Genomic DNA, 72,089 nt, shown 5'->3' on the forward strand with positions numbered 1-72,089 from the left:
CATTAGAATTAAGCATAAATGGAAATTTATGTAATTCTTTACTATCATTAATCAATTAACTTCAATAGTATTCATCAAATTATGTAACTCTTCACTACCATTCATCAATTAACTTCAATAGCATTCAAAAACCATTCCAATTAAGCTTCTCAAGCTTGAGAGGGGTTGAGAAGAGAGAAACATTGAGAAATTATAGAAAAGAATCAAAATTCACAGTAGAGGCCCCCAACCAATCAATTGGTTTAGTGTGTTGATGGAGCCACCAATGGGGATTGAAGAAAGAGGGAAGCTCCAATTTCTTCAATTTGGAGAGAATTTTAGAGAATAGTAAAAATTAGCATTATTTCAGCATAGTTCTAGTATAGTAAAATTCAGAATTTTCCAATTTCAGTTTGGTTGAATTTGGACTAGATTTGGACCTAGTTTGATTCTTTTTTGATTCGGTTTGGTTTAAGAGAGAGGAGAGATAAAAATATCACATTATTTTTTAGTTTAAAACTCATTCAAGCATGTGAAGTATGCACCTCCTTTAAGGGACTCTCCTTCCTTACATATGTGTCAAAATGGAATCATTATACCCAGAATATCTCAATTTTTTTAGTAATACTCATAGTTTCTTACTAATAAACCTTGTACATATTCAACTCTTCATCTTATGTGAGCATTTACTCATTTTTGGATACCCAAAATATCTCATTTTTTGATATTACTCATAGTTTTTTACTAATAAACCTTGTACATATTCAACTCTTCATCTTATGTGAGCATTTACTCATTTTTGGATACCCAAAATATCTTATTTTTTTGATATTACTCAGTTTCTTACTAATAAATCTTGTACATAGTCAACTCTTCATCTTATGTGAGCATTTACTTATTTTTGGGTATCTTCTTTTACAAATTGGATTTATCTCCTCCCCACACATGGATTGATCCTATTGGCCCATAGGAACCTTAATTGGACCATAATCCAAAAATTTCTGAAAATCTAGACCCTTAGGCTAAGGTCCTTTATACCCATTTCCAATTAATTCCAATTGCACATTAGAAAGTTCTTTTTGAATTTCTGTTTCAAGGGAATTCATTTTAATAATATGAGAAATTTTTCTATCTAAAAATATTCAAAATCTGAATATTCTCTCTCTAGAATATTTTCTCTCTCTCTCTCTCTCTCTCTCTCTCTCTCTCTCTCTCTCTCTGTCAAAACAGGGCAGAGACAAGATCTTTTATATTTCTGAAGAGGGGATTGATTACAAGAGAAGATGCTGGATATCTTGAGAGGCTGAGGAGGAATCTTACACTCTCCCACTTGAAAAACGCGAGATGCCCTCATCTCACAAATTGGGGGTAATTTCGCAAGATGCACGAATATGAGACTAAGAGAAAATTTAATTAAGAGTAACCACCAAGAAAAGTCTCAAAGAGAGTAAGACTCAAGAAAAGAACAAAGATTTCAACTTTATTCATCTTGGAGCATATACAACAGGATAGAAGAACTTTTTACTATTCCATAAGCCCATCCATCATATGGTCACAAAAGCAGCACTCACAAGCTGCACACGTATAAGGTAACTCATCTATGGGAATAATTCGGTCGGTTATTGCAGCACCTACCTCTTTGGTATGAGGTGACCTAATAAAAGGACCTCTAAGAGGCAAGCCGAAAATGGGATAAAGGCATATCTTCTGGTGAGGAAGAAAACACGCAGGTAAGAAGACCCGCTCAGAAAACCCACCATGCCTTGATCTCATCACGCAATAGTATCAGGGACCCAAACCCAAAGCTTCAATAACCATAGCCAAGCGGACATTGTTACGAAATGCTGCTGACCCCACGGTGTTACCCTAGTTATGTCTTGATAGGTTCGCCATTTGGTCTAAGCTACATAAGTTCCCAAGTGAGGGAAAAGTGAGCGCTCATACAGTTCTATAAAATCCTTCTTCACAGACTCGCTTGCGTCTTGAAGGTGAGAAATCATCATGGATAAAACCAAGTCCTGCTGCCAAGCCATAAAAGAGATTAATTTGCTCTGATACCAACTGTGAGATCCCTGTTCCCACCACGCAACGGATTCGGGGTACTAGCAGTGGAAGTAGCACTTCTTGCGTGGGGTAGAGTCCCACACTCGGGGCCTCGTCCACGGATATCCGGACAAGAGACTAATTCGTCGGTTTTTCCAAAACCGAACCCCTGTTCCCACCGCGCAACGGATTCGGGGTACTAGCAGTGGAAGTAGCACTTCTTGCGCGGGGCAGAGTCCCACACCTTGTCCACGGATATCCGGACAAGAGACTATTCCGTCGGTTTTTCCAAAATCGAACCCAAAAAACTTCCTTTATCCAGAAAGCACGAGCGATTCCACCAAGATAACTTTTTACTCTAACGTAGTCAAGACCATTACTGATCAAACTGATCCGACTGCACCTATAAAGATACTCGGTCAGATCAAGGAAGAAACTTGCACTTGGATCATTGGGATCAACGCTTTTTTCCCCATCAAGAGGCACAGCCGTTGATTCCTATCCATAGAACAATTACTATCCGGGATTTACTTCATCTATCGTAATAACATAAATTAAGTTTTGATTTATGGATCCATCAGTCCAGCCAGTCCCATGGGTTAGCCAACCGCCCAACCACTGTAGTGAAGGGATCCAATTAGGAATTTGGTTAGGTTTTGTCTCGGGTACTAGGGAAAAGAGTTCCCAGGCTCCCTAGCCGGAAGTTCATGCAAACATAAAACTAGTCACACCACTTACACACCCAATATGAAATTACCTTTTTCTCAGCATCAACTAACTTAAAAACAATCCTTTAATGAAACCATTATGTCATTGATGAGACAATCCTCGAATTCTCTAGTTGAATCCATATTTCCAATCATTCATTCATCGGTGTACTTATGGCATTTTTGGCAACCAGAACGCTCACCACCTATTCACTCAGGGGCCTTTTCAATAGTTCCTAGCTCATAGTACCCGGCAATATTTTCACATATAAAAATCAAGATGGAATCCTCGTTGAAGATCAGCAAGATCAATCTCAACAGATCCATATAAGAGAGCCATGGACTCATCCGTTGAGGACCAGCAAGGTCACTCAACCAGATCCATGCCCGGTTTCAGAAAACAACTCTTACTCCTTGTTCCAATATCTTTCACGATGCACGTGTGGGTATCTTCGGCAACCCAGAGCCCGAGCACCGTATGGTCAGCACCCTCTAGGATCCTTCGCAGGTGACCTAGCGCTTCACTGATAGGCCGCTTCCTTGGTCCCTCATCCACCGTACCGAAAATTCACATCCACACATCCACATCTACATGCATACTTCCATTTTCACATCCTCATTCATACATCCACATCCACATACCTACATCTACATCCGTATCCACATTCACATCCATACATACACATCCACATCCACATCTACATTCATATATCCACATCACATCCATTCTCACCCTATTATCCCATCGGATACACTTCCTACCTCATCCCATACACATCTTATCACATCCTAACTCATCTTAGCACATCCTATCACATCTCATACACCTCTTAGCACATCCTATCACATCTCATACACCTCTTATCACATCCTATCACATCTCATACTCCTCTTATCATATCCTATCACTTCCCAGGTCTATTTATAGAATACAAGAGAATTCTTATATTTTATATAAGATTTCTTTACGCATCTATTTATGCATAAATTCTATTTAAGATTGATTTTTGAAATAAAAATCAATCTTTTATGCATCTTCCTATGCATAAATTCATTTTAAATGAGAATGACACTTTTGGATTAAAATAAATTCTTTATGCATCTTTCCATGCATAAATCCAATTTAGTAAGAATTACACTTTTAGAATAAAAGAATTTCTCTTATGCATCTAATTTATGCATAAAAACCATTTATGATGAAAATCACACTTTTAGTATCAAAAAAATATCTTTTATGCATACCTCTGCATGAAATTCAAATATGATAAAAGTAACACTTTTACATTAAAATAATAATCTTTTATGCATACCTCTTTGCATGAAATCCAATTATGATAAAAGTAACACTTTTACATTAAAATAATAATCTTTTATGCATACCTCTATGCATGAAATCCAATTATGATAAAAGTAACACTTTTACATTAAAATAATAATCTTTTATGCATACCTCTATGCATGAAATCCAATTATGATAAAAGTAACACTTTTACATTAAAATAATAATCTTTTATGCATACCTCTATGCATGAAATCCAAATATGATAAAAGTAACACTTTTACATTAAAATAATAATCTTTTATGCATACCTCTATGCATGAAATCCAAATATGATAAAAGTAACACTTTTACATTAAAATAATAATCTTTTATGTATACCTCTATCATGAAATTCAATTATGATAAAAGTAACACTTTTACATTAAAATAATAATCTTTTATGCATACCTCTATGCATGAAATCCAAATATGATAAAAGTAACACTTTTACATTAAAATAATAATCTTTTATGCATACCTCTATGCATGAAATTCAATTATGATAAAAATAACACTTTTACATTAAAATAATAATCTTTTATGCATACCTCTATGCATGAAATTTATATATATGATAAAAGTAACACTTTTACATTAAAATAATAATCTTTTATGCATACCTCTATGCATGAAATCCAAATATGATAAAAGTAACACTTTTACATTAAAATAATAATCTTTTATGCATACCTCTATGCATGAAATCCAAATATGATAAAAGTAACACTTTTACATTAAAATAATAATCTTTTATGCATACCTCTATGCATGAAATCCAAATATGATAAAAGTAACACTTTTATATTAAAATAATAATCTTTTATGCATACCTCTATGCATGAAAATCAAATATGATAAAAGTAACACTTTTACAATAAAATAATAATCTTTTATGCATACCTCTATGCATGAAAATCAAATATACATAATATAAAAATCAATTTCTCTATGAATACAATGAAATTCTTTTAATTAATCTAGGATGATAATTCCTAGGAAGTCCTCTTTTCATGCTTTGAATGAAATTATTTTATGTGTAAATTTTTACAAAAATTTTGCCATAGCTCCACTGCTATGACTGATAAATCTCGATTATTTTAAAAGATAAAGCTTATCTTTAAGGAAATGATTAAAATGATCCCTAATTGGATCATTAATCGACAATAGATTGAATCATCAATATTCATGAAATACATAAACTAAAAGCATAGAAAAAAGCCATTAATTCGGCCTCAAGCATAGATTAATCTTGGATTAAGAAAAAGCTTTATGAAAAGCTTCATTTGGATTGAGAATGGATCATGAGTATGACCATTTCTTGAGTGAGAAAGAGAAATTACATAAAAACCATTAGAATTAAGCATAAATAGAAATTTATGTAATTCTTTACTATCATTAATCAATTAACTTCAATAGTATTCATCAAATTATGTAACTCTTCACTACCATTCATCAATTAACTTCAATAGCATTCAAAAACCAATCCAATTAAGCTTCTCAAGCTTGAGAGGGGTTGAGAAGAGAGAAACATTGAGAAATTATAGAAAAGAATCAAAATTCACGGTAGAGGCTCCCAACCAATCAATTGGTTTAGTGTGTTGATGGAGCCACCAATGGGGATTGAAGAAAGAGGGAAGCTCCAATTTCTTCAATTTGGAGAGAATTTTAGAGAATAGTAAAAATTAGCATTATTTCAGCATAGTTCTAGTATAGTAAAATTCTCCTCTTTTTTTTCAAAGGACTCATGTTCTATTTATAGGAGAGGGAGGCTCTAACCAAAGCTAACTGATTTCTAGAATTTTCCAATTTTAGTTTGGTTGAATTTGGACTAGATTTGGACCTAGTTTGATTCCTTTTTTATTCGGTTTGGTTTAAGAGAGAGGAGAGATAAAAATATCACATTATTTTTGAGTTTAAAACTCATTCAAGCATGTGAAGTATGCACCTCCTTTAAGGGACTCCCCTTCCTTACATATGTGTCAAAATGGAATCATTATACCTAAAATATCTCATTTTTTAGTAATACTCATAGTTTCTTACTAATAAACCTTGTACATATTCAACTCTTCATCTTATGTGAGCATTTACTCATTTTTGGATACCCAAAATATCTCACTTTTTTTATATTACTCAGAGTATCTATGGCATCATTGGCAACTAGAACGCTCACCACCTGTCAACTCAGGGGTCTTTTTAATAGTTCCTAGCCCATAATACTCGGCAATATAATCACATAAAAATCAAGATGGACTCTCGTTGAAGATCAGCAAGATCAACCAACAGATCCATATAAAGAGCCATGGACTCATCCATTGAAGACCAGCAAGGTCAATCAACCAGATCCATGAAGAGGGGATTGATTACAGGGGAAGATGCTAGATATCTTGAGAGGCTGGGGAGAAATCTTACAACATCAGCAAGCATATACATTCAAAAAAATCATAGGACATTAGCAACAAGCATATCAATGTTACATCTATCAGAGAGGGGCTACTCACAACATAGAGTAGGCATGGGTGTAGGTCACCATCCTTGAGCAAAGAGAGGCCAAGAAATCCATGGAAGCTTGAAAAGTTATAATTATGATTACTAGCTGATGATTAGTAAACTTACAAAATTATCCTTTATACCAAACCCCATGTTTATACTCACTTAAGCCTTTGGCCCTCCATACTTGGCCTTCACCCAAGCCCATTACCCATGGTCTTGTCCTGTTTATTTGGCCCCATAGCTTATGTTTATTATATTTTTACATGTGTTCGGGCTCCAACATCATTACAAACCATGTGTTTGGGCTCCCAATTGTGTTTATTACATTTACATGTGTTCAGGCTATGTGGATGTGAATGTGGAGGTGGATGTATGAATGTAGATGTAGATGTATAGATATGGATGTGAATGTTCCATATCATTACAATCCATCCCCACCCAAAGTATGTTTTATCCTTGAAACATGCATGTTGTCAAAGACCATTATATGAATAAGGTGTGAGTGAGGTATCAAAGGAAGTCACCAACACTTATCCTTATATAGAGCCTACTTGAGCATTATGGCTTCAAATCTTCATGTAATCCTCTCAGAAGTCCTCCAAAGTATAGTACTTGATAGTACATATCTTTCATGAAGTACTGCACCAACCATTTGCATGCATTTTGAGCTTTATCTAGACGTCATAACAGTAAATTCTAAAAAGATACAAGAAGCTATTTTTTACTATTTTGACTCATAAAATCTCTTTGGATACATTCAAAGGGTGCTTAAAACCCTCCAACATAGAGCTCGATCGCTATGATGCTTCATCTTGAGGTAATCCCTCCCAAGCCATATTTGTGTCTCTTTTAATATAGATTTCAAGAAGGAAAGAGAGTGCACTTAGAGAAGAGTGAGACAATAAGGCTACAAACATTAGAAAAGTGCTAGACTAAAAATATTAGCTCCAAAAATCCTAAAAGAAATAAGAAGACTCTTGAATCATTCTATTAAGAGATAAGTATCTCCAAAAATAGAAATTCAAATTTAGGTGATAGAAGGTTGGTAGTATTTAGAGTACTTTTACATATTTAGAGTCCATGCATACTAAAAATGTGAAAAAGCAAGGCGTTTCTAAAGATGGCACATTTATGGGGCTATATACAGACGTTTTTACCTATTCTACCCACGGTGGCTTGTAGACCAGATACCTTCCAGTTCTTTTGACTAGTCATACGACCATATTCTGAGTTTTTATCAGGGATTTATGGCTGAAACAATTTGCTGGTTCTGTCAAGGTCTCTACACAGGAAAACTGTAAGAATGCAGCTAGTTAGCACAAGGAGATTCTAGACCTTGAGATGCATATATCCCTTCATTATTATCTAATCTCTTGGAAAAGAAAGCTAGATTGCTATGACCTTGATGAGGAACAGACTACTACTCCATAGCTTTTCTTTTAAAGAAAGAATAATATGCTGTAGCCCTGCTACTTTGCAATAGATCTTCGAAAGAGAGAAAAGTTAGAGTACGAGTAAGAGGAGATAAAGCTTGGGGATAAACGGATGATTTCAATCATAAGAGAAAGTATTAGAAGACTCTCTATTCTCATATATCAAGTTCTGAGACTCTTATTACAAGCAAAGACAAATTTCTATAAGGTACACACACACACACACACACACACACACACACACACACACATATATATATATATATTTCAATTATATATCATTCTTAGGGAGTTGAGGTATGGCCCCAGCTTCTCTATTAATTGTTAATAGTAATCTATTTGATTGATTTACTAGTTAAAGTTTGTATTCTTTTAAATAACAGCTTATGCCTTAATAAAGAATTTCTTATCGCAATCTCAAGTTGAAATGCTAAAATCTTTGTGAAAAGGATTGTTTTCTTAAGAAGGTAACATGGATTCTAGTCCTATGGTTTAGTTGAGTAAATGGATTGTTATCTTGGTTAAATTAAGGTATAGGTACAACTTCTCCTTGCCTCGACGCTGCCCCGTCCTTGTGCTTGTGTAGCCGGACGGCGGAGACATTATAGTAAGGCCCGGAGTCCGCCGCCCATGATATTCCTCGTACCATTGGGAGAATGAGATTTGCCGATTGAGGCGAGTAATTGTGATGCTGCCAGTTTTTAGGACCCAAGCTAGTGTGGTGAATTAGCCCACCCTAGTGCGTAGACATCCCTCTAAGGGGTGGGAGGATCAAGCGACGGAGCCTTAGAGGGCGACAGGTCGGCTTGAGTCCTCGCAAGATGAGCGGCCGACGATGAGGTGTATGGTCCCGTAGGGTTTTTCCTAGCATGTAGAGGTTGGAAGGCCGAATTCTAGATCATCCGTATAAAGGAAAATAATAAGAGAGCCGGTTTAGCTTGAATGGAATTGATTCATGTATAAACCTTTTTTAGAAAATCTTGTCTTTGGCATTATTGTACTGTGGAAAAAGACTGTTTTAACGAACCTTGTGAAAAGGGCTTTAATTAAGGAACATATTTATTTGTCAAACATTGTGGTAGGATTAATTAGAAAACAAATTGACGCATGAGCAAGGTGGAAAGTGGAAGGATGGAATGCTCCCAGACGGCACCATCCTACGGACGGGTGGACCCGATTAGTCGGGTAGCTTTCCAACAGATTAAGTGAGACCCCTGGCCAGATAAATATGTTCTTGGGTAACTCTATTCTAGGAGACAAGGCCAGCCGGCTGTGCTTTACATGGATGAGAAAAAAAGCGTTGTCTCTCTAGGAATCAAGATTAGTACTTGCCCAAATTATGATCAATTACCCTATGGGTAATTTGACTTTTAGAAGACCATGCTCCCCCTGCGGGAGTGGACTAGGTCTTACCTACAAATCGTATCCTTGAATCTTTACATGGTCAAGGTGTCGATGAGTAGGAAATTTTCTCTAAGCTAAGACTTAGTAGACTACCTTAAGCATTTCCCCTATTTTGGAAAGGGGGAACCTTACAATTTGCCATTCCAATGAAAGCTCTTCCTTATGGTATCATAGGTTTTGAATAAACCCAAATGTCTTGCCATGGGATAAGTGTTAGAATTCGTGGTGCTCATGCTAGGTCAAGTATGTGGAGGAGAGGGACTCACAAAATACAAGAAAATATCTTGCTTATTAAGTTGTTCAAAATACAACTAGGCTTCTTGCTCCATACAAATTGCCTCCTAGCTTCACCTTTAAATAGGTGAGCTAGTGGACCATAAGTCCATTCACACACACAACCTTCTTATTCCCTTTTACATAACCTTAGTCTCTTAATACCCCCCCTCAATACCAACTACTATGAAAGAAAATTGGAATAGGTGATATTGGACATACGTTGCCTTTATAACATTAGGCATACAAGGATGTCATGGTGGTGTGGTTATCTAAGACTCACAACTATATTCCTAGAGCCTTAGAGGCTAATACAATGATGCCATCTAAGTCTTTATTTGATGTCGATGAAGATGTACACCTTAATGATGGTGCACCCCACTCTTTGTGCTTGCTTGACTTCTTGTAGTTGACATGCTTTAGACATACATGCCATTGTTTCCACATGCTTTCCACCTTGACCATTCTCACACAATGATCAAAACAAGGCTACCACCCTTAGTGGTTTGCACATAGATATTCCTTCAACATGCTTGATGCTTCCTTAAATACCATATCTCCTCCATGGGCAATGAGTGCCTTCCTTCTTAGAGTAATGGTTATGAGGTAGATTTATATGGGAAAGGGAAAGGGAGGGTCTTACCCTTATAGATTGGTCAAGGGCAGTGTCTACTCCATAAATACAACAAAAGCTTTTGTGCATGTTGGTTACATGATACCCATTAGGGTTTGAAGGTACAAGCTTAATGAAAGTGAGTACGTGGTTGAGTAAATGCTCAAACCAATAAGGTACATCATTCTTGGCTCAAGAAAGAGAGGGCAGGGCTCATAATGTTGCCTATGCCTCTTACAAAGACAATGCCAAGAGATGCTTAAAATCATGACAAACAACAAGGTAGAGCACTTAGTGATGTTATGCTCAACCTTACAACTCATCTTAGATGATGAAAATGTTGAATATGCAGCGGAATAACATGCCTTGGGCTTGGGAAATGAGAGCATATGGCTTATGACATGCCTATGCCTCTTACAAACAAGAGCCTCAAGGGTGATACACAACATCATTAAAGATGAGCACTTAGTGTACATGTGCCCAGCTTTAAACCACTCAAAAAACTGAGTTTGTTGATGAAAAAACCAGAAAACTTCAATCCTTTGGCTTATGGGATGAAGACAATGGTTTATGGTTGCACCATTTCTCCTTGAAAGCTTGCCAAGGTAAGCATAGAAGCGGGTCGATAAAGACTTATAATGTGGCACCTATGGTGTGTGCCCGACCTCCAATATTGATGAAGAAGAGCCTCCTTAGTATTAAAGACCTCCTCCTTTGATGGTTAAGAACACATTAGTATTAAGCAACACTTTGTCTGGTGATTAAGGTCACCATTAGTGTTTAAAAACATGATTAGTGCTTAAGAGCACATTTCTAGCATCTAATGACACTTGTATTGGTGATTAGATTCACCACCATTAATAATTAAGAACTCTTAGTATTTAAAAGCACTTTAGAACAACTCTCCTTTGCTGGATTAGAAGCCTCATTAGTGTTAATCAACACTATTAATGCTCATAAGCACAAGCTCTAGATACCATGTTAAAATTCGTAGTGCTCATGCTAGGTCAAGTATGTGGAGGAGAGGGACTCACAAAATACAAGAAAATATCTTGCTTATTAAGTTGTTCAAAATACAACTAGGCTTCTTACTCCTTACAAATTGCCTCCTAGCTTCACCTTTAAATAGGTGAGCTAGTGGGCCATAAGTCCATTCACACACACACCCTTCTTGTCCCCTTTTACATAACCTTAGTCTCTTAATAATAAGAATACAAGAATGCATCTCATCCATAACCTTTTTCTTGAAAGTCAAATGAGTCAGCACAAGATACACCCTTTCCTTATGGCATAAAAGACCATTATATGACTAGAAATGAGGTAAGTCATCACAAGTACCATGCTATATTTTTTGTACCATTTGTGATACCTCTTCATCAATCATATACTCCTCTTGGATATCATCAATCCAATCCTTGTGCACATCCGTGATGTCCGATAACAAGCTTGCCCACGTTCTAGAAAGTAGACCCACCATCACATTAACCTTCCCCTTTGTATAAGTGATCTCAAAGTCACAGTTTTGAAGGGTAGCCAACCACCTTATTTTCTTAGGTGAGAGATTAGGTTTGTGATAATAAGAAGTACTTGAGTACTCTATAATCACTTCTCATCACACAAAGAACTTGCTTCCATAGAGATAGTGATGCCATTCGTGATTGCATGCAGGATTGCAATCATCTCTTGGTCATAAACATGCAACTTCATCTCTTTGTCATCAAGCTTGTGGCTCTCCAACATAATCACCCCATGACACGACCCCAATGCCCTCTTCTACAGGCATCCTCTTTGATAGTGAAATGCTCGAAAAAACCCTAGCATATCAAAATAGGAGCCAAATTAAGAAAATTTTCAGCTCTTCAAAGCTCATAGGCTATATATAGCATCCCGAAAGAATGCCTCTTTCTTTAACTTGCTCATCAATGGAGTTGCTATGTGAGCATATTTCTCAATGAATCTCTGATAGAAAGACGAAAGTCCCAAGATCATCCACCACTGGGCTTTCTTCATATTGTTGTCCTTGCATAGTTGAAGAAGCTATCTCATTCTCTCCAACTCTTTTTTAACCAATGGGATGACCACCTTGTCTTCTTGAAAGACTATACACATACACTTGATATCCATAAATAGCCCCAAAGGGAGACATCCCAATGCGCAAATGCTAGAATTATGGCAAAATTCAGCAAGATATAGCCATTCATCCCAGGAAGATTGTATGTCATGACAATAATGCCTCAAGTATAGAGGTCACACCACCTGTTGGTACACTTTGTTTGACAATATATTTGAGGATGATAGGCTATATAGATGCAATTTGTGTACCCATGTTCTCATACAAAAATTTTCCATGAATTTGGTGTCTCTATCACATACTATGTTAAGTGACAAGCAACACTTCTTGATGGCATAAAGGATAGCAAGCATCTCTTGCTCATAACGTCATCTCCTTATTTGATAAGATTTCTACTCTCAAATACAATGACTCTATGCTCTTAATATAAAAAAGTCCCAAGTCCCCTTCCACTTACATCTGCTCTCACATAGAAAGTCTTTAAAAAGTTGGGGCACACAAGCATGGGGGCTGAAGTGATGAGTAAAGCATTGATTTCATTGAAACTCTTGTTATGGCAATGAAATCCCAAAAGAAAGCTTCTCTCTTAAGAAGATTGGTAGAGGTGCCACTATTGATGCATGGTGCTCCTCCATAATTCTTGTAGAAAAAGAAGATAATCCCAAAAACCCTCTAAGTCGAGTTAAATTTCTTGGTGTATGGCCAATAATTGACACATGCCACTTTCTTTGGATCCACCTTTATGCCATTCTCTCCCACCAAATTTCCAAGATACTCCACTTCATCGACCATGAATGTGCATTTGCTCTCTTTTGCAAAATGCTTATTCTTTCTCTCAAAGCACCTTAAACCCTTACTTCACATGAAACAAATGCGGCTCCTTGTTCTTGATATATATCAATATGTCATCAAAGAATACTAGTCTAATTAGGATAATCTATGCTTATCTAGATGCACCTTTCTTTCATAATTCATCATAATAACCAAGCGACTCCATATTGTGGAAATGTCCACTAAGAATTACAAATAATGCCTTTTGCATCTGACACCCACGATCAGTCCTGACTAGCTTTGTGTTGCACATGCCTCTTCCATTAGTGAATGAAACATACATAGTAAGATGTTTCTTTGGCTTTATCTATTGTCTCATCCATCATAAGAGCATGATAAAGACTTTCTAACGGTTCTTGATGGTTGTTGAAGTTGTAAATCCTTCAAATGTTTGGAGATGAAAAACACAAGCCCTTTACCTGCGATCATATTGGTGTAAGAAGAATAATCATTTTTGGATTGCTTTGCATCAGCTTCCAATGTATATGCTAAATTGCATAAATTTTATACTTCGTGATTGTTAAGTTTTCCTTAGCATAGTGAAGTACATCAACTTCATGAAAAGTTTCCTTAGTAATGAAATACATGGACTTCATGAAAGTTACGACTCTTCTTTTGCTCCCATCCTTCATAACATCAATATATTGAGGCATTTTTGTGTCATCTTCACTACATCATTTCATGTGAACAAAATTGTATTTTTTTAACAGCATATATTTCTTAGCACAACGCTTAAGGGTTGTGCATATGTTTATGATTAGCACCAAGCTGAATGGTTGTACATCCTTTTCCCTTTCCCCAAGGTCCCTTTGTTTTGTATCTTTCACACTACTGACATTTCGTACATTCTTCTTTTCCATACATAATCATTTTTAAGAAGATGAATTTTGACTTCCACTCTTTTCTAAGTTTCCATGCATAATCATTTTTAAGAGGGTGAATTTGGACTCCCATTTTCAAAGACAATTCTTCTCATTTGAAAATATAAAAGATTCTTACAAGGAGGAGCGAGAGAAGGGTTAGCGCGTTGTGTTTTCTTTACCCACATACCTAATGTGTGGTTGTGTGTGGTTGTGTGTGTGTGTGTGTGTGTGTGTGTGTGAGAGAGAGAGAGAGAGAGAGAGAGAGAGAGAGAGAGAGAGAGATGTTGCAAAATGATACTCTTGCAGTTAGGAAACCTCCCAAGTACATGCTTTTATCTTCAGACCTAGACTTTAATAAGGCTGGGTGTTCACAACAAAAAACTCTAGAATACTTAATAGTTTTAGAGGCAAAAGTACAGTAGAAGAGCAAGAAGAAGATCTTTAAAATCATGCCAATAAAAGGTCACAAAGTTGGCAAGAATGTGGGACTTCCATTCCAAAACAGCTAAAACTTGCAGAGTAGTATATCACATCACATAACAAAGATAAGGTCTTGAAACTATAACCAAAAATACCAAGCTTTCCATTTCCAACCTCTTTCTCATACTTTATCATACAATTAGAGCAGCACGTGAGGTGCTCTCCACCTTCATCTGGTGAACTTAATTCTAGATTTGGAATACGCAATGAAAGTAATGAGAGTGTAAGTGAGGACTCTATGTAGCATTGATGGGAGAGCTTCTTGCATCATATAACCAATGCAAATCGAAGCTTTCATAAGGAAAGCTAATAGTATATACAGGCTCCCCACGGCACTAATCAGCATTGATTGATGCACCCACTAATTATTTGAAGATGTATAAGTCATATCAAGTCCTAACGCACCAATCGACCTTGACTAAATCTCCCACAAATTCTCTACAGATGTATGCATAAGGACTTGATAGCTAAGGAATTTTTGATTTTTTTTGTTTTTCTATGAACCAAATACACCCACTCTGTTGATGAGCATGCCAACCGAGATGACCAAGAGATGATTGCAATCATACATGCAATCACAAATGGCATCACTATCTCTATTGAAGCAAGTTCTTTGTGATGAGAAGTGATTAAAGAGTACTCAAGTACTTATCACAACCTAATCTCTCACCTAAGAAAATAAGGTGGTTGGCTACCCTTTAAAATTGTGACTTTGAGATCACTTATACAAAGGAGAAGGTTAATGTGATGGTGGGTTTACTTTCTAGAACGTAGGCAAGCTCGTTATCGGACATCACAGATGTGCACAAGGATTGGATTGATGATATCCAAGAGAAGTATATGATTGATGAAGAGGTATCACAAATGGTACAAAAAAATATAGCATGGTACTTGTGATGACTTACCTCATTTCTAGTTATATAATGGTCTCTTATGCCATAAGGAAAGGGTGTATCTTGTGCCGCCTCATTCAACTTTCAAGAAAAAGGTTATGGATGAGATGCATTCTTGTATTCTTATCCCATGGCAAGACATTTGGGCTTATTCAAAACCTATCATACCATAAGGAAGAGCTTTCATTGGAATGGCAAATTGTAAGGTTTCCCCTTTCCAAAATAAGGGAAACGCTTAAGATAGTCTACTAAGTCTTAGCTTGGAGAAAATTTCCTACTCATCCACACCTTGACCATGTAAAGATTCAAGGATACAATTTGTAGGTAAGACCTAGTCCACTCCCGCAGGGGGAGAGTGGTCTTCTAAAAGTCAAATTACCCATAGGGTAATTGATCATAATTTGGGCAAGTACTAACCTTGATTCCTATAGAGACAATGCTTTTTTCCTTATCCATGTAAGGCACAGCCGGCTGGCCTAGTCTCCTAGAATAGAGTTACCCGAGAACCTATTTATCTGGCCAGGGGTCTCACTTAAATTGTTGGAAAGCTACCCAACTAATCGGTTCCACCCGTCCACTTTCCACCCTGCTCATGCGTCAATTTGTTTTATATTTAATCTTACCACAATATTTGACATAAATAAATGTGTTTCTTAAAAAAAGCCCTTTTCACAAGGTTCATTAAAACAGCCTTTTTCCACAGAACAATAATGCCAAAGACAAGATTTATAAAAAAGGTTTATACATGAATCAATTCCATACAAGCCAGACCAGTCCAGTCTCTACATGCTAGGAAAAACCCTACGGGACCATACACCTCATCGTCGGGCACTCATCTCGCAAGGACTCAAGCAAACCTGTCGCCCTCTCAAGCTCCGTCGCTCGATCCTCCCGTCCCTCAAAGGGATGTCTATGTACTAGGGTGGCCTATATCACCGCACTACCTTAGGCCCTCAGAACTAGCAGCATCGCATTACTCGCCTTAATTGGCGAGTCTCATTCTCCCAATGGTATGAGGAATACCATGGGCGGTGGAATCCGGGCCTTACTAATGTCTCCGCCGTCCGGCTACACAAGCACAAGGACGGGGCAGCGTCGAGGCAGGGAGAAGTTGTACCTGTACCTTAATTTAACCAAGATAACAATCCATTTACTCAACTAAACCATAGGACTAGAATCCATGTTACCTTCTTAAGAAAACAATCCTTTTCACAAAGAATTTAGCATTTTAACTTGAGATTGCGATAAGACATTCTTTATTAAGGCATAAGCTGTTGTTTAAAAGAATACAAACTTTAACTAGTAAATCAATCAAATAGATTACTATTAACAATTAATAGAGAAGCCCGGGCCATACCTCAACTCTCTAAGAATGATATATAATTGAAAAATATATATATATATATATATATATATATATATATATATATATATATATATATGTATGTGTGTGTGTGTGTGTGTGTGTGTGTGTGTGTGTATGTGTGTGTGTACCTTATAGAAATTTGTCTTTGCTTGTTAATAAGAGTTTCAGAACTTGATATATGAGAATAGAGAGTCTTCTAATACTTTCTCTTAGGATTGAAATCACCCGTTTATCCCCAAGCTTTATCTCCTCTTACTCGTACTCTGACTTTTCTCTCTTTCGAAGATCTATTGCAAAGTAGAAGAGCTATGACATATTATTCTTTTTTTAAAAGAAAAGCTATGGAGTAGTAGTCTCTTCCTCATAAAGGTCATAGCAATCTAGCTTTCTTTTCCAAGAGATTAGATAATAATGAAGGGATGCATTTCAAGGTCTAGAATCTCCTTGTGCTAACTAGCTGCATTCTTACAGTTTTCCTGTGTAGTGACCTTGACAGAACCAGCGAATTGTTTCAGCAATAAATCCCTCATAAAAACTCAGAATATGGTCGTATGACTAGTCAAAAGAACTGGAAGGTATCTAGTCTACAAGCCACCGTGAGTAGAATAGGTAAAAACATTTGTATATAGCCCCGCAAACATGCCATCTTTAGAAACGCATTGCTTTTCCACATTTTTAGTATGCATGGACTCCAAATATGTAAAAGTACTCTAAATACGACCGACCTCCTATCACCTAAATTTGAATTTCTATTTTTGGAGATACTTATCTCTTAATAGAACGATTCAAGAGTCTTCTTATTTATTTTAGGATTTTTGGAGCTAATATTTTTATTCTAGCACTTTTCTAATGTTTGTAGCCTTATTGTCTCACTCTTCTCTAAGTGCACTCTCTTTCCTTCTTGAAATCTATATTAAAAGAGACACAAATATGGCTTGGGAGGGATTACCTCAAGATGAAGCATCATAGCGATCGAGTCAAAATAGTAAAAAATAGCTTCTTGTATCTTTTTAGAATTTACTGTTAATGACGTCTAGATAAAGCTCAAAATGCATGCAAAGGGTGGGTGCAGTACTTCATGAAAGATATGTACTATCAAGTACTATACTTTGGAGGACTTCTGAGAGCATTACATGAAGATTTGAAGCCATAATGCTCAAGTAGGCTCTATATAAGGATAAGTGTTGGTGACTTCCTTTGATACCTCACTCACACCTTATTCATATAATGGTCTTTGTAATGATATGGGACCCCGAACACATGTAAATGGAATAAACACAATTGGGAGCCCAAACACATGGTTTGTAATGATGTTGGAGCCCGAACACGTAAAAATATAATAAACATAAGCTATGGGCCAAATAAAGAGGACAAGACCATGGGTAATGGGCTTGGGTGAAGGCCAAGTATGGGGGGCCAAAGGCTTAAGTGAGTATAAACATGGGGCTTGGTAGAGGATAATTTTGTAAGTTTACTAATCATCATTAATCACTAGCTAGTAATCATAATAACAACTTTTCAAGCTTCCATGGATTTCTTGGCCTCTCTTTGCTCAAGGATGGTGACCTACACCCGTGCCTACTCTATGTCACGAGTAGCCCCTCTCTGATAGATGTAACATTGATATGCTTGTTTGCTAATGTTCTATGATTTTTTTGAATATATATGCTTGCTGATGTTCTATGCTAGTTAAATATATTGAACAAAAAGTTCTAAGAAAATGTTGATAGGGCTGCTTTAGGCTTGAAGGTTACCGAATTTGGAAAGGGGTAACCTTACAATTTGCCATTCTAATGAAAGCTCTTCCTTATGGTATCATAGGTTTTGAATGAGCCCAAATGTCTTGCCATGGGATAAGTGTTAGAATTTGTGGTGCTCATGCTAGGTCAAGTATGTGGAGGAGAGGGACTCACAAAATACAAGAAAATATCTTGCTTATTAAGTTATTCAAAATACAACTAGGCTTCTTGCTCCATACAAATTACCTCCTAGCTTCACCTTTAATAGGTTTGCTAGTGAACTATGCATGTCCATTCACACACACCCTTCTTGTCCCCTTTTACATAACCTTAGTCTCTTAATACCTCAATACCAACTATGAAAGAAAATTGAAATAGGTGGTATTGGACATAGGTTGCCTTTATAACATTAGGCATACAAGGATGTCATGGTGGTGTGGTTATCTAGGACTCACAACTATATTCCTAGAGCCTTAGAGGCTAATACAATGATGTCATCTAAGTCTTTATTTGATGTCGCGATGAAGATGTACACCTTAATGATGGTGCACCCCTCTTTGTGCTTGCTTGACTTCTTGTAGTTGACATGCTTTAGACATACATGCCATTGTTTCCACATGTTTTCCACCTTGACCATTCTCACACAATGATCAAAACAAGGCTGCCACCCTTGCTTAAGTGGTTTGCACATAGATGTTCCTTCAATATGCTTGATGCTTCCTTGAATACCATACCTCCTCCATGGGCAATGAGGGCCTTCCTTCTTAGAGTAATGGTTATGAGGTAGATTTATATGGGAAAGGGAAAGGGAGGGTCTTACCCTTATAGATTGGTCAAGGGCAGTGTCTACTCCATAAATACAACAAAAGCTTTTGTGCATGTTGGTTACATGATACCCATTATGGTTTGAAGGTACAAGCTTAATGAAAGTGAGTAAGTGGTTGAGGTAAATGCTCAAACCAATAAGGTACATCATTCTTGGCTCAAGAAGGAGAGGGCATGGCCCATAATGTTGCCTATGCCTCTTACAAAGACAATGCCAAGAGATGCTTAAAAACATGACAAACAACAAGGTAGAGCACTTAGTGATGTTATCAGCCTTACAACTCATCTTAAAGGATGAAAATGTTGAATATGTAGCGGAATAACATGCCTTGGGCTTGGGAAATGAGAGCATATGGCTTATGACATGCCTATGCCTCTTACAAACAAGAGCCTCAAGGGTGATACACAACATCATTAAAGATGACCACTTAGTGTACATGTGCCCAGCTTTAAACCACTCAAAAAACTGAGTTTGTTGATGAAAAAACCAAAAAACTTCAATCCTTTGGCTTATGGGATGAAGATAATGGTTTATGGTTGCACCATTTTTCCTTGAAAACTTGCCAAGGTAAGCATAGAAGCAGGTCGATGAAAACTTATAATGTGGCACCTATGGTGTGTGCCTGACCTCCAATATTGATGAAGAAGAGCCTCCTTAGTGTTAAAGACCTCCTCCTTTGGTTAAGACCACATTAGTGTTAAGCAATACTTTGTTTGGTAATTAAGATCATTATTAGTGTTTAAAAACATGATTGGTGCTTAAGAGCACATTTCTATCATCTAATGACACTTGTATTGGTGATTAGATTCACCCCATTAATATTTAAGAATACTCTTAGTGTTTAAAAATACTTTGGAATAACTCTCCTTTGCTGGATTAGAAGCCTCATTAGTGTTAATCAACACTATTAATACTCATAAGTACACTTTGAAAGGCTTTGTCCCTTGAAGATGATGTTGATGATGGAGCTTGATGAGAATGAGACTCATGAATGCCTCATATGGTTGGCCACCGCTTCAAAATCAAGAATAAGATCAGCAATCAATAAGTCCTCACAAGATCACTTAGGTGATTAGAGCAAGAAAAGGCTTGGTTTTGAAGCTTTAATGGTGAGCTTCAATGGCTTGAAGGAGGCAGCCCTTGTTTTTTCGCTCTATCAGACGTGATGCACTATTGGTCATGAAATTCAAGCTGGATGCTCTTGAGACAATGGGCTTCAAAAGCCCTAAGCCCATGCAGCTTCTAGTAGCCTAAACATGGCAAATCTGTGTACGGCAACAATTACGCAGGAAATCATGCGCCGGCTCACTCAGTCCGCAATGTCGCGGTGGCAGCGAAGCAGTAAAACTAAAGATTGGTTGTACGAACAAGAACACTAGGACGTCCTCTTCACTTCTCCAGCTGAAATCTCCCCAAGATATTGCCTCCACGAGTAGTTAGAGGTCCTCCACTGGCAGGAGGTTCAGCTCCACAAGTGAAAAGATAAGGAAAAATGACCTATTCTACACCACAAAGGGGCCTAATCAACCAAAGCTCTAGATACCATGTTAGAATTCGTGGTGCTCATGCTAGGTCAAGTATGTGGAGGAGAGGGACTCACAAAATATAAGAAAATATCTTGCTTATTAAGTTGTTCAAAATACAACTAGGCTTCTTGCTCCAAACAAATTGCCTCCTAGCTTCAACTTTAAATAGGTGAGCTAGTGGACCATAAGTCCATTCACACACACACACCCTTCTTGTCCCCTTTTACATAACCTTAGTCTCTTAATAATAAGAATACAAGAATACATCTCATCCATTACCTTTTTCTTGAAAGTCGAATGAGGCGGCACAAGATACACCCTTTCCTTATGGCATCAAAGACCATTATATAACTAGAAATAAGGTAAGTCATCATAGGTACCATGCTATATTTTTTGTACCATTTGTGATACCTCTTCATCAATATATACTCCTCTTGGATATCATCAATCCAATCCTTGTGCACATCCGTGATGTCCAATATAACGAGCTTGCCCACGTTCTAGAAAGTAAACCCATCATCACATTAACCTTCCCCTTTGTATAAGTGATCTCAAAGTCACAGTTTTAAAGTGTAGCCAACCACCTTATTTTCTTAGGTGAGATATTAGGTTTGTGATGATAAGAAGTACTTGAGTACTCTATAATCACTTCTCATCACAAAGAACTTGCTTCCATAGAGATAGTGATGCCATTCATGATTGCATGCAGGATTGCAATCATCTCTTGGTCATAAACCTACAACTTCATCTCTTTGTCATCAAGCTTGTGGCTCTCCAACGTAATCACCCCATGACACGACCCCAATGCCTCTTCTACAGGCATCCGCTTTGATATAGTGAAATGCTCGAAAGAACCCTAGTATATCAAAATAGGAGCCAAATTAATAAAATTTTCAGCTCTTCAAAGCTCATAAGCTATATATAGCATCCCAAAAGAATGCCTCTTTCTTTAACTTGTTCATCAATGGAGTTGCTATGTGAGCATATTTCTCAATGAATCTCCGATAGAAAGACGAAAGTCCCAAGAATCCACTCAATTGAGTGATATTTGTGGGAGTAGGCCACCAATTCATTAGACATTCCACCTTCTTGGGATCCGCCCTTTATGCTTGCTCTCTTCACCCAAAATCATGCCACATGGTCAAGAAACATCCTCCATATATAGACCTTGTTGTTACACATAAGAAAGTGGTTACCTTGTGGTTGCCATGAAGCTTAATCCAAGGGCAAATGCTTCCAAGGGTAAACTCTTCTATGCTTCTACAGCTTAACTCTCTTGTCCTTCTTCCCACAATCCTCTTTGGCTCATAAATGATTGCTGTCTCTTTATCGATAGGTGAAAGGTCCTGCACCTCTTGAGGTATAGAACCCGCACACTTATTGAGATTCGATAAATGGAACACATTATGGATTCTTGTAAAAGAAGGAAGGTTCAGCTTGTAATCTAAATCACCACTTCTTTTGAGTACTATGTAGGGACCATAGTACCTATGAGGAAACTTGGGATTGGTAGAACCCTTGAGAGTGTTGTGGTGGCTCTTTGGGTGCATCGAGAGTACATGATCTCCTTTTTGAAACTTTACATGATGCCTATGGACATCCACTGGGCTTTTTCATATTGTTGTCCTTGCATAGTTGAAGAAGCTATCTCATTCTCTCCAACTCTTTTTTAACCAATGGGATGACCACCTTGTCTTCTTGAAAGACTATACACATACACTTGATATCCATAAATAGCCCCAAAGGGAGACATCCCAATGCGCAAATGCTAGAATTATGGCAAAATTCAGCAAGATATAGCCATTCATCCCAGGAAGATTGTATGTCATGACAATAATGCCTCAAGTATAGAGGTCACACCACCTGTTGGTACACTTTGTTTGACAATATATTTGAGGATGATAGGCTATATAGATGCAATTTGTGTACCCATGTTCTCATACAAAAACTTTCCATGAATTTGGTGTCTCTATCACATACTATGTTAAGTGGCAAGCCATGTAGCTTGAACACATTCTCCTTGAAGCACTTGGAAATTTTAGATGTCCCGTATGTGGTCTTAGAAGCAATAAAGTGAGCTGATTTGGTAAGCCTATCAACCACCATAAATATTTGATACCACCCATGCTTAGTCTTGGGAAGACATGTAATGAAATCCATAGAGATGTGGGTCCTGTTTCCCATCGACGATGGGTAAAGAATAAAGTAAACCATTGGGTAGTTGATCACTATCCTTGTTCCTTTGACATGAACATCATTCCATCGTAAATATCACTTAATATAAAAAAGTCCCAAGTCCTCTTCCCACTTACATCCGCTCTCACATAGAAAGTCTTTAAAAAGTTGAGGCACACAAGAATGGGGGCTGAAGTGATGAGTAAAGCTTTGAGTTCATGGAAACTCTTGTTGTGGCATTGAAATCCCAAAAGAAAGCTTCTTTCTTAAGAAGATTGGTAAGAGGTGCCGCTATTGATGTATGGTGCTCCTCCATAATTCTTGTAGAAAAAGAAGATAATCCCAAAAACCCTCTTAGTGGAGTTAAAATGCTTGGTGTTGGCCAAATCTTTTACACATGCCACTTTCTTTGGATCCACCTTTATGCCATTCTCTCCCACCAAATTTCCAAGATACTCCACTTCATCGACCATGAATGTGCATTTGCTCTCTTTTGCAAAATGCTTATTCTTCCTTTCAAAGCACCTTAAACACTTACTTCACATGAAACAAATGCGGCTCCTTGTTCTTGATATATATCAATATGTCATCAAAGAATACTAGCAACTCCATATTGTGGAAATGTCCACTAAGAATTACAAATAAAGCCTTTTGCATCTGACACCCACGATCACTCCTGAAGTGCTTTGCAAAATCCATGTTGCACAGGCCTCTTCCATTAATGAATGAAACATACATAGTAAGATGTTTCTGTGGCTTTATCTATTGTCTCATCCATCATAAGAGCGTGATAAAGACTTTCTAACAGTTGTTGAAGTTGTAAATCCTCCAAATGTTTGGAGATAAAAACACAAGCCCTTTACCTACGATCATATTGGTGTAAGAAGAATAATCATTTTTGGATTGCTTTGCATCAGCTTCCAATGTATATGCTAAATTGCATAAATTTTATTCTTCGTGTGATTGTTAAGTTTTCCTTAGCACAGTGAAGTACGTCAACTTCATGAAAAGTTTCCTTAGTAATGAAATACATGGACTTCATGAATGTTACAACTCTTCTTTTGCTCCCATCCTTCATAACATCAATATATTGAGGCATTTTTGTGTCATCTTCACTACATCATTTCATGTGAACAAATTTGTATGTTTTTAACTGCATATATTTCTAGGTAGCACCAAGCTAAATGGTTGTGTATATGTTTATGATTAGCACCAAGCTGAATGGTTGTACATCCTTTTCCCTTTCCCCAAGGTCCCTTTGTTTTGTATCTTTCACACTACTGACATTTCATACATTCTTCTTTTCCATACATAATCATTTTTAAGAAGATGAATTTTGACTTCCACTCTTTTCTAAGTTTCCATGCATAATCATTTTTAAGAGGGTGAAAGGACAATTCTTCTCAATTGAAAATATAAAAGATTCTTATAAGGAGGAGCGGGAGAAGGGTTAGCACATTGTGTTTTCTTTAACCACATACGTAATGTGTGTGTGTGTGTGTGTGTGTGTGTGTGTGTGTGTGTGAGAGAGAGAGAGAGAGAGAGAGAGAGAGAGAGAGAGAGAGAGAGAGAGAGATGTTGCAAAACTCAAATGATACTCTTGCAGCAAGTAGGAAACCTCCCAAGTAAATGCTTTTATCTTCAGACCTAGACTTTAATAAGGCTGGGTGTTGACAACAAAAAACTCTAGAATACCCAATAATTTGGAGCCAAAAGTACAGTAGAATAGCAAGAAGAAGATCTTTAAAATCATGCCAATAAAAGGTCACAAAGTTGGCAAGAATGTGGGACTTCCATTCCAAAAGAGCTAAAACTTGCAGAGTAGTATATCACATCACATAACAAAGACAAGGTCTTGAAACTATAACCAAAAATACCAATCTTTCCATTTCCAACCTCTTTCTCATACTTTATCATACAATTAGAGCAACACGTGAGGTGCTCTCCACCCTCATCAGGTGAACTTAATTCTAGATTTGGAATGCGCAATGAAAGTAATGAGAGTGTAAGTGAGGACTCTATGTAGCATTGATGGGAGAGCTTCTTGCATCATATAACCAATGCAAATCGAAGCTTTCATAAGGAAAGCTAATAGTATATACATGCTCCCCACAGCACCAATCGGCATTGATTGATGCACCCACCAATCATTTGAAGATGTATAAGTCATATCAAGTCGTAACTCACCAATTGACCTTGACTAAATCTCCCACAAATTCTCTAAAGATGTATGCATAAAGGACTGGATAGTTAAGGAATGTTTGTTTTTTGAGTTTTGCTATGAGCCAAATACACCCACTCTCTTGATGTTGAGCAAGAAGTTCCCTTATCTCATAAATTGTATGTTGCAAAGGGTAGAAGCATGCCAATCGAGATTTTGAAGGCCTAAGTTGCAAAGGGTAGAAGCATGCTGATCAAGATGTTAAGGCCCTGAGTTGCAATAGCCACTCCCACTCTCTTGACGTTGAGCAAGAATTCCCTTAGAAGCATGCCAATCGATATGTTGAAGCCCTCAGCTTCAATAGCTAGCATAAAAATTGACACCTCTAATGGGTTGGCGTTCTTGCACATAGCCATTGAGAACTCCACAAATCTTGTATGCAAGTCCTCCTTGTTGGAAGCCCTCATCAAGGTCATGAATGAAATCTTTGCTAGGACATTTTGACACCTTGGATTTGCTCAAGCACATCGATTCTCTCCACATGACCTCAATGATGATGGAATCTTTGCCAAGACGTTTTGACACCTTGGATTTACTCAAGCACATCGACTCTCTCCAAATAACCTCCATGATGATGGAATCCAATACGGTTGTGGAGTTACCCACCACTAGGACACGATTCCTCTTCATTTTTCTCATAAACCTGATAAAATTATTAAAAAAATGTAGTCATGTGATGTGACTTCCTTTGTCAGTAAAAGGGTAGCGATAACCCCGAGTAACCATTGTTCTCTATAAAAGAAGCACAACAATAAACATCAAGATAAATGCATAGGAAAAAATCCACTAAAAGCTTAGGAAGAGAAGACCATGATGTCGGTAACCCTTCAAGCCTAAAACAGCCCTAACAACATTTTCTTAGAACTTTTTGTTCAATATATTTAACTAGCATAGAACATCAGCAAGCATATACATTCAAAAAAATCCACTAAAAGCTTAGGAAGAGAAGACCATGATGCCGGTAACCCTTCAAGCCTAAAACAGCCCTATCAACATTTTCTTAGAACTTTTTGTTCAATATATTTAACTAGCATAGAACATCAGCAAGCATATATATTCAAAAAAATCATAGAACATTAGCAACAAGCATATCAATGTTACATCTATCAGAGAGGGGCACCTCACGACATAGAGTAGGCACGGGTGTAGGTCACCATCCTTGAGCAAAGAGAGGCCAAGAAATCCATGAAAGCTTGAAAAGTTACAATTATGATTACTAGCTAGTGATTAATGATGATTAGTAAACTTACAAAATTATCCTTTATACCAAGCCCCATGTTTATACTCACTTAAGCCTTTGGCCCCCCATACTTGGCCTTCACCCAAGCCCATTACCCATGCATGGTCTTGTCCTCTTTATTTGGCCCATAGCTTATGTTTATTATATTTTTACATGTGTTTGGGCTCCAACATCATTACAAACCATGTGTTTGGGCTCCCAATAGTGTTTATTCCATTTACATGTGTTCGGGCTCCCATATCATTACAAACGATCCCCACCCAAAGTATGTTTTATCCTTGAAACATGCATCTTGTCAAAGACCATTATATGAATAAGGTGTGAGTGAGGTATCAAAGGAAGTCACCAACACTTATCCTTATACAGAGCCTACTTGAGCATTATGGCTTCAAATCTTCATGTAATGCTCTCAGAAAACCTCCAAAGTATAGTACTTGATAGTACATATTTTCCATGAAGTGCTGCACCCATCCTTTGCATGCATTTTGAGCTTTAGATAGTGAAATGCTCGAAAAAACCCTAGCATATCAAAATAGGAGCCAAATTAAGAAAATTTTTAGCTCTTCAAAGCTCATAGGCTTATATATAGCATCCCAAAAGAATGCCTCTTTCTTTAACTTGCTCATCAATGGAGTTGCTATGTGAGCATATTTCTCAATGAATCTCCGATAGAAAGATGAAAATTCCAAGAATCCCCTCAATTGAGTGATATTTGTGGGAGTAGCCACCAATTCATTAGACATTCCACCTTCTCGAGATCCGCTCTTTTTTAACCAATGGGATGACCACCTTGTCTTCTTGAAAGACTGACTATACACATACACTTGATATCCATAAATGGCCCCAAAGGGAGACATCCCAATGCTCATATGCTAGAATTATGGCAAAATTCAGCAAGATATAGCCATTCATCCCAGGAAGATTGTATGTCATGACAATAATGCCTCAAGTATAGAGGACAGCACCTGTTGGTACACTTTGTTTGACAATATATTTGAGGATGATAGGCTATATAGATGCAAATTGTGTACCCATGTTCTCATACAAAAATTTTCCATGAATTTGGTGTCTCTATCACATACTATGTTAAGTGGCAAGCCATGTAGCTTGAACACATTCTCCTTGAAATACTTGGCAATTTTAGATGTTAGAAGCAATGAAGTGAGTTGATTTGGTAAGCCTATCAACCACCATAAATATTTGATACCACCCATGCTTAGCCTTGGGAAAACATGTAATGAAATCCATAGAGACGTGGGTCCGTTTCCCATCGGGAATGGGTAAAGAATAAAGTAAACCATTGGAAGCTGATACAAAGCAATCCAAAAATGATTATTCTTCTTACACCAATATGATCGCAAAGGGTTTGTGTTTTTCATCTCCAAACATTTGGAGGATTTACAACTTCAAGAAAGTCTTTATCATGTTCTTATGATGGATGAGACAATAGATAAAGCAAGAGAAACATCTTACTATGTATGTTTCATTCAAAAGACTAATGGAAGAGGCATGTGCAACATGGATTTTGCAAAGCTAGTCAGGACTGATCGTGGGTGTCAGATGCAAAAGGATTTATTTGTAATTCTTAGTGGACATTTCCACAATATGGAGTCGCTTGGTTATTATGATGAATTATGAAAGAAAGATGCATCTAGATTAGCCTAGATTATCCTAATTAGCCTCGATTAGGAAAAGCTAGAGAGATTAGCACTAAAGAATATGGAAAGTAAAGTGTAATGAGTATGAAGAAATATGGCAAAAGGTTAAAAGGTACAATACTCTTAGAGCACATGCCTTATAGTCCCAAGGCCCATGTGCCCTAATCCCACATGTAAATGACCCTAAGCCCATGTGCATGTACATCCTAAGAACACTTTGTTACAAACCATCCCCTCCTAACATGATTTCATCCTCGAAATCAAAGGGTGGTTGTGCCCAAAGGAAAGACATATACAAGTGGCTATGTACAAAAGCCAAAAATCACATCTATGGCAGAATGTCGATGTCGTAGAAGACCCATACATGAATCTGATGACCCCAAGAGGATAAAGGGCTCCCATCCATGATGAGGCTATCTATGCAACCATGTGGATGGAGAGGAAATCGGAGGCATGCAAAATCCAAGGCAATGGTCTTGCAATAATTTAGTGCAAGTGGAAAGGATAAGGAACCACTGTCAATGCCAATGTAGAGAGAGCCAATGTGATCTTGCTGGGAGATAGTTCAAATCTTCATCTCCTTGTTTTCTAAAGGCTCAGTCAAAGGCTTCATTTCTTTGTCCTCTAAAGGCTTCATTGCTTTGTGCTCTAAAGGCTCGGTCAACATTTTTACAAAACAAAAACAAAACAAGAAAGAAATCTTTTCTCTCTACTACCAACACAGATGTGGAAACCTGGCATTCTTGACTCCTTGGTGGCTGCTAAGAATTCTATATTCATGTAATTTGCAATAAGAGGATGGATGGAACTTTGCACAATGCTTGTGATTATAGAGTACTCAAGTACTTCTTATCATTACAATCTAATCTCTCACCTAAGAAAATAACGTGGTTGGCTACCTTTTAAAACTGTGACTTTGAGATCACTTATACAAAGGGGAAGGTTAATGTGATGGTGAAGTTTAATATTATTAGTATGATTAGAATGACCGCTAATTGGATCATTATCCAATTATGGATTGATTCATAATTTTTCTATGAAATAAATATCATAAAAGCATTAAAAAGCCATTATTTTGGCCTCCAATTAGACAAGCATAAAAATTACTTTTGGATTAGAGAAATGCTTCATGAGAAGCTTCATTTGGATTGAGAATAGGTCATAGGAATGACCTTTCTTTGGGGGGAAAGAGAGAAATGCTTAAAAACCATTAAAATTAAGCATGAATGAAAATTTATGTGTTTCTTTATTTCCTCCACATTTCAAGGCTTTTCCGAACATCTAGAGGAACAGAGGGGCATGGCCCTACATCTTTGTTTGGAACATGAGCAAGATGGTCCTTCACACGGGTGACACTCCCCGTTTTGACCAACCCACAATATTTACATCTCCATTTCCTGGAGCCACCAGATCCTGCATAACCCCCCACTTGCTCCACATGTTGCCAAAAAGGATCCGGAGTCCGAGCCATGTTACTTAACTTGTGCGGTTCGAGGTCGGAAGATTCGGAGAGATTCGAGAAGTGGAGGCTGTTTTTCTGGTCCTGCAGGCTGCGAGCAAGGTGCGACTCCTTCTTGCTTGGTAGAGCTTAGATGGCAAAGGTGGAGGCCCCAAGTAGAGAGGTAGAGGGCATGGTAGAGGGCTGATGTGGAGGTAAAGGAGTAGAGGGCAAGGTAGATGGGTAGAGCAGCTCCAAACAGGCGGCGGAAACAAGGCGCAAAATGCCGGCGAAAGAGAGCACGCGGGTTTCTAAACCCTGGAAAAAATAACACCTTGGAAACGCCGTTTCCATTTCTGGAAACGTTTCCGAAACGTTTCCACGTTTCGGTGGGAAACGTTTCGGTGGAAACGTGGAAACGTTTCGGTGGGCCAGAAACGGCGTTTCCGATGGATTCCTTTAAAAGCACAAGAAGCATGCGCATAATGGTAGAGGTGGCTGGCAACATTTGGGAAGCGTTCTCTCTCTCTCTCTCTTCTCCCCTGAGCAGTGGCCTGTACCTCTTCTCCCCTGAGCGCTGTCCGTACAACAGGGTGGGCAGCAGATTCTTCTCTCCTGGCAACCTGTTTCCTCTTTAGCGCAGGCCGTACAGTAGGTACAGAAACCGGTTTTCCTTTCTTTCTCTCTCTCTTCAGCAGGCCGTACAGAGGTACATCAGCTATTCAGCTCCCCTTATACACTGGCTGTACAGTGGTACAGCAGCGGGTCAGGTTCTTCTCTCTCCCTTGCACAGGCCGTACAGTGGTACAGCAGCTGGGCAGGTTCTTCTCTCCCCCTTGCACAAGCCGTACAGTGGTCAAATGGTCGGGCAGGTTCTCTCTCTTGCTCGGGCCGTACAATGGCAAGTTCTTCTCTCTCTTCACCACTCCCTCATGGCCATCTTTTTAGGGGCTGTTTTGGAGGTATCAAGGACTGTTTTGAGAGCTTTTCCGGGGCTTGGCACGGAGTTCGGGGCTGTGTTTGGCACCTTACCGGGCTCTTGTTGTTTCAAGGCTGATTCGTATTGGTTCTTGGTGTTTTTTGTACCTTGATCCTTGAGCAGGTGTTTGCTAAGGAAGCTTTGTGGAAAATCCGGTGCAGTATTGCACCCGCACCTTGGTTTGTTTATAACAGTTTATTCATTGGAATAAAAAATTTCTTATGGGGGGCCAGCCGTTCTGGCTCAATGCTGTGTTTTGATATTGTTTTTTGTTATTTCCGTTGTGTTTTCATAGCTCTGTTTGGCATGTGAAGTGTCTGTCTATTGTTTTGGGTCCTCGATTGGTTTCACAATGTTTCTCACCCTCAACGAAGACGAAAGAACGTGGGCAAGCTTGTTATCGGACATCACGGATCTGCACAAGTATTGGATTGATGATATCCAAGAGGAGTATATGATTGATGAAGAGGTATCACAAATGGTACAAAAAAATATAGCATGGTACTTTTGAAAACTTACCTCATTTCTAGTTATATAATGGTCTTTTACACCATAAGGAAAGGGTGTATCTTGTGTCGCCTCATTCGACTTTCAAGAAAAAGGATATGGATGAGATGCATTCTTGTATTCTTATCCCATGGCAAGACATTTGGGCTTATTCAAAACCTATGATGCCATAAGGAAGAGCTTTCATTGGAATGGCAAATTGTAAGGTTCACTCTTTCCAAAATAGGGGAAACACTTAAGATAGTCTACTAAGTCTTAGCTTGGAGAAAATTTCCTACTCATCGACACCTTGACCATGTAAAGATTCAAGGATACAATTTGTAGGTAAGACCTAGTCCACTCCCGCATGGGGAGCGTGGTCTTCTAAAAGTCAAATTACCCATAGGGTAATTGATCATAATTTGGGCAAGTACTAATCTTGATTCTTAGAGAGACAATGCTTTTTTCCTCATCTATGTAAGGCACAGCCAGCTGGGCCTAGTCTCCTAGAATAGAGCTACCTAAGAACCTATTTATCTGGCCAGGGGTCTCACTTAATCTGTTGGAAAGCTACCTTACTAATTGGGTCCACCCGTCTGTAGGATGGTGCTGTCTCGGGGCATTCCATCCTCCCACTTTCCACCCTGCTCACGTGTCAATTTGTTTTCTAATTAATCCTACCACAATGTTTGACATAAATAAATATGTTCCTTAATTAAAGCCCTTTTCACAAGGCTCGTTAAAATAGCCTTTTTTCATAGAACAATAATGCCAAAGACAAGATTTAAAAAAAGGTTTATACATGAATCAATTCCATACAAGCCAGACCGACTCTCTTATTGTTTTCCTTTATATACCGATGATCTAGAATTCAGCCTTCCAGTCTCTACATGCTAGGAAAAACCCTACGAGACCATACACCTCATTATCGGCCGCTCATCTTGCGAGGACTCAAGCTGACCTGTCGCCCTCTCAGGCTCCGTCGCTCGATCCTCCCGTCCCTCAAAGGGAGGTTACTAGGGTGGGCTAATTCACCGCACTAGCTTGGGCCCTCAGAACTAGCAGCATCGCAATTACTCGCCTCAATCAACGAATCTTATTCTCCCAATGGTACAAGGAGGAATACCATGGGCGGCGGACTCCGGGCCTTACTAATTTCTCCGCCGTCCGGCTACACAAGCACAAGGACGGGGTAGCGTCGAGGCAGGGAGAAGTTGTACCTGTACCTTAATTTAACCAAGATAACAATCCATTTACTCAACTAAACCATAGGACTAGAATCCATGTTACCTTCTTAAGAAAACAATCCTTTTCAACAAAGATTTTAGCATTTCAACTTGAGATTGCGATAAGACATTCTTAATTAAGGCATAAGCTATTGGTTAAAAGAATACAAACTTTAACTACTAGTAAATCAATCAAATAGATTACTATTAACAATTAATAGAGAAGCCGGGGCCATACCTCAACTCCCTAAGAATGATATATAATTGAAAAATAAAATATATATATATATATGTGTGTACCTTATAGAAATTTATCTTTGCTCGTTAATAAGAGTTTCAAAACTTGATATATGAGAATAGAGAGTCTTCTAATACTTTCTCTTACGATTGAAATCATCCATTTATCCCCAAGCTTTATCTCCTCTTACTCGTACTCTGACTTTTTTTAGAATTTACTGTTAATGACGTCTAGATAAAGCTCAAAATGCATGCAAAGGGTGGGTGTAGTACTTCATGAAAGATATGTACTATCAAGTACCATACTTTGGAGGATTTTTGAGAGCATTACATGAAGATTTGAAGCCATAATGCTCAAGTAGGCTCTGTATAAGGACAAGTGTTGGTGACTTTCTTTGATACCTCACTCACACCTTATTCATATAAAACATACTTTGGGTGGGGATGGTTTGTAATGATATGGGAGCCCAAACACATGTAAATGTAATAAACACAATTGGGAGCCCAAACACATGGTTTTGTAATGATGTTGGAGCCCGAACACATGTAAAAATATAATAAACATAAGCTATGGGCCAAATAAAGAGGACAAGACCATGGGTAATGGGCTTGGTTGAAGGCCAAGTATGGGGGGCCAAAGGCTTAAGTGAGTATAAACATGGGGCTTGGTATAAAGGATAATTTTGTAAGTTTACTAATCATCATTAATCACTAGCTAGTAATCATAATAACAACTTTTCAAGCTTCCATGGATTTCTTGGCCTCTCTTTGCTCAAGGATGGTGACCTACACTCATGCCTACTCTATGTCATGAGTAGCCCCTCTCTGATAGATGTAACATCGATATGCTTGTTTGTTGATGTTCTATGATTTTTTTGAATGTATATGCTTGCTGATGTTCTATGCTAGTTAAATATATTGAACAAAAAGTTCTAAGAAAATGTTGATAGGGCTGTTTTAGGCTTGAAGGGTTACCGGCATCATGGTCTTCTCTTCCTAAGCTTTTAGTGGATTTTTTTCTATGCACTTATCTTGATGTTTAAGCATATTAAACCCTAAACTCACACTCTTCTCCGATGGTTTGCTTTCAAAATTCATTTCTTCTTTGAGAGTTCATTGTTGTGCTTCTTTTATAGAGAACAATCGTTACTCGGGGTTGTCTCTACCCTTTTACTAACAAAGGAAGTCACATATCACATGACTCTCATTCTTTTTAATATATTTTATCAAGTTGACGAAAATGAAGAGGAATTGTCCTAGTGGGTAACTCTACAACCATATTGGATTCCATCATCATGGAGGTTATTTGGAGAGTCGATGTGCTTGAGTAAATCCAAGGTGTCAAAACGTCTTGGCAAAGATTCCATCATCATTGAGGTTATTTGGAGAGAATCGATGTGCTTGAGCAAATCCAAGGTGTCAAAATATCCTGGCAAAGATTTCATTCTCATGACCTTGATGAGGGCTTCCAACAAGGAGGACTTGCATACGAGATTTGTGGAGTTCAATGACTATGTGCAAGAACTCCAACCCATTAGAGGTGTCAATTTTTATGCTAGCTATTGAAGCTGAGGGCTTCAACATATCGATTGGCGTGCTTCTAAGGGAATTCTTGCTCAACGTCAAGAGAGTGGGAGTGGCTATTGCAACTCAAGGCCTTAACATCTTGATCAGCATGCTTCTACCCTTTGCAACTTAGGCCTTCAACATCTTGATTGGCATGCTTCTACCCTATGCAACATACAATTTATGAGATAAGGGAACTTCTGGCTCAACATCAAGAGAGTGGGTGTATTTGGTTCATAGCAAAACTAGAAAAAAAAACATTCCTTAGCTATCAAGTCCTTTATGCATACATATTTAGAGAATTTGTGGGAGATTTAGTCAAGGTCGATTGGTGCGTTAGGACTTGATATGACTTATACATCTTAAAATAATTAGTGTATGCATCAATCAATGTCGATTGGTGCCATGGGGAGCCTGTATATACTATTAGCTTTCCTTATGAAAGCTTCGATTTGCATTGGTTATATGATGCAAGACGCTCTCCCATCAATGCTACATAGAGTCCTCATTTACACTCTCATTACTTTCCTTGTGTATTCCAAATCTAGAATTAAGTTCACCAGATGAAGGTGGAGAGCACCTCACGTGCTACTCTAATTGTATGATAGAGTATGAGAAAGAGGTTGGAATGGAAAGCTTAGTATTTTTTTGTTATAGTTTCAAGACCTTGTCTTTGTTATCTGATGTGATATACTACTCTGCAAGTTTTAGCCATTTTGGAATGGAGGTCCCACATTCTTGCCAACTTTGTGACCTTTTATTGGCATGATTTTAAAGATCTTCTTCTTGCTATTCTACTGTACTTTTACCTCCAAAATTATTGGGTATTCCAGAGTTTTTTGTTGTGAACACCCAGTCTTATTAAAGTCTAGGTCTGAAGATAAAAGCATGTACTTGGGAGGTTCCCTAACTGCAAGAGTATCATTTGAGTTTTGCAACATCTCTCTCTCTCTCTCTCTCTCTCTCTCTCTCTCTCTCTCTCTCTCTCTCACACACACACACACACACACACACACACAACCACACACACACACACATTTAGGTATGTGGGTAAAGAAAACACAACGCGCTAACCCTTCTCCTACTCCTCCTTGTAAGAATCTTTTATATTTTCAAATGAGAAGAATTGTCTTTGAAAACGAGAGTCCAAAGTCACCCTCTTAAAAATGATTATGCATGGAAACTTAGAAAAGAGTGGAAGTCAAAATTCATCTTCTTAAAAATGATTATGTATGGAAAAGAAGAATGTATGAAATGTCAGTAGTGTGAAAGATACAAAACAAAGGGACCTTGGGGAAAGGGAAAAGGATGTACAACCATTCAGCTTGGTGCTAATCATAAACATATGCACAACCATTAAGCTTGGTGTTGCTACCTAGAAATATATGCAGTTAAAAAAATACAAATTTGTTCACATGAAAGGATGTAGTGAAGATGACACAAAAATGCATTAACATATTGATGTTATGAAGGATGGGAGCATAAGAAGAGTCGTAACTTTCATGAAGTCCATGTATTTCATTACTAAGGAAACTTTTCATGAAGTTGATGTACTTCACTGTGCTAAGGAAAACTTAATAATCACGAAGTATAAAATTTATGCAATTTAGCATATACATTGGAAACTGATGCAAAGGAATCCAAAAATGATTATTCTTCTTACAACAATATGATCGCAAAGGGTTTGTGTTTTTCATCTCCAAACATTGGAGGATTTACAACTTCAACAACTGTTAGAAAGTCTTTATCATGCTCTTATGGTGGATGAGACAATAGATGAAGCAAGAGAAACATCTTACTATGTATGTTTCATTCAAAAGACTAATGGAAGAGGCATGTGCAACATGGATTTTGCAAAGCTAGTCAGGACAGATCGTGGGTGTCAGATGCAAAAGGCTTTATTTGTAATTCTTAGTGGACATTTCCACAATATGGAGTTGCTTGGTTATTATAATGAATTATGAAAGAAAGGTGCATCTAGATTATCCTAATTAGCCTCGATTAGGGAAAGCTAGAGAGATTAGCACTAAAGAATATGGAAAGTAAAGTGTAATGAGTATGAAGAAATATGGCAAAAGGTTAAAAGGTACAATACTCTTAAAGCACATGCCTTATAGTCCCAAGGCCCATGTGCCCTAATCCCACATGTAAATGACCCTAAGCCCATGTGCATGTACATCCTAAGAACACTTTGTTACAAACCATCCCCTCCTAACATGATTTCATCCTCAAAATCGAAGGGTGGTTATGCCCAAATAAAGACATATACAAGTGGCTATGTACAAAAGCCAAAAATCACATCTATGGTGGAATGTCGATGTCGTAGAAGACCCATACATGAATCTTTTGACCCCAAGAGGATAAAGGGCTCCCATCCATGATGAGGCTATCTATGCAACCATGTGGATGGAGAGGAAATCCGAGGCATGCGAAATCCAAGGCAATGGTCTCGCAATAATTTAGTGCAAGTGGAAAGGATAAGGAACCACTGTCAATGCCAATGTAGAGAAAGCCAATGTGATCTTGCTGTGAGATAGTTCAAATCTTCATCTCCTTGTTTTCTAAAGGCTTAGTCAAAGGCTTCATTGCTTTGTCCTCTAAAGGCTTCATTGCTTTGTCCTCTAAAGGCTCGGTCAACGTTTTTACAAAACAAAAACAAAACAAGAAAGAAATCTTTTCTCTCTACTACCAACACAGATGTGGAAAACTAGCATTCTTGACTCCTTGGTGGCTGCTAAGAATTCTATATTCATGTAATTTGCAACAAAGAGAGTATGGATGGAACTTTGCACAATGCTTGTACATTTAACTGATGAAATAAAAAAGTAGAAATGGAGAGGGGTTTAGATAGCTTGGATGGAATGCATCCAACATTGAGCTCAACTCAGAAAGCTTCAATGGAATGTATCCTATATTAAGTGTAAGCTCATTGCATCATCATTATAGTTAAGCCAACATTTACCGCATACATCATTATCGTAGTTTCAGCTAGCTTAAAAACGGTCGCACTAGGGAACCGCCTTGGGCAAACAAGCATTTTAGATGATTTCTTGAAGCTCTTTGGTGGCACTCTCACAAGGCACAACCCAAAATAGCAGCATGTGGTTCTAGGCATACATTTAAACAAGTTCAAAGTAGCTGTAGCTTCTCTCTCTCAGGCATTTCAGTGACTCTCTTCTCTCTCAAGAGTATCACATAGGGCATCATTGTCGTTAATGCACCGCTTTGTAGCAACCACAGGAGGAAGCCTTGTGAGAGTTGATGCTGTACCAACTGTACCTTTAGCTTTAGACACCTACGCTCAAGTCGTCAGTTCACAGCACGAATATATATATATATATATATATGTATGTATGTATATATATATATATATATATATATATATATATATATATAGGTATATATATATATGTATATATATATATATATGTATACATGTATGTATATATAGGTATATATGTATATATATACATACATACATACATATATATATATATATACATACATATATATATATATATATATATATATATATATATATATATATATATATATATATATATATATAATAGTAGCTTCATCATCGTTCAAGGCCCAACAGGCAAGGGTTGAACAGTTGGGAAGCAAGGGCTTATATTTTAAGTGGAAAGAGCGGTGGTCACGCTGGTATATTTCCACATGGTTTTAGGATTGAAAGGGATCGTTTCATTTTATGGTCATGCCCTTTGGACTAACAAATGCACTAGCTTCCAATCATTGATTGATGAGTAGAGTATTGGCTCCTTTTCTATTCAAGTTTGTGCTAGTATTCTTTGATGACATATTGATATATATCAAGAACAAGGAGCCGCATTTGTTTCATGTGAAGTAAGTGTTTAAGGTGCTTTGAGAGGAAGAATAAGCATTTTGCAAAAGAGAGCAAAGCACATTCATCATGGTCGATGAAGTGGAGTATTGTGAGATCCCTTTCCCCCCTCCGCGCACCAGACTCCCGGTAGCTGACAGCGGAAGCAGTCCCCTTAAGTGCAGGGCAGGGTTCTCACTCGAGGCCTCGCCCTTGAATGTCCGGGCACAAGACTAGGCTGGTGGTCACTCTGAAAATCGAAACTGGGAAAAATTCCCATGCCCGGAAAGCGGGGGCGATTCCACCTTTATGAATTTTCCTTAACGAGTTTTCTAACGAGATCAAAATTTAAACTAACCTTCATCTGATAAAACCAGATAGAAGGGAAACTATCACTGATATAATTTGATCAATTTAGTAAAATCAACGCTTTTTTCCTGATTAAGATCAGGCACAGCCGTTGATCCACTTATTTCAAAAATTTATCAAGAAATTGTCTAACTACTCGAATCTTACCGTAATCTTAAGATTTTTTCAGTTTGATTATTAAAACTCCACTGATTCCAGCCTAACCCCATCCGGCCCATGGGTTAGCACCATCTTGCCACCACTGGAATCGGTGGAACCAAACACGTACTCACCCACCCATAATTGAAATTGCCTTTCTTAACTTTAGCTTTAGAAAACAGATATGCACACACCTCTTTATTAAAACTTTAATAAAAACAATCCTTGATAAACAATTTACGGGTTATACATGTCATACTTCAAAATTTCCATTGAGTCTTTGTTTCTCAACAAAATAGTATCACTTTGGACTCTTCGTTGAGACCGGCGAGTCAACAACGAGATCCAGTGATAGATTACAAAAAAAAAAAATCCATCATATAATATCTTCCGCGACATACGCATGGATGTCCTCGGCACCGCGAGCCCGTGCATCGCCTAGTCAGAACGCTCCAAGATCCTCCTTAGGTATCCTGGCACTTCACTCAAGGACCGCTTTGTCGGCCCTCGTCCATCGTATTGGAAGCGCACCATTTTAACCATACCGAGGCTGGTTAAGACCTCGGCAGGTTTTGCCGCGTGAGCTGTCCCCGCCAGCTGTTGCAACCAAACTTCCCTTAGATAAACATATATGCCAAATGCACCCTCCAGCATTCTGGCGTAAGACAGTCTTTTAAGAAGACAGGGTTTCTATGCAAGTTTACAGTTTTGATTTTCGTTTAAATACCATGAGTATATCGTAAATCCGTATCTCAATACTTCTAGATCCAGTTTTCAATTCCAAACAGAATTTCTCGAATTCTGTTAACTTGATTCTCTGATCAAAATCACAAGTCTTAACTTAGTTTCAGATTCGGTGGGTGATTTGAGTACATTTTCCCTGAACTGGGCACATCGTCACATTGATTGAAACTGACGAAGGAATTAGGTCTTGGTTAATAGTCTAAGTCAGAGTTTAGGTCTGGAAAGGTTCTTCCTAAAATTATCTTTCTCGAAAGGTACTATCTCAATTTCTCTTTTTCTAAAATTTCTTTCGACGAACATTTATTTACAGATTTCAAAAACATGGATTTCTTGAGGAATATTCATTTACGTCGATCTCCGATTAAAATTTATCTTTTATGCATACTTCTATGCGTTAAAATCAATTATGATAGAAGTAACACTTTTATAATAAAAATTTATCTTTTATGCATACTTCTATGCATTAAAATCAATTATGATAAAAGTAACATTTTTATAAAAAAATTATCTTTTATGCATACTTCTATGCATTAAAATCAAATATGATAAAAGTAACACTTTTATAAAATTTATCTTTTATGCATACTTCTATGCATTAAAATCAAATATGATAAAAGTAACACTTTTATAAAAAATTATCTTTTATGCATACTTCTATGCATGAAAATAAAAATGATAAAAGTAACACTTTTGATATTAAAAAATTTATCCTTTATGCATACTTCTTTATGCATACTTCTATGCGATAAAAATGATAAAAGTAACACTTTTGATATAAAAAAATTATCCTTTATGCATACTTCTATGCAATAAAAATGATAAAAGTAACACTTTTGATATAAAAAATTTATTCTTTATGAATACTTCTATGCAATAAAAAAATGATAAAAGTAACACTTTTGATTTAAAAAAATTTTAATCCTTTATGCATACTTCTATGCAATAAAAAAATGATAAAAGTAACACTTTTGATATAAAAATTTATCCTTTATGTATACTCCTATGCATGAAAATAAAAATGATAAAAGTAACACTTTTGATATAAAAATTTATCCTTTATGCATACTCCTATGCATGAAAATAAAAATGATAAAAGTAACACTTTTGATATAAAAATTTATCCTTTATGCATACTCCTATGCATGAAAATAAAAATGATAAAAGTAACACTTTTGATGTAAAAAAATTTATTCTTTATGCATACTTCTATGCAATAAAAAAAGATAAAAGTAACACTTTTGATATAAAAAAAATTATTCTTTATGCATACTTCTATGCAATAAAAAAAATGATAAAAGTAACACTTTTGATATAAAAATTTATCCTTTATGCATACTCCTATGCATGAAAATAAAAACGATAAAAGTAACACTTTTGATATAAAAATTTATCCTTTATGCATACTCTTGTACATGAAAATAAATAAAAATGATAAAAGTAACACTTTTGATATAAAAATTTATCCTTTATGCACACTCCTATGCATGAAAATAAAAATGATAAAAGTAACACTTTTGATGTAAAAATTTTTATTCTTTATGCATACTTCTATGCAATAAAAAATGATAAAAGTAACACTTTTGATATAAATTTTTTCTCTCTTTATGCATACTTCTATGCAATAAAAAAATGATAAAAGTAACACTTTTGATATAAAAATTTATCCTTTATGCATACTCCTATGCATGAAAATAAAAAATGATAAAAGTAACACTTTTGATATAAAAATTTATCCTTTATGCATACTTCTATGCATGAAAATGATACTTTGGAATATAGAACCATAAGGTTTACTCTTTAGAATAATAAAAGAAGAATTTTATTTCACTAATTTTTAAAAATTTTGCTATAACCTCCTTTGTATGGCTGACTATTTTTCAAATTTCTAAGTCTTAAAAACTAGTTAAAAGTACACTAAAAATATTGAATTTATACTATAGTAAACATTTTTTCTCTTAATTAAAACAACATTATAAAAACTTGATAATTAATCATTAACCATTCACCAAGGATAAAGAATGGTTGGTTTTGCTAGAGGAGAGAGGGGAATGCCTTTCTGTAATGAGCCATAACATTTTTAGAGAAGACATAAAGCATAAAAATCATTTAAACCATAAAAACCATGAAATAAGTGAAAAAAAGAAGAGTCACCAACTTACTAAAGACTTTGATAGCTTTCCTTTGGCTTGAGGGTTTGAGGGTTCAACTCTTGTTTGAACAAGAGTGGCCACCAATCTTTGGAAGAGGGAAATGTCAAAAACTAGTGAACTATTAATGAATTCACAGTTCTTGGCTTGGATGAAATAGAGTAACAATGCATAAAACACTATTGAGTTTCAACAAAGGGGAAGGATTCTATTTATAGGAAAAAGTGAGCTCCTAACCAAACAAACTGATTCTAGAATTTTCCAATTCAGTTTGGTCAATTTTTGACCATTTTTAGGTCAGTTGAGCTAACTTTTTGGAACTAGACTTGAATTAGGAGCGAGGAGAGATGAAATATCTCAATTTTTGATGATTTTAAACTCAATCAAGCATGTGAAGTAGGTGCCTCATTAAAGGCTCTCCCCCTTCCTTATATATGTGTCAAAATGGAATCATTATATCCAAAATATCTCATATTTTTAATATTACTCATAGTTTTTTACTAATAAACCTTGTACATATTGAACTCTTCTTCTTATGTGAGCATTGAAGGGACTCCCATTCCTTACATATGTGTCAAAATGGAATCATTATACCCAAAATATCTCATATTTTTGATATTACTCATAGTTTCTTACTAATAAACCTTGTACATAATCAAGAGTATTTACTCGTTTTTGGGTATCTTCTTTTACAAAATTGGATTTATCTCCTCCTCACACATGGATTGATCCTATTGGCCCACAGGAACCTTAACTGGACCATAATCCAAAATTTTTTGAAAATCTAGACCCTTAGGCTAAGGTCCTTTATACCCAATTTCAATTAATTCCAATTGCACATTGGAAAGTTCTTTTTGAATTTCTGTTTCAGGGAAATTTATTTTAATAAGATGAGATATTTTTCTATCCAAAAATATTCAAAATCTGAATATTCTCTCTCTAAAATATTTTCTCTCTCTAGGCTAAAACAGTTAGAAACAAGATCTTTTATATTTCTAAAAAGGGATTTGATTACACGGGAAGATGCTGGACATCTTGAGAGGCTGGGGAGGAATCTTACAAGTATCTTGGACATTTGATGGGAAAGAATGGCATAAATGTGTATCCAAAGAAAGTGGCATGTGTCAAAGATTGGCCAACACCAAGAAATTTATCTCAACTAAGAGGGTTTTTGGGATTATCTTCTTTTTCTACAAGAATTATGGAGGAGCACCCTGCATCAATAGCGGCACCTCTTACCAATCTTCTTAAGAGAGAAGCTTTCTTTTGGGATTTCATTGCCACAACAAGAGTTTCAATGAACTCAAAGCTTTACTCATCACTTCAGCCCCCATTCTTGTTTGCCCCAACTTTTTAAAGACTTTCTATGTGAGAGCGGATGTAAGTGGAAGGGGACTTGGGACATTTTTATATTAAGAGCATAGGTCATTGTACTTGAGAGTAGAAAGCTTACCAATAAGGAGATGGGATTGCACGTTATGAGCAAGAGATGCTTGCTATCCTTTATGCCATCAAGAAGTGGCATCATTACCTTTATGGTGCGTATTTGAAAGTGAGAAGTCACCATGGAGTGCTGAAATTTTTCTTATCCTCCCAACCAAACCTCTCCCCACGCAAAAGAGATAACTGGCCACTCTTCAAAGTTACAATTTTTAGATATCATATACATTGGGCACGATGTGGTAGCAGCGGATGCATTATCACGGATGTGGGCTTGCACTATGACATCAATCACGGTGGTCTATGGTGAGTGGACTAAAGGGATTCAAGAGGAATATCTTTTAAATTAGGGTGCTACCCATATTACAAGAAGGTGATCGTAAAGGTATCCCTCATTACAAGCTTCATAATAACCTCTTATGGTACAAGGATAGAGTGTATCTTTGTTTCCACTTCATCGGATGCTACATACCTATGGTGCTTCATGAGATACATTCTTCTCCACTTGTGGGTCATCGTTGGTGTGCTAAAGACCTATGGCAAAGTAAGCAAGAGTTTCTTTTGGAAAGGCATGTGACGAGAGGTCAAGATATTTACGATGGAATGTTCTTCATATCAAAGGAACAAGGATAGTGATCAACTACCTAATGGTTTACTTTATTCTTTACCCATTTCCGATGGTGGGAAACGGACCCATGTCTCTATGGATTTCATTACATGTCTTCCCAAGACTAAGCATGGGTGGTATCAAATATTTATGGTGGTTGATAGGCTTACCAAATCAGCTCACTTCATTACTTCTAAGACCACATATGGGACATCTAGAATTGCCAAGTGCTTCATGGAGAATGTGTTCAAGCTACATGGCTTGCCACTTAACATAGTATATGTGATAGAGACACCAAATTCATGGAAAATTTTTGTATGAGAGTATGGGTACACAAATTGCATCTATAGCCTATCATCCTCAAATATATTGTCAAACAGAGTGTACCAACAAGTGGTGTGACGTCTACTTGAGGCATTATTGTCATGACATATAGTCTTCCTGGGATGAATGGCTATATGCTTGCTGATGTTCTATGCTAGTTGAATATATTGAACAAAAAGTTCTAAGAAAATGTTGATAGGGCTGTTTTAGGCTTGAAGGATTACCGACATCATGGTCTTCTCTTCCTAAGCATTTAGTGGATTTTTTTGAATGTATATGCTTGCTGATGTTCTATGCTAGTTAAATATATTGAACAAAAAGTTCTAAGAAAATGTTGATAGGGCTATTTTACGTTTGAAGGGTTACCAGCATCATGGTCTTCTCTTCCTAAGCTTTTAGTGGAACTTTTTCTATGCATTTATCTTGATGTTTAAGCATATTAAACCCTAAACTCACTCTTCTTGATGGTTTACTTTCAAAATTCATTTCTTCTTTGTTGAGAGTTCATTGTTGTGCTTCTTTTATAGAGAACAATGGTTACTCCGGGTTGTCGCTACCCTTTTACTGACAAAGGAAGTCACATCACATGACTACATTTTTTAAAATAAATTTTATCAGGTTGATGAGGAAAATGAAGAGGAATCGTGTCCTAGTGTGTAACTCTACAACCATATTGGATTCCATCATCACGGAGGTTATTTGGAGAGAGTTGTGCTTGAGTAAATCCAAGATGTCAAAACGTCTTGGCAAAGATTCCATGCATACAAGATTTGTGGAGTTCAATGACTATGTGCAAGAACTCCAACCCATTAGAGGTGTCAATTTTTATGCTAGCTATTGAAGCTGAGGGCTTCAACATATCGATTGGCATGCTTCTAAGGGAATTCTTGCTCAACGTCAAGAGAGTGGGAGTGGCTATGTTGCAACTCAGGGCAGCCTTAACATCTTGATCAGCATGCTTCTACCCTTTGCAACTTAGGCCTTCAACATCTTGATTGGCATGCTTCTACCCTATGCAACATACATTTTATGAGATAAGGGAACTTCTCGCTCAACATCAAGAGAGTGGGTGTATTTGGCTCATAGCAAAACTAAAAAAGCAAACATTCCTTAGCTATCAAGTCCTTTATGCATACATCTTTAGAGAATTTGTGGGAGATTTAGTCAAGGTCGATTGGTGCGTTAGGACTTGATATGACTTATACATCTTCAAATAATTAGTGGGTGCATCAATCAATGCCGATTGGTGCCATGGGGAGCCTGTATATACTATTAGCTTTCCTTATGAAAGCTTCGATTTGCATTGGTTATATGATGCAAGAAGCTCTCCCATCAATGCTACATAGAGTCCTCACTTACACTCTCATTACTTTCATTGCATATTCCAAATCTAGAATTAAGTTCACTTGATGAAGGTGGAGAGCACCTCACGTGCTTCTCTATGATAAAGTATGAAAAAGAGGTTGGAAATGGAAAGCTTGGTATTTTTGGTTATAGTTTCAAGACCTTGTGTTTGTTATGTGATGTGATATACTGCTCTGCAAGTTTTAGCTGTTTTGGATTGGAAGTCCCACATTCGTGCCAACTTTGTGACCTTTTATTGGCATGATTTTAAAGATCTTCTTCTTGCTATTCTACTGTACTTTTGCCTCCAAAATTATTGGGTATTCTAGAGTTTTTTGTTGTGAACACCTAGCCTTATTAAAGTCTAGGTCTGAAGATAAAAGCATGTACTTGGGAGGTTCCCTAACTCCAAGAGTATCATTTGAGTTTTGCAACATCTCTCTCTCTCTCTCTCTCTCTCTCTCTCTCTCTCTCTCACACACACACACACACACACACACACACACACACACATTAGGGATGTGGCTAAAGAAAACACAACGCGCTAACCCTTCCCCCGCTCCTCCTTGTAAGAATCTTTTATATTTTCAAATGATAAGAATTGTCTTTGAAAACAAGAGTCCAAATTCACACCCAACCACCGTAGTGATGGTGGGTTACTTTCTAGAACGTGGGCAAGTTTGTTATCGGACATCACGGATCTGCACAAGTATTGGATTGATGATATCCAAGAGGAGTATATGATTGATGAAGAGGTATCACAAATGGTACAAAAAAATATAGCATGGTACTTTTGATGACTTACCTCATTTCTAGTTATATAATGGTCTTTTATGCCATAAGGAAAGGGTGTATCTTGTGCCGCCTCATTCGACTTTCAAGAAAAAGGATATGGAAGAGATGCATTCTTGTATTCTTATCCCATGGCAAGACATTTGGGCTTATTCAAAACCTATGATACCATAAGGAAGAGCTTTCATTGGAATGGCAAATTGTAAGGTTCCTTCTTTCCAAAATAGGGGAAACGCTTAAGATAGTCTACTAAGTCTTAGCTTGGAGAAAATTTTCTACTCACCGACACCTTGACCATGTAAACATTCAAGGATACAATTTGTAGGTAAGACCTAGTCCACTCCCGTAGGGGGAGCGTGGTCTTCTAAAAGTCAAATTACCCATAGGGTAATTGATCATAATTTGGGCAAGTACTAATCTTGATTCTTAGAGAGACAATGCTTTTTTTCTCATCTATGTAAGGCACAGCTGGCTGGCCTAGTCTCCTAGAATAGAGTTACCTGAGAACCTATTTATCTGGCAAGGGGTCTCACTTAATCTATTGGAAAGCTACCTTACTAATTGGGTCCACCCGTCCGTAGGATGGTGCTGTCTCGGGGCATTCCATCCTCCCACTTTCCACCCTACTCACGCATCAATTTGTTTTCTAATTAATCCTACCACAATGTTTGACATAAATAAATATGTTTCTTAATTAAAGCCCTTTTCACAAGGCTCGTTAAAATAGCCTTTTTCCATAGAACAATAATGCCAAAGACAAGATTTAAAAAAAGGTTTATACATGAATCAATTCCATACAAGCCAGACCGGCTCTCTTATTGTTTTCCTTTATATACCGATGATCTAGAATTCAGCCTTCCAGTCTCTACATGCTAGGAAAAACCCTACGAGACCATACACCTCATTATCGGCCGCTCATCTCGCGAGAACTCAAGATGACCTGTCGCCCTCTCAGGCTCCGTCGCTCGATCCTCCCGTCCCTCAAAGGGATGTCTAATTACTAGGGTGGGCTAATTCACCGCACTAGCTTGGGCCCTCAGAACTAGCAGCATCGCAATTACTCGCCTCAATCAACGAATCTTATTCTCCCAATGGTACAAGGAGGAATACCATGGGCGGCGGACTCCGGGCCTTACTAATTTCTCCACCGTCCGGCTACACAAGCACAAGGATGGGGTAGCGTCGAGGCAGGGAGAAGTTGTACCTGTACCTTAATTTAACCAAGATAACAATCCATTTACTCAACTAAACCATAGGACTAGAATCCATGTTACCTTCTTAAGAAAACAATCCTTTTCAACAAAGATTTTAGCATTTCAACTTGAGATTGCGATAAGACATTCTTTATTAAGGCATAAGCTGTTGGTTAAAAGAATACAAACTTTAACTACTAGTAAATCAATCAAATAGATTACTATTAACAATTAATAAAGAAGCCGGGGCCATACCTCAACTCCCTAAGAATGATATATAATTAAAAAATAAATATATATATATATATATATATGTACCTTATAGAAATTTATCTTTGCTCGTTAATAAGAGTTTCAGAACTTGATATATGAGAATAGAGAGTCTTCTAATACTTTCTCTCACGATTGAAATCATCCGTTTATCCCCAAGCTTTATCTCCTCTTACTCGTACTCTAACTTTTCTCTCTTTTGAAGATCTATGGCAAAGTAGCAGGGTTACGGCATATTATTCTTTCTTTAAAAGAAAAGCTATGGAGTAGTAGTCTCTTCCTCATAAAGGTCATAGCAATCTAACTTTCTTTTCCAAGAGATTAGATAAGAATGAAGGGATATATGCATCTCAAGGTCTAGAATCTCCTTGTGCTAACTAGCTGCATTCTTACAGTTTTCCTATGTAGAGACCTTGACAGAACCAGTGAATTGTTTCAGCCATAAATCCCTCATAAAAACTCAGAATATGGTCATATAACTAGTCAAAAGAACTGGAAGGTATGTGGTCTACAAGCCACCGTGGGTAGAATAGGTAAAAACGTATGTATATAGCCCCGAAAACGTGCCATCTTTAGAAACGCATTGCTTTTCCACATTTTTAGTATGCATGGACTCTAAATATGTAAAAGTACTCTAAATGCGACCGATCTCCTATCACCTAAATTCGAATTTCTATTTTTGGAGATACTTATCTCTTAATAGAACTATTCAAGAGTCTCCTTATTTCTTTTAGGATTTTTAGAGCTAATATTTTTATTCTAGCACTTTTCTAAGGTTTGTAGCCTTATTGATTCTTGTAGAAAAAGAAAATCCCAAAAACTCTCTTAGTCGAGATAAATTGCTTGGTGTTGGCCAATCTTTGACACATGCCACTTTCTTTGGATCCACCTTTATGCCATTCTTTCCCACCAAATGTCCAAGATACTCCACTTCATCGACCATGAACCTGCATTTGCTCTCTTTTGCAAAATGCTTATTCTTCCTCTCAAAGCACCTTAAACACTTACTTCACATGAAACAAATGCGGCTCCTTGTTCTTGATATATATCAATATGTCATCAAAGAATACTAGCACAAACTTGAATAGAAAATGAGACAATACTCTATTCATCATCAATGATTGGAAGCTAGTGCATTTGTTAGTCCAAAGGGCATGACCATAAAATGAAACGATCCCTTTCAATCCCAAATGCAACCTTCTCTTGATCACCCTCCTTTATCCTTATTTGATGGTATCTTGATCTCAAATCAATCTCGGTGAAGAATTTCACTCCCTTAGCTCATCCAAGAGATCATCAATTCATGGGATAGGGTACCTATTCTTGATAGTGGCCTTATTCAAGTCACAATAGTCAATGCACATGTAGAAAGACCCCATCCTTATTCTTCACCAATAGAACGGGAGAAGCAAATGAAGATTGTATGGGGGTTGAATAAGACCCATGGAAAGTAGATCTTCCACTTAGCCACTTCTACTCTTTCCACCTTAGACAATTGTTGATAGGGAGGCTTATTGATGGCCTTTGCATTCGGTTCAAGTATAATGGAATGATCAATCTCGCTCTTGGGCAGCAAACTCTTTGGCACTTGAAAAATATCTTCTTCAAACTCCATAAGAAGGGTTGCCATTTCTTTATCTATGTGTTGTCCATCCTTTCTTGGGCCAAATGCAGCACATAGATGGTGCCAAGAGTATTGAGTTCCCTTTTTAATTTCTTTGGGGTGATCAAAGATGGTCAAAGCTTACGATCCCATGATGGTCAAAGCTTACGATCCCTTGTTGAAGATTTATACAGAAGTCACAAGTAAAGACGGCTCAATCACACCTTGTTATCAAATCAATATGACCCATGTCTGATACCACTAAATCACTTGACAACCAGTCACACCCTATTATCAAATAAATATGACCCATGTCCAATACCACTAAACAACCTTGGTAGAAGGGCATGCCATCCTAGTTTCCTCCTTTTCACCTTGGCCTCTTGTACTTGGAAGGTAATGGGAAACTCCATCAGAGTGAGGTTGAAAGAGTTAAGAGATTTGTGATTGTTGACAAAGCTATGAGTGCTCCCCAAATCGACTAGAATGTGAGTAACTCTCTCATTGATCGATCCCACTGATCTTAGCATACTTGGATCCTTGTAATCCACCCTTAGCTCTCTAGATATAGAACAAACACATACTAAAAGTTCAGAAATTTGAGACTTTTGGGATATCATGTTGATCATAATGTGTCCATTATCCATAGCACCAACATCAAACGGAAATTCATCATCCATTGGCGTCCTCTCCCTCATCCATGAGAATCATAGTGGCCACAACTTTCTTGGTTTTGCAAATATACCAGCGTGACCACCGCTCTTTCCACTTAAAATATAAGCCCTTGCTTCTAAACCCTTTCTTCCCAACTCTTCAACCCTTGCCTGTTGAGCCTTGAACAATGATGAAGCTACTATTATATATGTATGTATATGTATATATATATACATACATACATACATACATACATACATACATACATACATATATATATATATATATATATATATATATATATATATATTTTCGTGCTGTGAACTGACAACTTGAGCGTAGGTGTCTAAAGCTAAAGGTACATTTGGTACAGCATCAACTCTCACAAGGCTTCCTCATGGTTGCTACAAAGCGCAAATTAACGACAATGATGCCCTCTGTGATACTCTTGAGAGAGAAGAGAGTCAGTGAAATGCCTCAAAGAGAGAAGCTATAGCTACTTTGAACTTGTTTAAATGTATGACTAGAACCACACGCTGCTGCTTTGGGTTGCGCCTTGTGAGAGTGCCACCAAAGAGCTTCAAGAAATCATCTAAAATGCTTGTTTGCCCAAGGTGGTTCCCTAGTGCGACCATTTTTAAGCTAGCTGAAACTACGATAATGATGTATGTGGTAAATGTTGGCTTAACTATGATGATGATGCAATGAACTTACACTTAATATAGGATGCATTCCATTGAAGCTTTCTGAGTTAAGCTCAATGTTGGATGCATTCCATCCAAGCTATCTAAACCCCTCTCCATTTTTGCTTTTTTATTTCATCAGTTAAATGTACAAGCATTGTGCAAAGTTCCATCCATACTCTTATTGTGAATTACATGAATATAGAATTCTTAGCAGCCACCAAGGAGTCAAGAATGCCAGGTTTCCACATCTGTGCTGGTAGTAGAGAGAAAAGATTTCTGTCTTGTTTTGTTTTTGTTTTGTAAAAACGTTGACCGAGTTTAGAGGACAAAGCAATGAAGCCTTTAGAGGACAAAGCAAGATCACATTGGCATTGACATTGACATTGGTTCCTTATCCTTTCCACTTTCACTAAATTATTGCGAGACCATTGCCTTGGATTTTGCATGCCTCGGATTTCATCTCCATCCACATGGTTGCATAGATAGCCTCATCATGGACGGGAGCCCTTTATCCTCTTGGGGTCATAAGATTCATGTATGGGTCTTCTATGACATCGACATTCCGCCATAGATGTGATTTTTGGCTTCTGTACATAGCCACTTGTATATGTCTTTTCTTTGGGCACAACCACCCTTCGATTTCGAGGATGAAATCATGTTAGGAGGGGATGGTTTGTAACAAAGTGTTCTTAGGATGTACATGCACATGGGCTTAGGGTCATTTACATGTGGGATTAGGGCACATGGGCCTTGGGACTATAAGGCATGTGCTCTAAGAGTATTGTACCTTTTAACCTTTTGCCATATTTCTTGATACTCATTACACTTTACTTTCCATATTCTTTAGTGCTAATCTCTCTAGCTTTCCCTAATCGAGGCTAATTAGGATAATCTAGGCTAATCTAGATGCACCTTTCTTTCATAATTCATCATAATAACCAGGCGACTCCATATTGTGGAAATGTCCACTAAGAATTACAAATAAAGCCTTTTTCATCTGACACCCACGATTAGTCCTGACTAGCTTTGCAAAATCCATGTTGCATATGCCTCTTCCATTAGTCTTTTGAATGAAACATACATAGTAAGATGTTTCTCTTGCTTTATCTATTGTCTCATCCATCATAAGATTTTTGGATTGCTTTGCATCAGCTTCCAATGTATATGCTAAATTGCATAAATTGTATACTTCATGATTGTTAAGTTTTCCTTAGCACAGTGAAGTACATCAACTTCATGAAAAATTTCCTTAGTAATGAAATACATGGGCTTCATGAAAGTTACGACTCTTCTTTTGCTCCCATCCTTCATAACATCAATATATTGAGGCATTTTTGTGTCATCTTCACTACATCATTTCATGTGAACAAATTTGTATTTTTTTAATTGCATATATTTCTAGGTAGCACCAAGCTTAATGGTTGTGCATATGTTTATGATTAGCACCAAGCTGAATGGTTGTACATCCTTTTTCGTTTTCCCAAGGTCCCTTTGTTTTGTATCTTTCACACTACTGACATTTCATACATTCTTCTTTTCCATACATAATCATTTTTAAGAGGATGAATTTTGACTTCCACTCTTTTCTTAGTTTCCATGCATAATCATTTCTAAGAGGGTGAATTTGGACTCTTGTTTTCAAAGACAATTCTTATCATTTTAAAATATAAAAGATTCCTACAAGGAGGAGTGGGAGAAGGGTTAGCGCGTTGTGTTTTCTTTAGCCACATCCCTAATGTGTGTGTGTGTGTGTGTGAGAGAGAGAGAGAGAGAGAGAGAGAGAGAGAGAGAGAGAGATGTTGCAAAACTCAAATGATACTCTTGCAGTTAGGGAACCTCCCAAGTACATGCTTTTATCTTCAGACCTAGACTTTAATAAGGCTGGGTTTTCACAACAAAAAACTCTAGAATACCCAATAATTTTGGAGGCAAAAGTACAGTAGAATAGCAAGAAGAAGATCTTTAAAATCATGCCAATAAAAGGTCACAAAGTTGGCAAGAATGTGGGACTTCCAATCCAAAACAGCTAAAACTTGCAGAGCAGTATATCACATCACATAATAAACACAAGGTCTTGAAACTATAACCAAAAATACCAAGCTTTCCATTTCCAACCTCTTTTTCATACTTTATCATAGAGCAGCATGTGAGGTGCTCTCCACCTTCATCAAGTGAACTTAATTCTAGATTTGGAATATGCAATGAAAGTAATGAGAGTGTAAGTGAGGACTCTATGTAGCATTGATGGGAGAGCTTCTTGCATCATATAACCAATGCAAATCGAAGCTTTCATAAGGAAAGCTAATAGTATATACAGGCTCCCCACGGCATCAATCGGCATTGATTGATGCACCCACTAATTATTTGAAGATGTATGAGTCATATCAAGTCCTAACGCACCAATCGACCTTGACTAAATCTCCCACAAATTCTCTAAAGATGTATGCATAAAGGACTTGATAGCTAAGGAATGTTTGCTTTCTTAGTTTTGCTATGAGCCAAATACACCCACTCTCTTGATGTTGAGCGAGAAGTTTCCTTATCTCATAAAATGTATGTTGCATAGGGTAGAAGCATGCCAATCGAGATGTTGAAGGCCTAAGTTGCAAAGGGTAGAAGCATGCTGATCAAGATGTTAAGGCCGCCCTGAGTTGTAATAGCCACTCCCACTCTCTTGACGTTGAGCAAGAATTCCCTTAGAAGCATGCCAATCGATATGTTGAAGCCCTCAGCTTCAATAGCTAGCATAAAAATTGACACCTCTAATGGGTTGGAGTTCTTGCACATAGTCATTGAACTCCACAAATCTTGTATGCATGTCCTCCTCATTGGAAGCCCTCATCAAGGTCATGAATGAAATCTTTGCCGCCAGGACATTTTGACACCTTGGATTTGCTCAAGCACATCATTTCTCTCCAGATAACCTCAATGATGATGGAATCTTTGCCAAGACGTTTTGACATCTTGGATTTACTCAAGCACAACTCTCTCCAAATAACCTCCATGATGATGGAATCCAATATGGTTGTAGAGTTACACACTAGGACACGATTCCTCTTCATTTTCCTCATCAACCTGATAAAATTTATTTTAAAAAATGTAGTCATGTGATGTGACTTCCTTTGTCAGTAAAAGGGTAGCGACAACCCGGAGTAACCATTGTTCTCTATAAAAGAAGCACAACAATGAACTCTCAACAAAGAAGAAATGAATTTTGAAAGTAAACCATCAAGAAGAGTGAGTTTAGGGTTTAATATGCTTAAACATCAAGATAAATGCATAGAAAAAGTTCCACTAAAAGCTTAGGAAGAGAAGACCATGATGCTGGTAACCCTTCAAACGTAAAACAACCCTATCAACATTTTCTTAGAACTTTTTGTTCAATATATTTAACTAGCATAGAACATCAGCAAGCATATACATTCAAAAAAATCCACTAAAAGCTTAGGAAGAGAAGACCATGATGTCGATAATCCTTCAAGCCTAAAACAACCTATCAACATTTTCTTAGAACTTTTTGTTCTATATATTAAACTAGCATAGAACATCAGCAAGCATATAGCCATTCATCCTTGGAAGACTGTATGTCATGACAATAATGCCTCAAGTAGACGTCACACCACTTGTTGGTACACTCTATTTGACAATATATTTGAGGATGATAGGCTATAGATGCAATTTGTGTACCCATACTCTCATACAAAAATTTTCCATGAATTTGGTGTCTCTATCACATATACTAAGTGGCAAGCCATGTAGCTTGAACACATTCTCCTTGAAGCACTTGGCAATTTTAGATGTCCCATATGTGGTCTTAGAAGCAATGAAGTGAGCTGATTTGGTAAGCCTATCAACCACCATAAATATTTGATACCACCCATGCTTAGTCTTGGGAAGACATGTAATGAAATCCATAGAGACATGGGTCCGTTTTCCACCATCGAAAATGGGTAAAGAATAAAGTAAACCATTAGGTAGTTGATCACTATCCTTGTTCCTTTGATATGAAGAACATTCCATCGTAAATATCTTGACCTCTCTTCACATGCCTTTCCAAAAGAAACTCTTGCTTACTTTGCCATAGGTCTTTAGCACACCAACGATGACCCACAAGTGGAGAAGAATGTATCTCATGAAGCACCATAGGTATGTAGCATCCGATGAAGTGGAAACAAAGATACACTCTATCCTTGTACCATAAGAGGTTATTATGAAGCTTGTAATGAGGGATACCTCCACGATCACCTTCTTGTAATATGGGTAGCACCCTACTTTAAAAGATATTCCTCTTGAATCCCTTTAGTCCACTCACCATAGACCACTGTGATTGATGTCATAGTGCAAGCCCACATCCGTGATAATGCTTCCGCTGCTACCACATTGTCTGTGCCCAATGTATATGATATCTAAAAATTGTAACTTTGAAGAGTGGCCAGTTATCTCTTTTGCGTGGGGAGAGGTTTGGTTGGGAGGATAAGAAAAATTTCAGCACTCCATGGTGACTTCTCACTTTCAAATAGGCACCATAAACGTAATGATGCCACTTCTTGATGGCATAAAGGATAGCAAGCATCTCTTGCTCATAACGTGCAATCCCATCTCCTTATTGGTAAGCTTTCTACTCTCAAGTACAATGACCTATGCTCTTAATATCCAATAGGATCAATCCATGTGTGGGGAGGAGATAAATCCAATTTTGTAAAAGAAGATACCCAAAAATGAGTAAATGCTCACATAAGATGAAGAGTTGACTATGTACAAGGTTTATTAGTAAGAAACTATGAGTAATATCAAAAATATGAGATATTTTGGGTATAATGATTCCATTTTGACACATATGTAAGGAATGGGAGTCCCTTCAATGCTCACATAAGAAGAAGAGTTGAATATGTATAAGGTTTATTAGTAAGAAACTATGAGTAATATTAAAAATATGAGATATTTTGGATGTAATGATTCCATTTTGACACATATGTAAGGAAGGGGGAGAGCCTTTAATGAGGCGCCTACTTCACATGCTTGATTGAGTTTTAAATCATCAAAAATTGAGATATTTCATCTCTCCTCTCTCCTAATTCCAAAAAGTTAGCTCAACTGACCTAAAAATGGTCAAAAATTGACCAAACTGAATTGGAAAATTCTAGAATCAGTTTGTTTGGTTAGGAGCTCATTTTTTCCTATAAATAGAATCCTTCCCCTTTGTTGAAACTCAATAGTATTTTATGCACTGTTACTCTATTCCACCCAAGCCAAGAACTGTGAATTCATTAATAATTCACTAGTTTTTGACATTTCCCTCTTCCAAAGATTGGTGGCCACTCTTGTTCAAACAAGAGTTGAACCCTCAAATCCTCAAGCCAAAGGAAAGCTATCAAAGTCTTTAGTAAGTTGGCGACTCTTCGTTTTTTCACTTATTTCATGGTTTTTATGGTTTAAATGATTTTTATGCTTTATGTCTTCTCTAAAAATGTTATGGCTCATTACAGAAAGGCATTCCCCTCTCTCCTCTAGCAAAACCAACCATTCTTTATCCTTGGTGAATGGTTAATGATTAATTGTCAAGTTTTTATAGGAAAAATATTTACTTTAGTATAAATTCAATATTTTTGGTGTACTTTTAACTAGTTTTTAAGACTTAGAAATTTGAAAAATGGTCAGCCATACAAAGGAGGTTATGGCAAAATTTTTAAAAATTAGTGAAATAAAATTCTTCTTTTATTATTCTAAAGAGTAATCCTTATGGTTCTATATTCCAAAGTATCATTTTCATGCATAGAAGTATGCATAAAGGATAAATTTTTATATCAAAAGTGTTACTTTTATCATTTTTTATTTTCATGCATAGGAGTATGCATAAAGGATAAATTTTTATATCAAAAGTGTTACTTTTATCATTTTTTTATTGCATAGAAGTATGCATAAAGAAAGAAAAAATTTATATCAAAAGTGTTACTTTTATCATTTTTTATTGCATAGAAGTATGCATAAAGAATAAAATTTTTTATATCAAAAGTGTTACTTTTATCATTTTTATTTTCATGCATAGGAGTATGCATAAAGGATAAATTTTTATATCAAAAGTGTTACTTTTATCATTTTTATTTATTTTCATGCACAAGAGTATGCATAAAGGATAAATTTTTATATCAAAAGTGTTACTTTTATCATTTTTATTTTCATGCATAGAAGTATGCATAAAGGATAAATTTTTATATCAAAAGTGTTACTTTTATCATTTTTTTATTGCATAGAAGTATGCATAAAGAATAAATTTTTTTATATCAAAAGTGTTACTTTTATCATTTTTTTATTGCATAGAAGTATGCATAAAGAATAAATTTTTTTACATCAAAAGTGTTACTTTTATTATTTTTATTTTCATGCATAGGAGTATGCATAAAGGATAAATTTTTATATCAAAAGTGTTACTTTTATCATTTTTATTTTCATGCATAGGAGTATGCATAAAGGATAAATTTTTATATCAAAAGTGTTACTTTTATCATTTTTATTTTCATGCATAGGAGTATACATAAAGGATAAATTTTTATATCAAAAGTGTTACTTTTATCATTTTTTAATTGCATAGAAGTAAGCATAAAGGATTAAAAAAAATTTAATCAAAAGTGTTACTTTTATCATTTTTTTATTGCATAGAAGTATTCATAAAGAATAATTTTTTTTATATCAAAAGTGTTACTTTTATCATTTTTATTGCATAGAAGTATGCATAAAGGATATTTTTTTATATATCAAAAGTGTTACTTTTATCATTTTTTATCGCATAGAAGTATGCATAAAGAATAAATTTTTTTACATCAAAAGTGTTACTTTTATCATTTTTATTGCATAGAATATGCATAAAGGATAAATTTTTTAATATCAAAAGTGTTACTTTTATCATTTTTATTTTCATGCATAGAAGTATGCATAAAAGATAATTTTTTATAAAAGTGTTACTTTTATCATATTTGATTTTAATGCATAGAAGTATGCATAAAAGATAAATTTTTATAAAAGTGTTACTTTTATCATATTTGATTTTAATGCATAGAAGTATGCATAAAAGATAAATTTTTATAAAAATGTTACTTTTATCATAATTGATTTTAATGCATAGAAGTATGCATAAAAGATAAATTTTTATTATAAAAGTGTTACTTCTATCATAATTGATTTTAATGCATAGAAGTATACATAAAAGATAAATTTTAATCGGAGATCGACATAAATGAATATTCCTCAAGAAATCCATGTTTTTGAAATCTGTAAACAAATGTTCGTCGAAAGAAATTTTAGAAAAAGAGAAATTGAGATAGTACCTTTCGAGAAAGATAATTTTAGGAAGAACCTTTTCAGACCTAAACTTTGACTTAGACTATTAACAAAGACCTAATTCCTTCATCAATTTCAATCAATGACGATGTGTCCAGTTGAGAGAAAATGTACTCAAATCACCCACCGAATCTGAAACTAAGTTAAGACTTGTGATTTTGATCAAAGGATCAAGTTAACAGAATTCGAGAAATTCTGTTTGGAATTGAAAATTGGATCTAGAAGTATTGAGATACGGATTTATGATATACTCATGGTATTCAAACAAAAATCAAAACTGTAAACTTGCATAGAAACCCTGTCTTCTTAAAAGACTGTCTTACGCCAGAATGCTGGAGGGAGCATTTGGCATATATGTTTATCTAAGGGAAGTTCGGTTGCAATAGCTGGCGGGGAGTGTTCGAGGGACAGCTCACGTGGCAAAACCTGCCGAGGTCTTGACCAACCTCGGTATGGTTAAAATGGTGTGCTTCCGATATGATGGACGAGGGCCGACGAAGCGGTCCATGAGTGAAGTGCCAGGACACCTAAGGAGGATCCTGGAGGGTTCTGACCAGGCGATGCACGGGCTCGTGGTGCCGAGGACATCCATGCGTATGTCGAGGAAGATATTATATGATGGACCTATGTTTTTTGTAATCTATCACTGGATCTCGTTGTTGACTCGTCGGTCTCAACGGAGAGTCCAAAGTGATACTATTTTGTTGAGAAACAAAGACTCAATGGAAATTTTGAAGTATGACATGTATAACCCATAAATTGTTTATCAAAGATTGTTTTTATTAAAGTTTTAATAAAGAGGAGTGTGTGTGTATCTGTTTTCTAAAGCTAAAGTTAAGAAAGGCAATTTCAATTATGGGTGGGTGAGTACGTGTTTGGTTCCACTGATTCCAGTGGGCAGGATGGTGCTAACCCATGGGCCGGATGGGGTTAGGCTGGAATTAGTGGAGTTTTAATAATCAAACTGAAAAAATCTTAGGATTACGCTAAGATTCGAGTAGTTAGACAATTTCTTGATAAATTTTTCAAATAAGTGGATCAACGGCTGTGCTTGATCTTAATCAGGAAAAAAGCGTTGATTTTACTAAATTGATCAAATTATATTAGTGATAGTTTCCCCTCTATTTGGTTTTATCAGATGAAGGTTAGTTTACATTTTGATCTCGTTCGAAAACTCGTTAAGGAAAATTCATAAAGGTGGAATCGCCCCCGCTTTTCGGGCATGGGATTTTTTCCCGGTTTCGGTTTTCGGAGTGACCACCAGCCTAGTCTTGTGCCCGGACATTCGAGGGCGAGGCTCCGAGTGAGAACCCTGCCCTGCACTTGAGGGGACTGCTTTCGCTGTCAGCTACCGGGAGTCTGGTGCACAGAGGGGGGAAAGGGATCTCACAATACTCCACTTCATCAACCATGAATGTGCTTTGCTCTCTTTTGCAAAATGCTTATTCTTCCTCTCAAAGCACCTTAAACACTTACTTCACATGAAACAAATGTGGCTCCTTGTTCTTGATATATATCAATATGTCATCAAAGAATACTAGTACAAACTTGAATAGAAAAGGAGCCAATACTCTATTCATCAATCAATGATTGGAAGCTAGTGCATTTGTTATCCAAAGGGCATGACCATAAATGAAACGATCCCTTTCAATCCTAAAACCATGTGGAAATATACCAGCGTGACCACCGCTCTTTCCACTTAAAATATAAGCCCTTGCTTCTTAACCCTTGCTTCCCAACTGTTCAACCCTTGCCTGTTGGCCTTAAACGATGATGAAGCTACTATTATATATATATATATATATATATATATATATATATATATATATATATATATATATGTATATATATACATACATATATATATGTGTGTGTGTGTGTGTGTATATATATATATATATATATATATATATATATATATATATATATATATATATATATTCGTGCTGTGAACTGACAACTTGAGCGTAGGTGTCTAAAGCTAAAGGTACAGTTGGTATAGCATCAACTCTCACAAGGCTTCCTCCTGTGGTTGCTACAAAGCGGCCAATTAACGACAATGATGCCCTGTGTGATACTCTTGAGAGAGAGGAGAGTCACTGAAATGCCTGAGAGAGAGAAGCTACAGCTACTTTGAACTTGTTTAAATGTATGCCTAGAACCACATGCTGCTGCTTTGGGTTGTGCCTTGTGAGAGTGCCACCAAAGAGCTTCAAGAAATCATCTAAAATGCTTATTTGCCCAAGGGGGTTCCCTAGTGCGACCGTTCTTAAGCTAGCTGAAACTACGATAATGATGTATGTGGTAAATGTTGGCTTAACTATGATGATGATGCAATGAGCTTACACTTAATATAGGATACATTCCATCGAAGCTTTCTGAGTTAAGCTCAATGTTGGATGCATTCCATCCAAGCTATCTAAACCCCTCTCCATTTCTACTTTTTTGTTTCATCAGTTAAATGTACAAGCATTGTGCAAAGTTCCATCCATACTCTCTTTGTTGCAAATTACATGAATATAGAATTCTTAGCAGCCACCAAGGAGTCAAGAATGCCAGGTTTCCACATCTGTGTTGGTAGTAGAGAGAAAAGATTTCTTTCTTGTTTTGTTTTTGTTTTGTAAAAACGTTGACCGAGCCTTTAGAGGACAAAGCAATGAAGCCTTTAGAGGACAAAGCAATGAAGCCTTTGACTAAGCCTTTAGAAAACAAGGAGATGAAGATTTGAACTATCTCACAGCAAGATCACATTGGCTTTCTCTACATTGGCATTGACAGTGGTTCCTTATCCTTTCCACTTGCACTAAATTATTGCGAGACCATTGCCTTGGATTTTGCATGCCTCGGATTTCCTCTCCATCCACATGGTTGCATAGATAGCCTCATCATGGACGGGAGCCCTTTATCCTCTTGGGGTCATAAGATTCATGTATGGGTCTTCTACGACATCGACATTCTGCCATAGATGTGATTTTTGGCTTTTGTACATAGCCACTTGTATATGTCTTTACTTTGGGCATAACCACCCTTCTATTTTGAGGATGAAATCATGTTAGGAGGGGATGGTTTGTAACAAAGTGTTCATAGGATGTACATGCACATGGGCTTAGGGTCATTTACATGTGGGATTAGGGCACATGGGCTTGGGACTATAAGGCATGTGCTCTAAGAGTATTGTACCTTTTAACCTTTTGCCATATTTCTTCATACTCATTACACTTTACTTTCCATATTCTTTAGTGCTAATCTCTCTAGCTTTCCCTAATCGAGGCTAATCAGGATAATCTAGATGCACCTTTCTTTCATAATTCATCATAAAACCAAGCAACTCCATATTGTGGAAATGTCCACTAAGAATTACAAATAAAGCCTTTTGCATCTGACACCCACGATCTGTCCTGACTAGCTTTGCAAAATCCATGTTGCACATGCCTCTTCCATTAGTCTTTTGAATGAAACATACATAGTAAGATGTTTCTCTTGCTTCATCTATTGTCTCATCCACCATAAGAGCATGATAAAGACTTTCTAACAGTTGTTGAAGTTGTAAATCCTCCAATGTTTGGAGATGAAAAACACAAACCCTTTGCGATCATATTGGTGTAAGAAGAATAATCATTTTTGGATTGCTTTGCATCAGCTTCCAATGTATATGCTAAATTGCATAAATTTTATACTTCGTGATTATTAAGTTTTTCTTAGCACAGTGAAGTACATCAACTTCATGAAAAGTTTCCTTAGTAATGAAATACATGGACTTCATGAAAGTTACGACTCTTCTTATGCTCCCATCCTTCATAACATCAATATGTTAATGCATTTTTGTGTCATCTTCACTACATCCTTTCATGTGAACAAATTTGTATTTTTTTAACTGCATATATTTCTAGGTAGCAACACCAAGCTTAATGGTTGTGCATATGTTTATGATTAGCACCAAGCTGAATGGTTGTACATCCTTTTCCCTTCCCCCAAGGTCCCTTTGTTTTGTATCTTTCACACTACTGACATTTCATACATTCTTTTCCATACATAATCATTTTTAAGAAGATGAATTTTGACTTCCACTCTTTTCTAAGTTTCCATGCATAATCATTTTTAAGAGGGTGACTTTGGACTCTCGTTTTCAAAGACAATTCTTCTCATTTGAAAATATAAAAGATTCTTACAAGGAGGAGTAGGAGAAGGGTTAGCGCGTTGTGTTTTCTTTACCCACATACCTAAATGTGTGTGTGTGTGTGGTTGTGTGTGTGTGTGTGAGAGAGAGAGAGAGAGAGAGAGAGAGAGAGAGAGAGAGAGAGAGAGAGAGATGTTGCAAAACTCAAATGATACTCTTGCAGTTAGGGAACCTCCCAAGTACATGCTTTTATCTTCAGACCTAGACTTTAATAAGGCTGGGTTTTCACAACAAAAAACTCTAGAATACCCAATAATTTTGGAGGCAAAAGTACAGTAGAATAGCAAGAAGAAGATCTTTAAAATCATGCCAATAAAAGGTCACAAAGTTGGCAAGAATGTGGGACTTCCATTCCAAAATAGCTAAAACTTGCAAAGTAGTATATCACATCAGATAACAAAGACAAGGTCTTGAAACTATAACCAAAAATACTAAGCTTTCCATTTCAGGCCTCTTTCTCATACTCTATCATACAATTAGAGCAGCACGTGAGGTGCTTTCCACCTTCATCTAGTGAACTTATTAATTCTAGATTTGGAATACACAAGGAAAGTAATGAGAGTGTAAGTGAGGACTCTATGTAGCATTGATGGGAGAGCTTCTTGCATCATATAACCAATGCAAATCAAAGCTTTCATAAGGAAAGATAATAGTATATACAGGCTCCCCACAGCACCAATCGACATTGATTGATGCATACACTAATTATTTTAAGATGTATAAGTCATATCAAGTCCTAACGCACCAATCGACCTTGACTAAATCTCCCACAAATTCTCCAAAGATGTATGCATAAAGGACTTGATAGCTAAGAACAACTCTCCCCATGCAAAAGAGATAACTGGCCACTCTTCAAAGTTACAATTTTTAGATATCATATACATTGGTAGCAGAGCGGATGCATTGTCACGGATGTGGGCTTGCACTATGACATCAATCACACGGTGGTCTATGGTGAGTGGACTAAAGGGATTCAAGAGGAATATCTTTTAAATTAGGGTGCTGCCCATATGACAAGAAGGTGATCGTGAAGGTATCCCTCATTACAAGCTTCACAAGAGGAATATCTTTTATATTAGGGTGCTGCCCATATTACAAGAAGGTGATCGTGAAGGTATCCCTCATTACAAGCTTCACAATAACCTCTTATGGTACAAGGATAGAGTGTATCTTGTTTCCACTTCATCAGATGCTACATACCTATGGTGCTTCATGAGATACATTCTTCTCCACTTGTGGGTCATCGTTGGTGTGCTAAAGACCTATGGCAAAGTAAGCAAGAGTTTCTTTTGGAAAGGCATGTAGAGAGACGTCAAGATATTTACGATGGAATGTTCTTCATATCAAAGGAACAAGGATAGTGATCAACTACCCAATGGTTTACTTTATTCTTTACCCATTTCCGATGGTGGGAAATGGACCCACGTCTCTATGGATTTCATTACATGTCTTCCCAAGACTAAGCATGGGTGGTATCAAATATTTATGGTGGTTGATAGGCTTACCAAATCAGCTCACTTCATTGCTTCTAAGACCACATATGGGACATTGAAAACTGCCAAGTGCTTCATGGAGAATGTGTTCAAGCTACATGGCTTGCCACTTAACATAGTATGTGATAGAGACACCAAATTCATGGAAAATTTTTGTATGAGAGTATGGGTACACAAATTGCATCTATAGCCTATCATCCTCAAATATATTGTCAAACAAAGTGTACCAACAAAGTGGTGTGACGTCTACTTGAGGCATTATTGTCATGACATACAATCTTCCTGGGATGAATGGCTATATGCTTGCTGATGTTCTATGCTAGTTGAATATATTGAACAAAAAGTTCTAAGAAAATGTTGATAGGGCTGTTTTAGGCTTGAAGGGTTATTGACATCATGGTCTTCTCTTCCTAAGCTTTTAGTGGATTTTTTTGAATGTATATGCTTGCTGATGTTCTATGCTAGTTAAATATATTGAACAAAAAGTTCTAAGAAAATGTTGATAGGGCTGTTTTAGGCTTGAAGGGTTACTGGCATCATGGTCTTCTCTTCCTAAGCTTTTAGAGGATTTTTTTCTATGCATTTATCTTGATGTTTAAGCATACTAAACCCTAAGCTCACACTCTTCTCGATGGTTTACTTTCAAAATTCATTTCTTCTTTGAGAGTTCATTGTTGTGCTTCTTTTATAGAGAACAATGGCTACTCGGGGTTGTTGCTACCCTTTTACTGACAAAGGAAGTCACATCACATGACTCTACATTTTTTTAAATAAATTTTATCAGGTTGATGAGGAAAATACAGAGGAATCATGTCCTAGTGGGTAACTCTACAACCGTATTGGATTCCATCATCATGGAGGTTATTTGGAGAGAGTCGATGTGCTTGAGTAAATCCAAGGTGTCAAAACGTCTTGGCAAAGATTCCATCATCATTGAGGTTATCTGGAGAGAATCGATGTGCTTGAGCAAATCCAAGGTGTCAAAATGTCCTGGCAAAGATTTCATTCATGACCTTGATGACGGCTTCCAACAAGGAGGACTTGCATACAAGATTTGTGGAGTTCAATGACTATGTGCAAGAACTCCAACCCATTAGAGGTGTCAATTTTTATGCTAGCTATTGAATCTGAGGGCTTCAACATATCGATTGGCATGCTTCTAAGGGAATTCTTGCTCAACGTCAAGAGAGTGGGAGTGGCTATTGCAACTCAGGGCAGCCTTAACATCTTGATCAGCATGCTTCTACCCTTTGCAACTTAGGCCTTCAACATCTCGATTGGCATGCTTCTACCCTATGCAACATACATTTGATGAGATAAGGGAACTTCTCGCTCAACATCAAGAGAGTGGGTGTATTTGGCTCATAGCAAAACTAAAAAAGAAAACAATCCTTAGCTATCAAGTCCTTTATGCATACATCTTTAGAGAATTTGTGGGAGATTTACTCAAGATCGATTCGTGCATTAGGACTTGATATGACTTATACATCTTCAAATAATTAGTGGGTGCATCAATCAATGCCGATTGGTGCTGTCGGGAGCCTGTATATACTATTAGCTTTCCTTATGAAAGCTTCGATTTGCATTGGTTATATGATGCAAGAAGCTCTCCCATCAATGCTACATAGAGTCCTCACTTACACTCTCATTACTTTCCTTGTGTATTCCAAATCTAGAATTAATAAGTTCACTAGATGAAGGTGGAAAGCACCTCACGTGCTGCTCTAATTGTATGATAGAGTATGAGAAAGAGGCCTGAAATGGAAAGCTTAGTATTTTTGGTTATAGTTTCAAGACCTTGTCTTTGTTATGTGATGTGATATACTGCTCTGCAAGTTTTAGCTGTTTTGGAATGGAAGTCCCACATTCTTGCCAACTTTGTGACCTTTTATTGGCATGATTTTAAAGATCTTCTTCTTGCCATTCTACTGTACTTTTACCTCCAAAATTATTGGGTATTCTAGAGTTTTCTGTTGTGAACACCCAGCCTTATTAAAGTCTAGGTCTGAAGATAAAAGCATGTACTTGGGAGGTTCCCTAACTGCAAGAGTATCATTTGAGTTTTGCAACATCTCTCTCTCTCTCTCTCTCTCTCTCTCTCTCTCTCTCTCTCTCTCACACACACACACACACACACACACACACATGGGATGTGGGTAAAGAAAACACAATGCGCTAACCCTTCTCCCGCTCCTCCTTGTAAGAATCTTTTATATTTTCAAATGAGAAGAATTGTCTTTGAAAACAGGAGTCCAAAGTCACCCTCTTAAAAATGATTATTGTAAGATCCCTGTCCCTACCACGCAATGGATTCGGGGTGCTAGCAGCAGAAGTAGCACTTCTTGCGTGGAGTAGGGTCCCACACTCGGGGCCTCATCCCACGGATATCCGGACAAGAGACTAATCCGTCGGTTTTTCTAAAACCGAACCCGGAAAAACTTCCTTTACCCGGAAAGCACGGGCGATTCCACTAGGAAAACTTTTTACTCGAACGTAGTCAAGACCATTACTGATCAAGCTGATCCAACTGCACCTATAAAGATACTCGGTCAGATCAAGAAAGAAACTTGCACTTTGATCATTGGGATCAACGTTTTTTTCCCCATAAGGAGGCACATCCCGTTGATTCCTATCCATAGAACAATTACTATCCGGGATTTATTTTATCTATCGTAATAACAGAAATTGAGTCTCGATTTACAGATCCATCAGTCCAGCCTAACCCCATCCAGTCCCATGGGTTAGCCAACCACCCAACCACCGTAGTGATGGGATCCAATTAGGAATTTGGTTAGGTTTTGTCCTAGGTACCAGGGAAAAGAGTTCCCAGGCCCCCTAGCTGGAAGTTCATGCAAACATAAAACTAGTCACACCACTTACACACCCAATATAAAATTGCCTTTTTCTCAGCATCAACTAACTTTAAAACAATCCTTTAATGAAACCATTATGTCACTGATGACAATCCTCAAAATCTCTGGTTGAATCCATATTTCCAATCATTCATTCATCGGTGTACTTATGGCATCATTGGCAACCAAAACGCTCACCACCTGTTCACTCAGGGGCCTTTTCAATAGTTCCTAGCTCATAGTACCCGGCAATATTTTCACATATAAAAATTAAGATGGAATCCTTGTTGAAGATCAGCAAGATCAATCAACAGATCCATATAAGAGAGCCATGGATTCATCCGTTGAGGACCAACAAGGTCAATCAACCAGATCCATACCCGGTTTCAGAAAACAACTCTTACTCCTTGTTCCAATATCTTCCACGACGTACGTGTGGGTATCTTTGGTGACCCAGAGCCCGAGCACCGTATAGTCAGCACCCTCTAGGATCCTTCGCAGGTGACCTAGCGCTTCACTTATAGGCCGCTTCCTTGGTCCCTCATCCACCGTACCGGAAAATCACCATTTAAATCAAACTGAGGCTTGTCAAGACCTCGGTCAACCTTGCTACGCGAGACGTCCTCCATTGACTCTCCGTCAGCAGTTGCAACTTTATCAGTTAGGTCTCCATGACCTTAATCCACAAGACGGTCAAAATGCTTCCCCAGTATTCTTGACATAAAACAGTCATTTACAAACAGGTCACAAAATACAATTTCTATATCGAACTCTCGTCTTTCCACATTATCCCTCCTCAGTCCACATTACTTATTCCACATTCCATTCATATGTGTACTCATTCTCATCCATTCACTTATATCGACAACACATTATTTCACATACACATTCACATTCATTATTCTACATACACATCCATGTTCGTACATCCACATCATACATCCAATCCCATATCCGCATTCATACATACACATCCATATCCACATCCACATCCACATTCACATCCATACATCCACATCTATATGCATACATCCATTTTCACATCCTCATTCATACCCTCATTCATACATCCACATCCGTATCTACATCCATACATCCACATTCACATCCATACAACCACATCTACATGCATACATCCATTTTCACATCCTCATTCATACATCCACATCCACATACATACATCCACATCCGTATCTACATCCATATCCACATCCACATTCACATCCATACATCCATATCTACATGCATACATCCTTTTTCACATCCTCATTCATACATCCACATCCACATACATACATCCACATCCGTATCTACATCCATACATCCACATCCACATCCACATTCATAAATACACATCTACATGCATACATCCTTTTTCACATCCTCATTCATACATACACATCCACATACATACATCCACATCCGTATCTACATCCATACATCCCACATCCACATTCATACATACACATCTACATGCATACATCCTTTTTCACATCCTCATTCATACATCCACATCCACATACATATATCCACATCCGTATCTACATCCATACATCCACATCCATACATCCACATCCACATCCACATTCACATTCATACATACACATCTACATGCATACATCCTTTTTCACATCCTCATTCATACATCCACATCCACATACATACATCCACATCCGTATCTACATCCATACATCCACATCCACATCCATACATCCATTTTCATATCCTCATTCATACATCCACATCCACATACATACATCCACATCCGTATCTACATCCATACATCCACATCCACATCCACATCCACATTCACATCCATACATCCACATCTACATGCATACATCCTTTTTCACATCCTCATTCATACATCCACATCCACATACATACATCCACATTCGTATCTACATCCATACATCCACATCCACATCCATATTCACATTCATACATACACATCCACATTCATACATCCACATCCTAACTCATCCCATACTCATTCTTATCACATCTCATATAACTCTTAACTCATCCTATCACATCTCATACGCATCTTATCACATCCTAATATCTATTTATAGAATACAAGAGAATTCTTATATTTGATATAAGATTTCTTTACGCATCTATTTATGCATAAATTCCATTTTAAGGAGAATAACACTTTCGAAATAAAATCAAATTTTTTATGCATTTTCCTATGCATAAATTCATTTTAAATGAGAATTGACACTTTTGAATTAAAAATAAATATTTTATGCATAATTCTAATTTAGTAGAAACTGCACTTTTAGAATAAAAGAATTTCTCTTATGCATCTAATTTATGCATAAAATTATTTATGATGAAGATCACTCTTTTGAATTAAAAATAAAATTCTTTATGCATCTTTCTATGCATAAAATAAGAATTAATAAAAATAACACTTTTTGGATTAATTTAAATTCTTTATGCATCTATCCATGCATAAATCCAATTTAGTAGGAATTACACTTTTAGAATAAAAGAATTTCTCTTATGCATCTTATTTATGCATAAAATCCATTTATGATGAAATTCACACTTTTAATATAAAAATTATATCCTTTATGCATACAATTAATTTATGATGAAAATCATTCTTTTAATATAAAAGAATTTCTTTTATGCATCTAATTTATGCATAAAATCATTTATGAAATAAAAATCTCACTTTTATAATAAAGTATTTTTAGTATACATTTTTCTATGCCTAGAATGAAAATTAACCCTTTAAGAATACTCATACGATGGGGAATACTCTTTTTAACATAAAATTTAATTACTAGAAATTCTCTTTTTCTTAATTCATCAATTATGCATAACATAAAAATCAATTTCTCCATGAGTACAATAAAATTCTTTCAATTAATCTTAGGATGATAATTCCTAGAATATGGTAGGAAGTCCTCTTTTCATACTTTGAGTGAAATTATTTTATATGTAATTTTTATAAAATTTTTACCATAGCTCCATTGTTATGACTGAAAAATCTCAATTATTTTAAGGGATAAAGCTTAACATTAAAGAAATGATTAGAATGATCCCTAATTGGATCATTAATCCATAATGGATTGAATCATCAATATTTATAAAATACATAAACTAAAAGCATAGGGAAACGTCATTAATTTGGTCTCAAGCATAGATTAATCTTGGATTAAGGAAAAGCTTTATGAAAAGCTTCATTTGGATTGAGAATAGGTCATGAGTATGACTATTTCTTGAGTGAGAGAGAGAAATTACATAAAAACCATTAGAAGTAAGCATAAATGGAAATTTATGTAATTCTTTACTATCATTCATCAATTAACTTCAATAGCATTCATCAATTTATGTAATTCTTTACTACCATTCATCAATTAACTTCAATAGCATTCAAAAACCATTCCAGTTAAGCTTCTCAAGCTTGAGAGGGATTGAGAAGAGAGAAACATTGAGAAATTATAGAAAAGATCAAAATTCACCATTTACCTTACAAATTGCTTGATTCTTTGTTCACGGTAGAGGCCCCCAACCAATCAATTGGTTTAGTATGTTGATGGAGCCACCAATGGGAATTGAAGAAAGAGGGAAGCTCCAATTTTTTTAATTTGGAGAGAATTTTAGAGAATAGTAAAAATTAGCATTATTTCAGCATAATTCTAGTATAGTAAAATTCTCCTATTTTTTTCAAAGGACTCATGTTCTATTTATAGGAGACAGAGGCTCTAACCAAGACCAATTGATTTCTAGAATTTTCTAGATTTCAGTTTGGTTGAATTTGGACTAGATTTGGACATAGTTTGGTTCCTTTTTTATTCGGTTTTGATTCGGTTGTCCAAGAGAGAGGAGAGATAAAAATATCACATTTTTTTGAAGATTTAAAACTCAATTGCACATGTGAAGTAGGCGCCTCATTCATGAGGGGGAAATCCCCATGCAGAGGTGTCAAAAATGCATCATTACTTCTACTTATCTCCCCTTTTTAACTATTAGCCTTGTCCTTAGTCAACTCTTCATCTTATGTGAGTATTTACTCATTTTTGGGAGATTTTTCTTTTATTTCTTCATTTATCTCTTCCTTACATTTGGATTGATCTTATTGGCCCATAGGAACCTTAATTTGAAATTTCGAAAAAATCTTCACCCCTAAGATAATGCCTCTTGAACCGATTATACTTAATTTCTAATGCACATTCTGAAAATCTTTTTGAACTTCTATTTCAGGGAAACTTATTTTAATAATATGAGAAATTTTTCTATCTAAAAATATTCAAAATTTGAATATTCTCTCTCTAGAATATTTTCTCTCTCTATGTCAAAACAGGCAGAGACAAGATCTTTTATATTTTTGAAGAGGGGATTGATTACAGGGGGAAGATGCTGGACATCTTGAGAGGCTGGGGAGGAATTTTACATTCTCTCCCACTTGGAAAACGCGAGATGCCCTCATCTCGTAAATTGGGGGTAATCTTGCAAGATGCAAGAATATGAGACTAAAAGAAAATTTAATTAAGAGTAACCACCAAGAAAAGTCTCAAAGAAAGCAAGACTCAAGACAAGAACAAAGATTTCAACTTTATACACTCTTGGAACATATACAGCAAAGATAGAAGAACTTTTTACAATTCAATAAGCCCGTCCATCATATAGTCACAAAAGCAGCACTCACAAGCAGCACACGTATAAGGTAACTCATCTATGGGAATAATTGGGCCGGTTATTGCAGTACCTACCTCATTGGTATGAGGTGACCTAATAAAAGGACCTCTAAGAGGCAAGCCAAAAATGGGATAAAGGCATATCTTTTGGTGAGGAAGAAAACACGTAAGTAAGAAGACTCGCTCAGAAAACCCACCATGCCTTGATCTCATCACGCAATAGTATCGGGGACCCAAACCCAAAGCTTCAATAACCATAGCCAAGCGGACATTGTTACGAAAGTGATGCTGACCCCACGGTGTTACCCTAGTTATGTCTCGATAGGTCCGCCATTTGGTCTGAGCTAGAGAAGTTCCCAAGTGAGGGAAAAGTAAGCGCTCATACAGTTCTATAAAATCCTTCTTCACAGACTCGCTTGCGTCTTGAAGGTGAGAAATCATCATGGATAAAACCAAGTCCTGCTGCCAAGCCATAAAAGAGATTAAGAAAGAAAGGAGATCGATGGAAGTAAGATTACTGCAAGCGACAAGTAAGAGTTACGACTTATATAAAAGAAGGAACTAGCGTAACCTAGAAGCCGACGGTGTATCTTACCACTGAAGTTTTAGGCTTGGCACATATTTCTTTAGAAGGCTTACATGAAATACATTATGAACTTTGAGATGAGGAGGTAGAAGAAGCTCGTAGGCTAAGTCACCTACTTTCTTTGAAATCAGATATGGCCCACAATATCTGGGGGATAACTTTTTATACTTCCCAAGAGATAAAGAACTTCTTTTGGGCCGTACTCGAATGAAGACCATATCTGCTTCTTTGAATTCTCTAACTATCCTCTTCTTATCTACATACTGCTTCTGTCGATCCTGGGCAGCTTTTTTATCTTTATGAATTGCCTGCATCTGCTGCTCTATGTCGTCAAGCATTTGTCTGGACATCTCGACCCTAATCAATGGGTCGGACCTAGTTAATGGAGTTAAGCAATCTTGTCCATACGAGCTTTAAAAGGGCTCATCTCAATACTTTTGTAATAAGAATCATTGTAGGCAAACTCGACTAGGTGCAGATAGCTTAGCCACTTCTTAGCTTCACAGCATGACCGAAGTATATCTTCGATTACTTGGTTTACCCTGATACTCTGCTGGAGTATGGATGACTGAGAATTGTTGGTTAGGACCTTGGTTTTCAAATGTAGCATAGATCTGTCCTTTTTCCTCTTCTACTACATCTGAAATTGCGACTGCTCTGGCTGCTGCTGCAGTCTGAGGCAGAATTCTTTCTCTTTGGTTGCCCCAGTTCTGGAAAGGAGTTCTGAGGTTATCCTGGACAGAGGCAAATGG

The sequence above is a fragment of the Cibotium barometz genome, chromosome 49 (genome assembly GCF_041138505.1).
Source record: "Cibotium barometz isolate CiBa-2024 chromosome 49, ASM4113850v1, whole genome shotgun sequence".
NCBI lineage: Eukaryota > Viridiplantae > Streptophyta > Polypodiopsida > Cyatheales > Cibotiaceae > Cibotium > Cibotium barometz.